We start from the raw sequence: 72,089 nt of genomic DNA on the forward strand, positions 1-72,089 counted from the left end.
TGAAAATGAGCAAGGTTTCAATTATCACTTCGATTTCATTTCCTTTTTTTTTTTTATCATACCAACTGTGCAACCATTTTTTTTTCTTTGTTCAATAAACAGATAATCTGCACTGTTTCAAAGTACTCAGTGAGTTGCAGCCATTGAAAATTTTAATCACAACTAACCAACTATTAAAAAAAAAAAAAAAAAAAAAAAAACAGCGCATGACTAGAACTCCATAAGTTATGCGCATGCTCAGGGCATACTACCAGATCCTAACATAACAGGCATTATTTTAATTTATATTATATAATTAAAACGTGAATAATTAAAGAATGGGAAGGCCTCTATCGTTACCACATTAAAAATATATAAATAATTGTGTGGCTTATGAATCGTCTCTAATTTACGGTATATTAATTACTTCTTCAGTCTTCCAAGCATCCATTTTTGTTGACTAAGTTAAGGTCATTAACTACTTTAGGTCAATACCATAGATTTCTTTAACTAGATTTCGATTTAATTTCTTAAATTGGCTATTTTATAGAACAGTGTGTAATAAACCTTCTAAGAAAAGATATGATGAGTTAGTGGGGCGTCAGTAATTGATCTTTAAACTAAAGAAATAGTCCCATTGTTCAAATATGATTATTATCCCTTGAGGGGAACTCATTTACATACTTCGGAGAAAATAAGACCTTTCTCTTGCATAGCAGTTCATTAATTTATGTAGTTCTTCCACTATTCGTGTGACAGTAATTGCAGATGGGCCATTTTGGAAAGTCAACTTCCTTCCGAACAGTTTCCTCTTACTACAGATACGATCCGTGATTGTTAGGTCGCTTCCCCCCCCCCTCCTTCTCAACTATCTATCCAAATAGGTTTACCGTGTAGAATAATTAGCGATACTAACTTATTGCTGTTATGAGCGAGCCAATGGCATGCAGGATGTGGTCAGAATTAGACGGTTGTCAGATATAAAATATATCTGTGCACATTATTATTAGGACACATTATAGTAGGGAGATGGGGGGGGGGTCGTAGGGGTTAATTATAGACAGAATTCTAGTTATTTAAATAGTACGAGTATCTTCGATTTCAGAACGGCTTTGACCGAACCTGAGCTACTAATTTTCTTTTGTAGTTCATTTTTATGTGCGCATTTGAAACATCGATTTTATTTATTTATTTATTTTTTTTTTAAAACCAGTGTGGGATGTCAAGTTGCGTTTTTATACATTTGTGTTATACGTGTGCCAAACCTACTAGAAGTATAAGAGGACAGCGCCCTCTTTATCTCATCAGTCATTCTGGCATTGCGTTGTTGTTAATGTCCTGAGTAAAACATACACACTTATCACGCAATGAGTGTAGCCCCTTTTTGGTGCACGTGGCCTTTCATAGCTTCTCTCTCTCTCTTTCTCTCTCTCTCTCCATAACGCAAATTATGTCCTGCCTTACCTTTCTACTTTGACACAATCCAAAGGTCAGAAAACTGATTTGCGAAGTTAAGACTTAACGATTGTCTTAAGAACGTGATCAGATAAAAGTATCAGTGGGTGAACCTTATCCTTAAAGTTTTTTTTTTTTTTTTTTTTGCTTGTTGTTTTCCCTATCCCTTTACCATTGCATTATGGATACTGCAGAAACCTTTATTATTTTAATGGGGGGAAAATGCAATTAAGAATAGGAGAAGAAAATTAAAAAAAAATGGTAGAATATAATGAGGAAAAAAATATGAAGAAAGAGGAAATGCGAAGTTTAAAAAAAAATCAAAAATAACGAATGATAGCAATAAATAAGGATAGTAAAAATACAGAATACACACAGATGGTTGAATGATTCCTAAGTCATTGTTAACAGATAAAAATCTCAAATAAATGAAAATAATTATTTCCAAAATTAATTTGTATGATAATATGATAATCTACCCACAAAAAACTGGACATCCATAAAATGTTTAGCACTGCGTACGCATTAAAGGTTGGATGCTTCGGTAAATAGGCTATAAAAACCAAATATGTCTCACACCGAGAAATGAAAATCATCTTTTACCTTGAAAAGGAGTATATATATCATTAAACCGTATGTTTTTCCCCGTACCAAATTTGGCAAGGTTTGTCGTCGATGTTAGACCATCAGTGGTCAGCAGAGATAACCAGATATGACCTGGTGGATGCAAATATGTATGATGTTTTCGATCTGCCAGCTAAATTGCATCAAAATTCTTTTAGTCATTTATATTTCGAGTTACTAATGGATAGACTGACCGACGGACGGACATGGTTACCGTAATTGTTCTCTGTCATTTTTTTTTCCTGCATTAATAGAATACGTGAAATGAGAATGCTTTCCTGATTTTGAATATTTATTTAGAAAAGAATAATTAATAACTAAATTTAGCAAACATATTTTGAATGATCTGCAAACACCACACTTTCATCATGTAATAGTATGCAACTGTGGATGGACTGAAAAATGTTAAAACCGAATACGTTTTGCATTTGGGGACAGGTTTTTTTCAAAGAACAGACTGTACTAATAATGTGTTAGTTGAAATAAAAAAATTTATGATAATAATAATAATAAATAGATCATTTTGATAACCGATGTTAATCTACAGGAGGAAAGTGCAGCCATCTATTGATGTTTTTATGAACTAATTACTACTCTAAACGATCCACATTCAAACACATTTCACACTGAATTTTATATGTTTACAAGAAACGTGGAGAAAACATGCGCAAGTATTAAACCCCTGCGAAAAATCAACAACAAATAGGAAAAAAAAAAAAAAACAGTCGCGCTCAAGGCCATCTATTAACTTTCAATTTCGCATTCACCTTTCACTCTCAGCACCGTGATGAGTTGATTTCAATTACATGGTGACTTCTCATCGCTCAGTATGACCTTCGTAATAGGTCAGAGCACCCCACTGCGGTCTGTTGATTGTGTAACAGGACATATATTTTGTTTACAGCCTACGAAGCAAGCACACTTCTAATGCTAATAGAATGGGCCACCTTGCTCGGTACAGGTGGCCCGAATCCGAGGCGGCACTAACTCATTACAGCGCCTGTCCAGACACAGAATCTTACACCAGACAGCGTGCACACCCTCCTTTCCGTGTCACCTTGTTAGCCCTTGACACCCCCTTTTCTTCGCTCCCCCCCCCTCCTTAACAAGGTAGCTCATTAAACCCTCTCACCTGGTTCGCTTCGGAGTATACGATTTCTATGAACAAGCTAAAGGAAGTAAATCTCTACGATCCTTAGGGTTAAATAATGAGAGGGGATGGTCGACAAGTTACGGCAACCGACCTGCGTTAAATCAACTGAGATAAGAGTCAGGAAGCTTTGGGTTGAAACGATTTGCGAACCTCTGTTGTTGTTGTTTTTTTATTCGAGGCAGCGACGTTTTCTTTAAATTGGCCATAAAAAGAACGAAAGAATTTTAAATTTTCCTTTGAAGTGTCGATTTTAAGGAGCTCCCATTCGTAAACATGTCTAGAAGGAGTCCCATTAAGGTAATAAACCCAAATCGGTTCGTTAAAAAAAAAAAAAAGGGAAAAAAAGTTCGTGGTTCTAGATTGTTTCGCTAGGTGGCGCTTCTCGGGTGGTGCGCTATTGATCGCTTCACCGTGAGAATTGAGGACCACAGGGTACTCTGTAGCCTTGTTTGATCCCATCGGGAATTCTCATAGTGTTTCAAGTCCCCCCCCCCCCACCCCTCTAAATGGAATGCGCATGCTTAGGGCTATTAAACAGAACCAATAAAAAAAAAAGTGTGTGTGGATACCACGTCGTGAGAGCAATCTCAAGCTTGAACATCACTCTGCGGTGCTGTCAGTTAACAGAACTCTATTAATTGGTAACGTTGGGAGGCTGTCTAGCCACCCTTCAGGCTGTAGGCACCTTTTGATATACACATCTGTTCTTGAAACGATTTAAAAAATAAAATAAAATAAAATTCGAGTATTTATTGTAGTTATCGACAGAGGAATTGAAAGTTCTGTCAATTCCCCTAAAATATTTGATAATAAAATGCCATTGTAGACACTGAACTGTATCTATTCGTTTATTAGGCACTAGATCGGCTTAAACTAATTATAAAAACACGTGATACCGAAAGAGAAATTCTGATAATAATTATCAGAATTTCTGTTTTGATTATTAACATAAAAAATTAATTATTATTTGTTACAAATTCTATTTTGTAAATTTGATTATTTAATTAACATTTGTTGTCTATTTTTTCTTTCATGGTAAAAGAAAATATGTTTCAAATCGCGAGATATTCCTGATTTTGTATGGAAATTTCTTTCAACTTAACTTCCGGGTACCAGTCGTTCATTTCTATCGTAGGATTAGCCAATCAATGAGATTAAGTATTTGGTTCCTGATAAAAGAGTGTGCATCTCCCACTTTTGACCAAAATAGATAATCCTTAACCTTGGAATTGTTCGCCATGGGATTATACCCTCCAGTAAGAACATCTGCCCAACAAAAGTACCTCTTTGCAACTGTATGCGAATCTTTCGGTCTTTCTTTAGAAAAGATCGTTCCATTTCGCTGAGTTTTGTAATTTACTGATTTTTCAAACGGTATGTAATGTAGTTCTTTGTTTTACATTTAGAATTAAACTTCGGGAAAAGATACTTTTTATCGCATTTTTTTAAGCTTAAATCCTGGAATTACAAATTGAATGATTAACCTAATGCAATAAAGAAAATGATGTAATCGATTATTTGGTCCAAAACGGAAAGCAGAGAAGAAATCATGGCAAAACTACTCGATATCGAGCAGAATTGCGATCGATGTACTTGTAAATAGTACATTTATAAGAAATTCACTTGAGAGAGAGGGGGGGGGGAATTATTTTGATATTACTTATGTAGAGGTATTATACATAGATCTTCCGAAGAAAGATTTGAGTATTTGCACTACTGACATCTTGCGTTCAAAAAAGGTATTACGAATGACTTGGTGATTTCATTTTTTATTTTCATATAATTTATTATTGTTATTAATATTATTATTAGTAGTAGTAGTTACATTATATACTTTTATAATGTATTAGTTACCATCGGTATACGAGTTATAAATAAAATAAATAATAAAATTGTGAGAATATTTCAGTTACTTTTTTGTATTACTTGAATTCGAGGGAAAAGAAGACCAGGAACACAACCAACTCCCGATCACGCGCTTGTGTTGGGTTCAAAAGTGGCCGATGAACTTGGGAAGATGTTTTCCACACTAAGAACTCCTGACGGACAACGGGATTTAGACGAAATGTGTAGGAACGAAATATTACACGGGGGAACAGGAACCACGATCTCAACAGAAAAACCCAGACAAAAGTAAGAAAAATCAGAAAAAAAAAAAAAGGTAAGTCAGCGATTGACGTAAAAACGGGATGGATTTGAGTGATGTCATGTTTATCAAATTTGAGTAAGACATTGCGTTGGTTACCACGACAACGAAATGTTTTGCCACTTGCTTTGTTAGTTCAAACCCAACTACGAACATGGGCGTTTCGCTGTCAAGTCGTATCAACAGAGCTTTGTATGTGTGGACAATTTTTACTTCCTGGACATTTCTACTTCGATTGTCGTTGAATTGCGACTGATTGGATGTTTGTATACCGAAAGCAAATCTAAATGTCAAGGTCTGTAATAGTTTGCCATAAACGTAACATTAGCAAGCCATGAAAAGCTTCAAAATTGTCCCCAAATACGCATGCGTACTTCAAGTTGAACATTTCTCTGTAAGTTGTCAAAGAAGAAATAATGAACACCAATTTTACTTTTTGCGCATGCGTAATTTGCAACAATATTTCCCTCCGAAGAAAGGGACAAGGAACGCACACAGTTTTATTTTGTTTTATTATTATTTTATTTATTATTATTATTTTTTTTTTTTAAATTTCCGACGCATATCATGAAAGAATAAACTTGCGTGGTGGGTAACAACAGTATTGCTGATAACAAATCTACGCAAGAGGCCGATGAAACAAGGCAATGATATATTGGGAATAAACAAACAATATAATGCTACTGGATTATGCCTAATAGATGGCCTGTACCTGTCTATGCAGCCTGCAGGCCGGACGTTTTTCAAGCACTTAAAATGCATGGTTTATGGGGGTACCGTGAGAAACTCACCGGTTAACTTTCTCAAGTGATCATTAATGACCAGTTTCATTTAGTATTTAAAGAGCGCGTGAAGACGCCCGATTCCTCCCCACCCAACCCCCTTGACATTATATACGGACTAGAGATAGGGTTGCACACAGACACAATAGAACGATTGGAAAAACCACGAGGAATGCACCGTATCAATTTAATCGGTTGTCACCAAGTGCGTTCCTCTGAGTCGCAGTCCCGAGTCGGTTGCTATAGCAACCGATTCGGAATAGGTCAGTCGTTTTTGAGGGTGTTATCGGAGACTTGACGTAACAGCCGGTTTGTACGTTAACCAATTTTGATATAAAAATTTCCCCTTATGACATCTACTGTGGGTGGTGGACTACATACGAATGATGAAATTACATGAGGGGAGGGGGGACATTCCAGTTTTTTTTTTTTTTTTTTTTTACGAAATCAAAAGATGAGTCGTGTGGCCAATTGACCTCTGAACCCAGTGAACGGAAGAAACGGCTGATTTCACACAGCTCGTAAATTATACGACAGCGTACGCACCCTAAATAGAAATATTAGCCTAAATGACATGCTTTGTGGCTTAGCAACGCCCATTTCCTTCTATGATGGTTGAAAAATACGAATTGACTGTCGTATCTTTTGTTTGACCAGTGGAAAAATTAGAACAAAAATCCGTGTTTTACTTTCTTTTTGTTTGGTTGTAAATAATCACACGCTTCCTTCTATCCCCCGTCCCCCAGTTCGGCAACGGTATACATTCAATGCAATAAAACTCTCCGTTTTTCCTAACTTAAACGAGTAAATATTAAATGTTTACCCAAATCTGCTTTGAGCGCCACCTAGCGTGAATCTTGCGAACCTGTTCACCAATGAGCAGCAGTGAAAGCGTCTGTCTGTGGTGTGTTTCTTTTGTAAGGTAGATGCTATTTCTTTACACGTCGGAATTATGACCTTTCACCTACGGAAAGGGAGATGATGGGAGTAAAGATTTTAAGTGTCCAGTTGGATGATAACAGCTATTATTCTTTTGGCTGCCGAGAGGATATTAAAAGCTATTTGCTAATTACGGAACTCTCTTGTCAAACAGGATGTAGGAAGCCAATAGTCTATCTTCCGTGACCAGCCCATCAATCGGACAGCCCGACAGATTGTTGGAGCGAGGTTATGACTCAATGACTCACGATTCTCCATTTGATGATCAAAAACCAAAGAGTACAAGCAACTTCCGTGAAAGGCTGCTAATAATACCTCTCTCTCTCTCTCTCTCTCTCTCTCTCTCTCTCTCTCTTCCTTGGTAGAATGGGTTAAGCCTGGCAGAAGCTACAGAAATGCCATCAGTATTGTTGTGGGTTAAATTTTTTTTTTTACCTTCCTATTTAATTAAGATGTTAATTATTCAATAAAAATCCAAATCCGGTGCGCCATCTTGTGTCAAGTTTGATTGGATGCTAAGAAAATAATAAACAAATAATGATCCAGGATCTATGGTATACATCCGGGCTTTTTATACGACCAGAAAATTTTTTTTCTTAATATTACAAATAAAAAAATAGATGTTCCTTTTTTTTTGGTAGTCACGTTATGACGTCATATGTCGAAGAAGTATTTTATCGGTTTGATTACACAGGTGCTGTCGTATAGAAACCGATATCTTGTGGTTAGCGCAACAAATCTATTCAACAGTTGCTTCAAAAGTGTGCACGAAAAGGTATTGTTATACTGCAGAAATAAAAGCCATTGTTGGAAGCTCTGTACAATGGATTTTTATTTCTCTATGCTGCGCATGTTCGTTTGTTATTGTTACTAGGATGCATACAAATATTATACGAAGTAGCTTATTTTATTTTTATTTTTATTTTTTTTTTTAAGAGGAAAAAAACTTTATTGTTGAGTTTCGGTTAAGCAATAGTCGTGATAGCATTAAATTGGAAAAGTTATTAGAAGAATATTTCAATTATTAAGAAAGAAAAAAAAAACCTAGAGAGAAAGAAATAGAGAAAACTATAGTTGAGTTACAGAAGGTTAACTTTTTACCTTTGTTATTGTTATTATTGTTATTATCTCTCTCTCTCTCTCTCTCTCTCTCACACACACACACACACACACACACACACACACACACACACACACACACACACACACACACACACACACACAAACCTATGACAAACCCCTCTCAAAAAACACCACTACAAGGACGCAAACAAACACACCATGTCCAAATCCAACCCTACTTGCAAAAAAAAAAAAAAAAAAAAAAAAAAATTATTATTATCAGTGGCGTCTCGTGGCTTGAAATCTTGGGGGTGCTGTAACTTTCGAAATATACATACACACTGTAAGTACAGTGTATACGTGTTTGGATAAATTATCAAACTTATAGGAAAAATTTAAAAAAAAAATTAAACATGAAACAATATTGTTTATTATCGATAAAATTAGACAGTTTGGTATAATTAAAAATTCCTTAAAAATAAAATCCATTTTCATAACCCCAATAATGTTCTAAAATAAAAACTATAACAAATGTTATGTCTTTAATTGTAATGTCCAAATATTTAAAGAGACGAAATAAACACGATAAGCACTACGAACACTCTACTACTGGCGCAAACTGCATATAAACAACAGTGGAACTGAGCGACGGACAGTACCGCATTACGCTAATAGCTCGCATCTCACTATGACGTGCTTATGCTTGCGGGAGTAGCAATATGACACTGTGATAAACGGTGCTGCTAACGTCCTTCGCCCTCCTAAGTGCTACAAGATGGATTTTTATTATTTTTTATACAAAATAAGAGAATTGTATAGGATTGTTGATGATGAAATTAAATATTACAAGCAAATATAAATAAATTAATAAATATATTTATATATCGAAAAATTTTGGGAGTTCTGCAGTGTCTATGCACGAGCCGCCCCTGATTATTATTATTATTATTATTATTACGAATCTATAAATAATAATATTCTTGGACTTTACGGTATCTGCTGCAAATACCTGTTCATATAATACTTTTATTTAGGTTTGATTTTTGCCCAAACAGTAGTGGTATATTCAAGGCCAACTTGCCAACTCTGGCAGGCGCGTATCATTCAGACGGGGCTTCATTTTCCACAAGGGTCTTCAATAAATTCAAAAGAAACCGGCATTTATATGGTGTTAAGCTTAATAATATTTTCATATCACCAAGATGGAGAAACAATTATAAAGGATTCTCGATTTACCTAAGGGAATCATTATGACGACAGCCTGTTTACAAAGTTCGCGCCGATGGTCTAAACCAGTGATTTCGACACACTTTATGACTTGCCTTCCCAAGATATTTAATTGCCAAAAGATCGTAAAAAAAAATTAATTGCGTCTGCTTTCCGAAGATGGAAATAAATGTCTTGGCCAATAATAACATCATACCAATCGATTAGTTTGTTTATTTATTTTTTTAATCGTGTTAGATTTCCCCAAGGGATAAAAATGAAATTCTATGATAGTTAAGTATATCTTCGAAAATAAAAGAAGAAAAAGAAATAATAATAATAATAATAAACACATTAAATTCTCATTCCATTTTATGTGTGGCTATAGACCCACCTTACATTTTCTTCAAGACAGGCTAAATTTAACCAATCACGCTCTGCTGAAATTAAGACAGAAGTGATATAACTGAATTTTTGTTCCCTTTTCTTAAAACGTACCTCAATTTTATGATACGTTTTATCAAAAAAAAAAAAAAAATCTATTCAAGAAGAAGAGAAAAACCGGTTTATCTCTAATACGATGTGTTTTATGGCTAAAATGCTAATCCTCACAGATTTTGTAATTATTCATCATCTTCTTGGCTATTAATGGTAAGGCAATGGCCTACCCAAGACTTTGTTTTTCGTCCACGATTCTGCTCATAGTACAGCGCCACTATGCATTTGCATCTGTCCCACCGGGGGATATTAACAGCCATTTCATTGACCACTAATAATATCCTTGTGTCGAAGAAGAATAAAAAAAAAAAAAACTAAATAAAAAAAATAAAATAAAAATTGCCTGGCATATTGTGAAGCGTCCCTACTCTTACTCTACCAATAGGACGAAAGAGTGCAGTGTCGACGGACGCCAATTGCACTGATGTCGCTCCTCGTCAGACCGGGTCATTGTAATACTGCTGGGGGGTCACTTTCTCTTTCATTTCGTTTGATGTTGCTGTCCTCTTCTTCTTTTGCCACTAACACTCAGCCTGCCATTAAACATAAACAGGTTCTCGGTTTAGTAGAATCATGTCCTACTGCGCAGACTCTAATGCTAATAACTCGCTATTAGACACGCCAGTGGATTGCCACATACTCTATCAATATTTAAAAGAAAGATTGCAGAAAGTCAAAATTTTCATATGATTGTTTTTTATTTTTTATTTTTTTTCTCTAAAAGTTTTTCTGTGAATAATGCGTCATTCCATTTATTTAGTATGTGGATTTCAGTAAAAATAAATAATAATAATAATAATGAACAATAAAAAGAGCAAACGAATTTTTGAATAATTAATTACAATAGTTTGAGATTTCTGCCAAACGACCAGTTCTCTGCTTTACGTATGAACAATGAAAATATTTGCTGCTTTTTCAACAATTCAGTTTTAACAATTATTCTTTGATATTGCTAATTGTTACTTTCCCAAGCAAATACTACTTCATGTTTTTTATTATTCTCTGAATAACAAATTAGAAAATTACATATTTAGTCTTTGTTAAAAGATTAAAATACATCAAGTTTTCCCAAGTTTTACACTTAAAAAAAAAGTGGAAGAATGTAGGATATCAAAGATATCCTACATGGAGAGCATTTTTAGTGATGACAATCGATCTATGAAAATTAATTATTCCTGAAGAATGACCCAAATAACCAACTTTTTTTTACGATAGATCAGTTATAGTTCACTGAATTAGCGTGAAAGAAATTCTTGAGGTATGCATAAATATGTGCGAGGAATGCATATTTTTGACTATATTAAATCTCGCATATTAAATATCCCAGACCAATTTACTCAGCAGGGTTAAAAATACCTACTAGCTGTGGGACTTTCTATCTTATCACTTTTTAAGAAAATATCCGTATTAAACTGAGAAAGTAAATGTTTCTCATCGTAGAACAAACTATCTAGCAAGAGTACACATTGACTGAAAGACAGAATAACATTTAGAAGACTTATAAGATGGTCCTAATTAACCTGTGGGTTCACTACACGAGATAACTCTTAATAACCCAACTGCTCTGCTAAATAAATAAAGAATTCTCTCCTTAGTTCTAAATGTGCAAGAGATGTACTCCGTAATCGTATGTGAGGTTGCAATAATGAAAATATAATAAATAAATTATTGGCGATTGTTTACCAGTTGTTAGCATGAATACTGATCGATTGGTTTTCTTTTCTTTCTTTCTTTTTTATGATTTCCTTACTAATTCACGTTAATATTTTATTTCTTACGCCATCCCTTTATTCTTAGTCGGTTTTGAATTACTTGAACTTCTTTCGTTCGCATTTTCTTTTATTTTCGTACAGAACTATTCTTTTCTTCTTTATAATTTTTTCCAATACTTTTTTGGAGTTGGCATGTAGGTGATGCTGTCCATTCTCTGACCTGGCTGAACGGCAATGGGGGTGTAGCCGTTTAAAATGACGACCTAAACAGGTGACAGTATGAGGTCGGTGTATTATGTCAGTTAATAGCGAGTGTTCTTCTAGATTTTTGTCGTGATTTGAGAAAGGCAAACCCTTCCATCTTCGAATCAGACCTTGTGGTGTTGTCTTCTCTCATTTCTTTTTCCTACCCTCTAACTTCTCCCCCCCCCCCACACACTAATATCTTCTACTGCTCCTTTCGTAACCTCTTAAAGCCATCCCCACTTTTTTATTTTCTTCTTTCCTTCAACCTTGGTCCGAGGAAACTTCCTCCTTCAAAGTGCTCCTTAATCCTATCGCGTTCCTCATTTACCTCCCAAATGATTCTTCGCTTCATTTGTTTCACGTGTATAATCCCTTCCGTCTCATCAGCTGGCGACAAAAAAAAAAAACGAGTATCATTCTTTCCTGCCTGCTGGATAGTATCTTTCATTGTCTCTGAATTCTCGGCCTTCATACAAATGGCCTTCAGAGACAATAAAGCAATCATTTTCTATTAATATCTGCTGTTTTTATATATATTATTCATAAAAAGTATATGAATTATTCATGCAGTGCACTATAACAGTTATAGTTATTTATGTTATTAGTTATGTGTTTACAAATCGTATTAAAATATATAATTTTTAATGTAGAAGTTAATTTTAAATTTTATACACTATATATACCGAATACTCAGAATATTAGAGACATTGCCATTCAGTAACACGTGACTTCTTACACGTAGTGTGAGTTCAGTATCTGCATTCGTGTATGTGTGTGATAACGAGTATGGAGGATGACAGTGGGAGTCAAACGGACAACATCATGAAAAAACGTTTCTCTACTAGTATGATCACGTGCAAATAGTTATACTGAGATAAACAGAAACATCAAAATAGTGGGCGCCTGGACGGAAGTAGTTTATCGATGCTAGCAATCGTAGCGGAATACCAGGGAGTATATTTGAATGCACGACGCTTCAGTCACCGTCCCGAATATGGTTTAAGAACAGACGACCATTGAATGCACCATGTCCAACAAGAAGATACGGCTAAGAGAATGTGGAAGGGGGTGGACGAACATTGAGTCATAACATCGTTCGAAGTATGGGTATGGAAACAATGCGAATCCAATGAGCTATCATGCTCAATCACAACAATGCAAGGTGAGGATCAACGGTCTGGGACATGTTGTCATGACGTGGCATTTCTTACGCCCCTTAGTATCTATGGGGGGACAGAACTGAAATGGTGAACATTTTTGCCATCTAAGTACATCCATTCGTGTTGATGATTCACCCTGCGCACTACAGATGGATGCATCGAACAAAATAACGAGACATGTCGAAGAGCACGAGGCATCCTGGAACGCTGATGGGAAATCGATTCACTATTAGTGGGCAAGTTAAGTCCAAATCTCAATCCAGTTAATCGTCTAGGGAAGAGGGATCATTGATGATGGGAATGCAGGAACTCCTGATGTCTGACTCCGTAGAACACCTCGGGAGTGTTTCTTGTGCCCTCGTGGTGTGTCCAGGCTGTTCTTGCGGTGGTTCAACGCTCTGTTGGAGGAGTATTTCTAATAAACTGACCGCACAAAGCATAATTCTACTTGACTCTGCAGTTCTCTTTGTTTTTTTGTTTTTTTTTACCCAAAATTTATTTAATTTGTTAATTATTATTTCATCACAAAAAGAATGAAGAAATTGTGTGAATTTGTTACCTTTTTTATACCGTGTAGCAGAATATGCAATTAATAATAATTAAGATGTATTTCACTAAATTTGATATTAGAGTTCATCAGGAAAATATTAACACTTAAGGAAGCACAGAAGGGGTGAGTCTAAAAATCAATTATGCAACAGAGCATTTCTCTCATTCAAAAAAAAAAATAAAACCGCACTCATTACTGCTACAAATAATATAAGATAGTTTAAAAAATCTTTAATGGATAAACGTTGCTTTATGAAAATATTTTAATTCAAATAATAGCTTAATTTTTCAGTGTAAGTTTAACCAAATATAGAAAATTTAAATTAAAAATATTTATAATAAAATAAATGAAATTTTTACAATACACCATATAAAAAAATAAATACTTGTATTGAAATATATATTAGTTCCAGCGAGGAAATGGAGAGGATGATTCAATCGACCGTGAGATGCGGTGATCGATTTTATATGAGATGCCCATATAGGGTAACGGATGGCAATGCTGAACCAATGAAGTTTAACTGAGGTTCGGCTGTTGCTGTTATCCTGGGTTAATAATGAGTTCGCTCTCTTAGGTTTTGCCCTAAGGGAGCACTTTGAGTCTCCGGGGAAAGTGTTCTCCGGCACGGCCCGCTGAGGGGTACTTGCCGGTGAATTATTTTCCTCGGAATATGAGCGGTTCTGCTCAGTGGTCGAGGAGCCCGTCACTGAGTGGAACCAACGCTGAGATTAGGACGGTCTTTCGCCCACTATGGAGTGGCCTAGAGATCGTCCATATTTTTGAGATATCACCTTTACTTACACATTCGGTGATTGATTCATTCAATCCAATACACTTGGAGGGTAATGGATGGCAATGCTGTAGCCAATGAAGTTCTAACTGAGGCTCGGCTATTGCTGTTACCCTCCTGCCATGATCAGAGCCTTAATTGCTCAATAACACCCTATCCCTACACAGTCCTCTACAGATAACGGGGAATATGAAAAGCATTCTTGCTTCGCCCCTTTAAGCCAGTCCTTATAAGGACTAAATGTAATCGGGAGCACATCTTGCTTCATTCGAAATAATGAATTTCTTGGATTTTGCGAATACTTTACTGTAAAACAGCCGTAACAGGGACCCAGTAGAAGTCACGCACAAAATTTGTCTCATTTGGAAGTATAACAATTCAATGTTATTCAGAAGATGCTCGTTATAAAAAACTGATTATTTTAACATTTAACCCTCGGGAGCTCGCAGTGATAAAAATTGCAGCGTAGATCGCGGTATATCTGAGAGATACATTCATTACTAGTTTGTGCTAAAATGCAATAAAACAAAGAAAAAACTGCAAATATAATGAATCCAACATAATTTCATATAATACATGATGGTACAAATTAAGTGGATATTGAATCCAACGTTATTTCATAGCTGAATATAGAAACTACAAGAGTTTCATGCCGAATATATAGAAACTAAAAGTTTCGGCAGATGCAAGCATAAGCAACCTTATGGACAACTCGTAGTAAAGGTGGAGTAAGCTCCAGATCACTTGTATTTTCCATAATGTAAAGCACATCTCCTAGAGGACATGTATGATAAATAAGCCTTTGGCTCTCTATTTCAGTAATACTTGATGGTCTATTTATTTTCAGTTACAATCTAGAAATTATTGAACAAAGAATAAAAAAAAAAAAAAAACTAAACCATACTATACTGACATCGGTCACTATATATCTCTCAGATATAATTTACTGTCAAATATCACAAACCTTTACATAACATGTGTTAAACCAAACTGACAGCAAAAAATAGTGCAGGATATCACTCATAATATGAATGCACAGCTACTCATGACCTCCAAGCTATACACTGAATTGTGTAAGAATATTTGTATTAGACATTCTGCATGTATCTGTCAGATCAGCTGCGAGCTCCGCAGGGTGAAATACAAGTTCAAATAAGACTGAGTTTGAGTAAAATGTACTTACAACGTAGGAATACCAGGGTTTGCTGCAATAATGATCTTATCCGCAAGTTTTTTTATTTATTTATTTATATATTCCGGATCAAAACTACAATTAAGATAATTTTTAGATATCATATTAAGTTTATTGATCCAGCAATCTTCAATTACCTCATTCAAAATTATTCTATTAAATCAAAACCAAACCTATATTCAGTTAAATTATACACCAAACAAATCATTCGTTTGCCTTTTGTCTATTACGACCGTTTGAGTGTTGTGTTTCTTTCGATGACCTCCAAAACGGCGAGTGGTCACGTTCAGGTGCTAAGCGCCAGGATGAGGGAGGGTCTGGAATCGAAGTAACTTCAACAAGCGGCTTAGTTTAATAGTGAAATCTGTCCTTTGAAGTTTTGACAGAGTATTAATAGATTGTAGAATAGCCATATTATTCTAATTTTGCGTTTCATCCTGTTTCCATCCCTCTTTCCAAAGAGCATGCATTTCCTTCCAACCAAGCTCTTTCCCGACGCTCTTGGATCCTAAACTCCATCCTTCCTGCGCAAGAACATCGGTTCCTTGATTTTTTTTCTATTTCGTCTTCTTTGTTTTGTTCTTCCATGGACAATTCAAGAGATTTGAGGTTTCACTCATGTTGCTGTTATTCCATTTTTATTTCCAGTTATTTCTCCGCACATTCTTTTTTTTCTAACAATGTTTCTATTCCTTTCATCTTATTTTATTCTATTCTTCTCTTCCTTCTCCAATTCGTAGAAATTCGCCTCTTTTCTTTGAAGACATTTGCATCATCTCTTGTTGTCATGTTAAGCACCCTTTCGATCTTTAACTAGACATTTACATTCTTCGCTGTACTTCATGGTTTTTCTAGTCAAAGTCGAAGATTTGCTCGGTTGTGTTAATACTGATAGATCTTATCCCATTTTTGCTCTGCAGTTAACTCAAGATCATTTGTCGTGATAAGTCCACTGAAAATTTTCTCTGTTTTGCGCCCTTTTCCTAAGGGTATTCGCTGCCTATAATGAACGCATATCCATGACGTAGTTGGTATCGCAGTCAGTTCCTTTCATGTTCCTGATATCCACGATATCCGTGGCAGCGCGTGATCTATCTGGTTGATGGTCAGGTGAGATCCATGTCATTTTATGGATCCGACTAACGACTAGGTTTTTGCTGACTGCAAATCAAGTATCACCGAGTACGATATTCCCATTCTTCATTTTTAGCCACCGTATCGCATTTCTTAGAATGTCGAAACTTCCGTTGTTTCTACATTCGGCTTTGAAATAATGTTGGATTTAACATCCACTTTATTTTTATAATTTTTGCATCGCCGAAATGAAGCCTTTTTAGGCTCTTTATTTTACTAAATGCCATATCATTCGTTTCAGTATGCTGTAGAACTCATTCTTCGTTTTTTTCAGCTTCCTCAGCGAGTGCTGTGATGAATGATATCATGTAAAACTTGGCCTTCGTTCTAATGAAGGAAATTCTCTCATTTATAAATGCAAATCCTAAAACGACCTTCTTAAATTGTCTCTTTACAATAAAAGCTATACCAAGTGACTGACGTTGCCACTATACACTAAGGTGCAATTACTAGAATCCTATCGAACCTTCCTATTAATACGGAACCTCAAATGTTCCATATTAATAATTTATCAATTTCTTACTTTTGATTTCATTAAATCAAAAAAAAATCCCATAAAATTTATTTTTATGGGACGGAGCCCTAAATTCCAGGCAGCCACACTCCCTTCGGGAAAAACCAGGCTTTGTCGTTCTGCTTGTGCTCCCGTATCCTTTGGAGATCCCTCTCCAAGATACACGTGGAAGATTTTAGCATTTATTAAATGGCAGTGCTTTCTCGCCATATCTAGCATCTTCTTTTTTTTTTTTTTTTTTCCTGTAGTATTTGAGAGAACAGCCGCGTACATTATCCGGAACTGTCCATCTCAACCTGGTAATACTACCACCTCTGTACAGGACTATTTATTGGACATCCACAGCTAACCTCAAGCCTTACCGCAAATTGGGTACCAGCTTAGTAGCTGAGGCTCATCCTGAAGATTTTATATCATCACGATAATCAATATATTTCATTGTTCAAAGCCTCCTTCCATGCATATTAACAAAATTCTCAAATCTCATCTCAGCGATTTCGGAATGAGTGTGGAGTGTAGGTGGTAGCAATCATGCAATTTACATATCCCATTTCAGAACATCATTTGCGACTATTATAGGTTTGGTTTGTAAGAAGATAGTTACTGGGTAATTCAAAAAATCGGTAATAATAATAACTTATCAAAAATCATTATTATCTCTAATAGTAATAATAATTATTATTACAAAAAGTGTTAAAAATGAAATGTAATAATTAAAAAAAAATTCAAAATACATAATTTTAGAAACAAATTATTATTACAACCCATACGCTGTAATCATATTTTAGTTTCATTTTATTATTTATTTATTTCGGTAATTAATACATGTATACTTTTGACCATTAAAATAATTTTGTGCGATTAATTAATTATTTACACTCGTTATAATATATTAGGCATTGATGTCGTGACGAAATCAACTCAGAAAGAAACATTTTGTTAATGTTTACCCATAAAATTATATACTTGGTTGCACCGCTCTGAACCACCTGGGTTAATGCAATCAAAGGACTGAGAGAAGAAATTGTTTTATCCTTTCAAGTTGTCTTTCGTTAGACCGCCCATCGCACAAGGTTGCATAAACAACACATATTTGCATTCGGATTCTGATATTGCCTCTCAGGCTTTCACTAGTGTAGTAACACGACCAAGCCACACCTGTTTTACGTGTCTGTAAATGACATTAGCTGATGTGCTGTCATCGAACTAAACGTTACCTACAGGAAATTTAATATAAGAAGAAAAAAAAAAAAAAACGACGAAAAAAATGTATAGAATAATACCACGTAACCTCATTAGAAATTGTTCTATTATGTATTATACTACTGGCATAATAGCAGTTTTTTTTTAAGTTTTTTCTTATATGTCCTGTAATGTTAGTTCTGCGATAACACTTCAAAGGAAAGGATTAATATTTTCAGATTAAAATCCTCAGTAATCATAATGATAGTAATTACTTAATCAAAATGTTTTAAGGTGACAAATAATTTTAAATCTATTGTATACGTTTTAATAAGATATATTTTGTAAAATCAAATTTTGGATATAAATGCGTTTTGATTTATTTTATAATATATGCAATCCTGGATATGCAATATTAGAAAAATGATAGTACTTCCAATATGTCCCACTAGATGGCAATGCAAGCAAATGTTAATTTCATAACGACAAGTTAACACAAAATTGCAAAGTTTTTTTTTTTTTAGAAATAATTAGAAATCTCGATTCGTATTAACCCATCAGTCTATATTCGACTGACTAGGTTTATAAATATCTCTTATAAATGTTATTTGTCCTAGACGGGATTTGAAACGCAAATAAATTCCAATCGATGTATGACATTATTAAGGTTTTACTTAAGGTTTAAAGTTGCTTGTTTCCGTTTTTAAAAGACCGGTTTTATTTTATTTATTTTAATTTTATGAAAAATAGAATGAATTCACTTGATTGTTGAGCACCAGAAACAAAAAATGCTGTTATATACAAAATCTTTAATTTTTTTTTTAAATGTCTTGAATATGATTTTGTTTTTTTAACTATAAATAAACATCGCGTCTAGAATATCCGCAGTGATAAATTTTAACTTAAAATTGAATATTCGGACAGTTAAAGTTTGCTATTATTATGCATTTTTATGAAATATTTTTTAAATTTTTATAAAATAATAATGGAACTTCTATTTTACTTCAAATATAAAATTAAAAATTTTAATTAATAAAATTATTTTCAAAATCTAAAAAGAAATATAGTTCTCAATCTACATAGCAGACATCCCTCTGAACCCGAGAACAGCATGCAGATGATACTGCATTAATGGCAAGATCTCTGAGCCCAAAACTAGCAACTAGAAGACTTCAAACCAGTATACATATATTAGAGAGGTGGTTGGCAGACTGGAGGATCCAAGTAAACCCTCAGAAGAGCTCAGCCATACTGCTTACAAGAAAGAAAATCCATAGTATGGAGGACATTCATCTTTTGGGAGTTAAGGTTCCATGGCAGACTGAAGTCAAATATCTCGGAGTGATTCTTGATAGAAAACTCCTATTCAGCAAACAGACAAAGTAAACTGGATACACAAACAAAATTAACAATTTACAAGATGGTAATATGACCGGCCATCACTTACGCATCCCCTGCATGGAGCCACACCGCGAATACAAATGTCCTAAAACTACAGAGATTACAGAATAAGTGCCTGAGGATGATTCTAGATGTCCCTTGGTTTATTAGAAACTCCCAGATCCTTAGAGAAGTCAACATCTCTTCCCTTTTCCTAGATCTACCTGAAAAGTTCTTTACAAGACAAACAACCACCCAAACCCGTTGATCAAGGAAGCTTCGGAATATAATGAAGCGGAAAGCTACAAATATAAAAGACCAAAGCCTATCTTAAGTTCAGCTGAACACATCTAATTTCACTGCCCTCAATGGGCGAGCATATAGCTCATAAACACTCCATTCAAAGTTCTTTCATTACAGACAAAGTGAAATATGAAAAGCAATTTTGCTTCACCCATCTAACCAGAAATGTTATTCGTATAATAAATTTATGATAATGTAAATTGAAGTTAGGGTAATAAACTAAAAAGTAACAGGTGAGGCGTGAGATTTTACGCGCAAGAAATGAACTCGCTGATCCAACCTTAAAACTATGCTGAATATTACCGATTGAAGTTTGTTATATATATATATATATATATATATATATATATATATATATATATATATATATATATATATATATATATATATATATATATATATATATATATATATATATATATATATATAAAGAATATCGACTGATAGACTTAACTAAATATTCTTCAATGAAAGATGATTAACGTACTTGAAGGAATTTTTATTTTTATTTATATCGTGCTGAAGTCAGTAATGAGACTGATATGGTATTAGATTAAAAATGCGAAACGTTCAGAATCGATACATGGAAATACGAAAAAAGTAAAAATACATGATACAGTAAACAAACAAAATAAGATGTCAAAAAAGAGAAAACTTATACAATATATGGACAAGCCAGTCTCCATCTTAAAGAGAGATAGAGTTCATCTTTCTGTTCAAAAATATTCAGGTTCATTTTATTAATGAATATTCTTAAGTTTTAAAAGAGGTAAACCGTGAGTAGACATATCGATACACAATAAATAACGGAAAAAAACTCACGTAGAAAGATTATTTAATAGTATAATTTTCGCCTGTGTGTCACAGGCATCTTCAGTACATTAAGCTCAAAATTAAACACTAACTGACAATTCTATCCCCTTTATGGGAGATAGTACTTTACAAATCGGCTAATCTTTCCTAACTTTTTATTGTATTAATTTTTTTTTATTTATTTTTTATTTTTTAGGAAAGTTATTGACCTTTTTAGTTATCTTACACCAGCTACTTAGGTGGTGCTTTTTGGAATAGTCAGTTAGTGTTTAATTTTGAGCTTAATGTACTGAAGATGCCTGTGACACACAGGCGAAAATTATACTAATAAATAATCTTTCTATGTGAGTTTTTTTCCGTTATTTATTGTGTACCGAAATGAATATTCTTTTCGATAACAAACTTTAATCAGCAGTAATCATTTAAGTTATAGTCTTAAAGTAGTTCTTTGTCCATAAAGCAAAAGCCTTTTTCTTACTGTTAACCTTGAAGCTATATGAGTATAATTTCTGTGAAATCCAAAAATCGCATCATAAAAATAACATTTACAAAATAAAATAAGAATTTTTTAAAACAATCTATCATTCGCTGTATACCACGGTATTGCGATTTCATTTTTAGAATAAACTTACAAATTTTATAAAATTTATTACCTATATAAAATGGTGTCAAAAGTAAATAAAAAATTATTAATAAAAATTTTCTATTATTATTAAATATTCATAAAAATTAAATAAAATTTATTAATTGCTATTATATTTTATTAAATGAAAGAAAATATTTATTAAATAAAAATTATTAAATAAAATTACGAACATTTTTTTTCCATTGAAATCCTCATAATATATTTAATTAAAAATTAAAATAAAATTCGTCTTATACAAGTGTGTATAATAATGAATTACTCGGTTCAGTGATTAATTAATTGATTTAAGAGGGAAATGTGGGTCATGGTAGAACAACTGTTCATAGCGAGACAGATACGAATGTGTAAACATTTAGGATACAGTTTTTGAATAACAGAATGAAAAATAAAGACGTAAAAGAGCGAATGCTTGTTCGAGTCGGTGTTTATCTACAGCATTTGTGCCCCACCTAAGCCTGGGTGGAGCTAAGTCAACACTGCAGTTGCTGGTAGCAAAAGAGATTTTTGGTGCCATTGTCTGAAAGAGTATTGAGGCCGTGCAAGCGGATTCCTTTGTTCAAACTTTGATCTCGTACGTTCGTGGACGGAGTTGCAACAGCAGTGAGTTCAGAGACCAACAGCGGAACGTAATCTAGGATGCGACACGCAACGTGTAACTTATGAGCCGAGAAACTGTATACCGGAGAGGAAAAACGTAACCCATATAATTTATAACTTAGCTTGAGTTAAAAAGAGAGAGAGAAAATGTTAAGTTGAATATGGAAGAACTCTCGTGTACAGTCTATAAATCTCGAGTTCTTTTGGTCCGTTTGTCTGTTTTTCAGAATAAAATAATCTAAATTTTAATCTTTTTTTCAGACGTAATAATTAGAAATTAAAAAAAAAAGTTTTTAAATAGCAAAATTAGTTCAAAATGTAAAAATACATTATACACGTTTAAATAATTTATATAATTATAACTATAATAAATGTGTGATAAAATAATTGAATAATTGGAGACTTTTGTCGAAGGAGAGAAGAAAGTCCTTACCCTGGAAGTCCTAAAAAGGACTTCCAGGGTAACGAATAACAAATGCTGCAGCCAATGAAGTTTTAACTGAGGCTCGTTACCCACCCATGACTAGCTTTTAGCTCAATAACACCCCATCCACACAGATTTTCTTCAGTTAGATGACGGGATAAAGAGTCAAGGACTCAGTCTATCTCCCAGTTCTTTTAAGAATTGAATAATTGGATAGGTCCGTGAGATGCGGTGATTAATACCCTTGGAGGGTAATGGATGGCAATGCTGTAGCCAATGACGTTCTAACTGAGGCTCGGCTATTGCTGTTACCTTCCTGCGATGATCAGAGCTTTATTTATATAGCTCAATAACATCCCATCCTTCACTGTCCTCTTCAGATAACTGGGAATATGAAAAGCATTCCTGCTTCGCCCATCTAACCAGTCCTTTTAAGAACTCTTTTTAAGATAGCAATACCCCGTGTGGTAGCCTGGATAAGAATAGCCCCACTGTAGCCCATGCATGGCGTACGAGGCGACTAAAATGGGTACCCAGGGAGGGTAATGGATGGAAATTCTATAGTCAATAAAGTTTTAACTGAGGCTCGGCGATTGCTGTTAAACTCCTGCCATGATCAGAACTTATAGCCCTATATTACCCCATCCATACATTTTCATCTACAGATAACGGAGAATATGAAAAGCATTTTCGCTTCACCCATCTAGCCAAAAAAAAAAAAAAAAGAGACAGTTTATATATTAAACTTACTGTCTGTATACGTTAGCCAAACTTTTAATTGTATTTATTAAATCGGAAATAGGTTAATAAATTACAAAATAACAGTAATAGAAAAGACATAACCTTTATAAACATGACGCCGACCCACTGTTCTGCCCTTAAAGTTATATGCGAAATATTTAATATTACTGATAAAATTGAAAACTGCGAATGCTTGTACAAGTCAATATTTACTGCATTTGTGTTCCCGTCTAGGACTGGTGCAGCTAAGTCAACAATCGCAATTGCTGACAACGAAAAGAGAAAACCCCTCCATCTCCGTAAGAGACAGAATACCTCGCTATGTGAAAATTCCTTATATTCTTCTTGTCCCAGACTAGATTTGAATCCAGAGATTAAATTTATTTAATCTCTGGATTTATTGTTAATAGAATTAACAGATATTTAGCAGTCATCTAGATTAGCTGATTAAGTTCCGATTATTAATTACGCGTGGATTAAATTTGGAATTGTCAAAAACTGAATTAAATCAATCATTGTTAATTCAATACCATTGAACTCGATCAGGAAGTTCTGTAGTGTTGTGCAGTATCGATTAAGAGGGGATGTTTTCGATATCTCCCCCCCCCCCAAAAAAAATTGTGGTCCTTGCCTCATGAACGTTGATGAGATCTTAGAATCGTGAGACCTAATATTTAGATCAGACGCATTAAGCCACTGATCTAAATATTAATTTCCTGGGTTCTTTTGGGATGCTGGAAGTTTAGTATATAAAATTGACGGCGTTTAAATTATTTACCGTGATGCACGTAACTGGAATTATCTGCATTCATAGAGAGCATCGTCTCAAGATGTTTTGACTTAGTTACTAAGAAAGTGAAATTCGATGGGATGTTTGGCATTCGCACGACAGAGTAAATTGAGGAAAGACAACACCACAGCGAAAGTGGTTCTACACGTTGGCTAGGGGGAGGAGGAGGAGGATGAGGGAAAGATCGTATCGAAGGGGAAGAAAGAAAGAACGGGGGGGGGTCAACTAAATCGAATCTGAAAGAGCGAACTCCTACTTTCTCCTGGTTTCATTCCTTCTCGGCACTGCAAGGCAGGACGTCGCTGGGATGTTCTGGCCAAACCTGTTTCCGTAGAAAACCTGGGCCACAACTGGTCCGGACGAGTCCACTTTCCTTGTGCGGGGAAGGCGAAACAAGAGAAAGTTCATAAGGCTTAGGGGCGCGCCATGCCACAAACCAGCCATTCCGGTGTTTCTGTGTGCGTGTCGCCGACACTGTCAGATGACGCGACGCGCATGTAGTCGCAAGGCTAGCGACCCGGAACGCTAGCATTACTCAGGTGAGCGAGGCTTCTTTTCCCTCATACTGGTTTTGGCAGCAGCTGGGCAAGCAGTTATTGCTCGCCTCGGTAGTACCGACAGTCGGCAGCACAGCTGGCGTTGGGGCTATGGGACCTCCGTAGCCTGCCGCACTTGGATACCTTCGATGTTGACATTTTTGATCACGTGATTGACGGGATGTCCGTGTGCGACCTTTTCTTCCATTTGGAATCTAGTCTTGTCATCTGTGTAGGTTGCCGTCCGAAAAGCGTCTCTCGGAGAGATCTTCCAGCCTTCTTGTGTGGTGCTGTTTGCCTTCTTCTTCTTCCACCACTCGAGGATAGTGTGGTGCCTCACAAACTTCATCGAAACTTACCCTAAGGACCGAATTAGCCATCGAATGGGAGACCTTCTCGGGTTTTCTATTGCTATGACATCTTTCTCGTAGGATTGTTGAGCACTCCTGAGTTGCTACCACTTTGGGCACACAGTTTTATTGGATGCTCGTGGGATGGCGGATCAGGTAAGGGAAAACGTAAGGGTGTGGCTCTCCACTCTCTCTCTCTCTGTGTGTGTGTTTGTGTATGTGTTTTCTGCATGTTAATGTTCGAGTATGAAACAGACCCAAGCTGACACTTGCGCATTTCAGTTAACAATTGCTATCCAGAAATGAGCCTATGATAGGATTAACTTGTGTACGTTTTAATTAAAGAAATGATATACAAAAAAAGATTCCCTTGTTATGTTCATGGAAAAGTTGGTAGGAGAAATTGAAGGTTTATAAAAGTAACACATTACGATAAGTTCCCCAAACCTTTTCGTGGTCTGATTGAGCATCGTCATATATTCGAAATAGAAACAAAAAAAGCGAAATAGAGAGAGAGAGAGAGTAATATGATTATCTGTCTTTAACTAGGCTAAATAAAAACTAATAAAAAAATAGGAGAACCACTCCGAAACAATAATTCGGACTGATTCTGTTCTAACACATTCAGGACTGAATCCTTTAGTCTTAACACCCGAGGTCGATTTCTAACATATCACGAATACTTCTAGAAAATTCTCAACGAAGTTGAATCTACGGATAAAATGAAATTACATAAATCAAAATAGTTAAATGCACTGAAATATATTTCTTAGTTTGGTAATTTTTCTTAACTATCATTTTTTTAATATGTATTTCTGTCTTGTTGATTTGCGTGTATTTATATGACACTCGACATTCATGTAACGCTATTTTTTTTTAAATGCAATACTTCTGTCATTAAAGTTAAACAACAATGGATAGTTGCAATAATGAAATTTAAAAAAATTGCGCAATTATTTATAAATGAAGATATGGAAATTTTTTCAAAGACTGCAAAAACAGTTGTATAAATTCACCTTAGGATGTTGGATTGTCTTATAGCATCCTCCTTATCTTTCTTCCGTCTGTACAGAATGTCTTATGTATGACATAAGAAGTATAGAGACCTGTTAAACTCTCCTGTTTATGTGAATGCCTAATTCTCCACCAAGAAACGAAAAGTATAGGTCGGGGGGAGGGAGGGGGGGCGACGAGAAGAGAATTTAGAGCTCATTCCATGTTTTCTGTAAGCTAAAGACAACAGCAGAAACTCCCACACGGACACCCTTAACAAGGTCATGCGGTGTTCTCCCCCTTGAAATGTGACTGCAAACTGTCAAGGAAATTAGGAGAACGAATAAAAACGAGTAAGTGATTGCATACTGTCACCTGCACGTGTCGCCTCTCGTGCATGACATGCATGATGGTTCGGTGGATCCCCTCAGAAAAGAGTTAGGACGGATGCACGGATGAAGGTAGATAAAGACATTCGGCAGCCTTATTTTATTCTGCCGAACTCTTTTTTGGAGACCTTGGAGATCCCTTAGGAAGATTGTAGAGACGACATTATACATTACGAGCCCTCAGACGTTCCCACCCTTCTGCAAAACATTCCAACAAGAGGCCAATGTGTGTGTGTGGTGGTGGTGGAGGAAAGACAATTGCATGCACTTGAATTTGAAAACAGTCAGAGAAGAAGAATTCCTAGATGATTGGAAGACCATTAAGCCTATTATATAAACACTCTCTTCCTCAAGGGGAAAAAAAAATCTCCGTGAACAATATATATTACATATACTTCAAAACGCTTTTATGCAGTTATAAAGTGTAAAATGATTTAAAATATGTGGTAATCTCACAGTACAGAACATGACACTTTCTTAAGTCAAATGCTCCCACCTGAGACTAGCTGAAAAATATTTTTAAAATTTTGATGGCTTCTTGAGATGGATATGATGTCATGCACGATGGTTTTACACTACTTGGAAAAAATTTTATTTGTTTTTTTCGTTAGAAAACATAATGCAACTTATATTTTATTTTAGATATTATAATATTTCAATAGTTTTTTAATATTTTATAAAATTATAAGAACAGAACATAGACAAACCTTTTTAAACTTATCATATATTAATTATATTAAAATAATGATAAATCCAAATTTTTCGTGTAGAATACGAAACCCTGCGAGGGTAATGGATGGCAATGCTGTACCAATGAAGTTTAACTGAGGTTTGGCTATTGCTGTTACCCCCTTGGGTGATGAGATTCGAGAGTTTTTTTGAGTTCGCTCTCTTAAGGTTTTTGCCTTAAGGGAGCAATTTGAGTCTCCGGGGAGAGTGTTCTCCGGCACGGCCCGCTGAGGGGCTTTGTCAGTGAATTATTTTCCTCGGAATTTGAGCGGTTCTGCTCGGTGGTGGCGTGTGGGTGGAAGGCCATCACTGAGTGGAGCCAACGCTGAGATGGACGGTCTTTCGCCCACGATTGAGTGGCCTAGGGATCGTCCGAATTTTTAGAGACCGCTTTACCTTTAAATATGGCAATGCTGTACTGTACCAATGAAGTTTAACTGAGGTTCGGCTGTTGCTGTTACCCCCTTGGGTGATGAGATTCGAGAGTTTTTGAGTTCGCTCTCTTAGGGCTTTTGCCTTAAGGGAGCAATTTGAGTCTCCGGGGAGAGTGTTCTCCGGCACGGCCCGCTGAGGGGCTTTGTCGGTGAATTATTTTCCTCGGAATTTGAGCGGTTCGGCTCGGTGGTGGCGTGTAGGTGGAAGGCCATCACTGAGTGGAGCCAACGCTGAGATGGACGGTCCTTCGCCCACGAATGAGTGGCCTAGGGATCGTCCGAATCCGAATTTTTAGAGACGGCTTTACCTTTAAATATGGCAATGCTGTGGCCAATGAAGTTTAACCGAGGTTCGGCTGTTGCTATTACCCCCTGGGGCGCAGAGATTCGAGAGTTTTGAGTTCGCTCTCTTAAGGTTTTTGCCTTAAGGGAGCAATTTGAGTCTCCGGAGAAAGTGTTTTCCGGCACGGCCCGCTGAGGGGCTTTGTCGGTGAATGCTTTTCTTCGGAATTTGAGTGGTTCGGTTCGGTGGTGGCGTGTGGGTGGAAGGCCAACGCTGAGATGGACGGTCTTTCGCCCACGAATGAGTGGCCTAGGGATCGTCCGAATTTTTAGAGAGGGCTTTACCTTTAAATGTGGCAATGAAGTTCTAACTGAGGCTCGGCTATTGCTGTTACTCTCCTGTCACGATCAGAGCTTTAATAGCTCAATAACACCTTATCCCTACACTGTCACATGGATAATTTGCTTCGCTCCTTATAAGGACAAATTTCGTGCTATACTAAGAAAGTGATTTTTTTTTATTTTTTTTATGTTGATGACATTACCTTCTATCTTAATTGGCCTTTTTGATGTGGGCATACTACTGATGAAAGGAAGATTCATACTTAAGGAAAGTGCAAATGCTAATTCGAGACTCGGCTTTATCTTGTGAGAACGATGTCTGGTACTTCGTTTGTTCCTTTAAGCACTTTCGTGTGATCATTGTACGCAGGGTACACAAACGTGCAGACAACCTTGGAGACAGTCCACTGATGTGATAAATGTCTGAAAACGATTATTTCCTGGAAATATGACAATATAAACATATGTTTAAGGATAGTGCGACATAAAAGACCTTCTCTTTTAGTTTTCACTTTATAGGAACTTTTTTTTCTTAATAAACTCATAAATTTAGGTCTAGAATTATTTACACGTTACCCAACAATCAAACAGTTCTAGCAAAATTCTCCTTTAAGCAAATTCGATTCATTTTAATGATCAAGGAACGCAATAAAAATTATGAACTAGAAGAAAAAAAAAAAGACAATTAACTTCTTCCCGAATATTTGCATCAATCAAAATTACAATTGCGTGCATATAACATTAAACGGGGTTGCATTATGGGAAAGATCTCAGTAAACACACATCATGTTTCGCACATACAACTTGACATCCGGGTTTTCTTTGTTATCCTCATAGTTTTACATGCAGTCACCTTCGAACTCTTGCTTCAAACACATAATCGGCCTTGAACGGTTTTGTATGGAACAGCTGAAGGATTTAAGACTGCTTCAGGCATCTAGAGTAGAGACCTAACTAGCATAATTGGACTTTGGAATTCTACTTGATGGAATGTGTGTGTGTGTGTGTGTGTGTGAGTGCATTCACGCGCGAGTACCATATCCATACACACCTTGGTACTGGTTACATGTATTAATCTGTAGTGTTTCTTCAGCTGTATATTACTATAATACCGAAAAGATATCTGCCACAAAAAAACCCATTAAGGAAGAATATAAATTTAATGTACGGACTCCATTCTCTCGTGTTCTCTGGAGGCGTCTCTGCAATATAATGTATTGTGTGTACAAAGTAGATGTTAACAGACAAGTCTAGAGTTGTCCTATTTTCTAGGTGTGTGGATGTGAGTGCAAGACGTTTTTGTTCATTTAATGAACAGCGTATAGAAAGACAATGAGGCTAATACGCGATTTCACTTGAGGCGATTGTCTACGAATTCGTGTGTATGCGCTCTAAAACATTTGACATAATAATAATGATAAAAAAAAATAATAAAATAAAAGGAAAAAAATCTCGTCGTTTATAATGTTATTTAAATCGGGCAATGTAGGCGCTTGACCCATGTCTGTAAATAACACCGTTATCAATGCATATGTAAGGAAAAGATATAGAAATTGGAATTAAAATACCGTTGAAGTTCAACTCTGCAAAAATTAAAATCACTATGCAGGTCTAAATAAAGCATATTAAATTGTATTATTAAACAATTATTAAATATATGTTCATGCTAAACAATGTAGCATGAACATATATTTAAGCATATCATTAATTTAAAAAAAAATAATAAAATATTTAGAGAGAAAAACTAAGTCCTATTTAACAATAAAACAATGACAAAATCAAATGTTAATTATATCACTTCATTAACGCATGCTCCTTACAATATTTTACTGTGACGAAATAATAAACACTTACTAACAATTCCAAATCTCTCATTATGTCGATTTCAACAAATCGTGACACGCGTCTAAAGCTCAAAATCTATTGTTGTAATACGTCATTGAGTAATAAAATAACAAAGTACATGCTGTCAATTTCTATTGCCAATTTCAATTTCGCGGTCGAAATGGAATTTTGTACAGGAAGTGCAGTTTTTGTTTTCGGGCCAATTGCTAGGAATGTAAAATATATTTGGAAGCAATTTTCAATGCATCCTTAGGTGTCTATTTATGACGAAATACCACAACTATTTCTTGATTTTTTTTTCTTTCCCGAAACACTTTTCACACTTGACAAAATGGAGAACGCACATCCTCCTTCTCCTTTTTAGAGCCTGCAGCTACGAACGTAACTAAATAACTGTCACACCATCTCGAATCCTCCCTTAAGGGTACCGGATAATGAGGACGGCTGCATACTCCCACCACTGGAAAATTACTATTATTCTAGGCTTCTGCCGTTCCACCTAACGAAGCTTAGTAATCGGCTTGTTCTGACCTCCCGATACATGAACTGCATCTTTATTTTCTGCATCTACCTGCTCTGGTTGTCGTGACTGACCTCTTCTTCTAAACACTCTTAGGCGTGCTCAAAAGGGGTGGAGTCCCTGCAGTATTTTCTTTATTATTTGAACACACTTATTCGGTTCATTCACAATATAATACCTCATATGCCGTGGACTGTTAGGTGAACTTGTAATATGTGTCTAACTTCAACCATAACTCTTCTCGGTGAAGCGCCCTCTGCCGTCAGAGGGGTGAAACACTTAAAATTCATGTATCTCAAGATTCAGTCTGTTCAACAATATCTGGTCTGAAAATGAAACAGTATGTGACAATGAACACAGTCCATTGTTGCTGACGTCATCAGGCAAGAATATAGGTATCCGTTTCTGGTGAGGGAAAACAATGTGTTGATTTCTGTACTTCTTAACCTGGAACATGCGCGCCCTCTAGTGAATTCAACCTGATTTACTTTTAGCTTGTTCTAGTTATTGTAAATTTTTATTTATTTCATTAATTTAGTTTATTTTCTATATATAACTATATTTTCTGATTGAATTTCCTTTTTTTTTATTCATTAGGTTCGTCAAATAAGTACAAAAACTGAATAACATTCTGATCCGTTCACCAACAGAGTTATTACAACTAGTTTTCATTCTACGTAAAGAAATTCTATCTATCCATCGAGGAAAATGGCAGGAAGTGATGCCAGCGCTTACCTGTCTGCAGTAAAATGGGGTGATGAAGGCTACTATCTCAAAGAATTTACCCAAAAATTCAACCTTCCTCAAGTAGCAAAGATCATTAAAGGCCAATACATGAATTTAGGTGTTCCAAGTTTGCCATCTCCTTCTCTCAATCAAATTGTGTTTCTTGCATCCGGTGGGAAGAGAATCAAGGTTGCTGCTCAGTGTGTCAAGTTTAAGGACAGTCGTCGTGTTATACCCATTGGCCCCAAACTCGCCATTCCCGACAATTACGAAGGTTGGTTCGAAATTCTGTCGGAAGATGGCAGAGCCGTGAAACACATCGAAAGTGTGTCCGATTTAGCCAGAAGGTTCCCGGAAACATGTTTATTGAGGGAAAGTGTCAAAGTCTACGTATCTAGAGGGGATGATGGGGAATGTGTTAGCGACAAAATGAGAACAATCGCAGCCGGTGAAACTTTGGTTTTAGTAAGCGAAGATTTGGTATCTCCCTCAAGGGGAAAGTCATCCAACAGGTTCCTGAGGTGTTTTACGTCTAAAGGGGAGACAGTTTACTTGGGTCTCGATCAGAGGGGGAAGTTCAGTCCTATAGCAGGCGAAGAAAACATATCCGGTGTGCACACGATCAAAAATCTACTGAACAAAAGATTTCCGCTGATGGTGCGACTCGTGCACGGGAAACCCGTCAACGGACTAAAATCCAACTCCCACTTTGTTCCGGAGATGCGATTGTACTCTTTATTTGAAGAAGAATCCATCGTGGCTCTTCCCCTTCTTAAAGATTCCAGCATCGTCGCTCTTCCTCCGTCAGCTCCGTTAAAAGTTCAAGCTCCAAGGAATACGGACTCGCTGGTGAAATTACGCGAGTACTCGATCCTGGCGGAAAAGTGCAAACAGATGATGATGGAGATCTCGGATCGGATCCAAGTGTTTGACATTTCTCTTAGCAAGGAACTTCGATCGGAATCCAAGCCCAGTTATCCTTATTTTCACAACCAGAGAATTAAAAACCTTCCTTATGCTCCGCGTATAAAACGAACCATTCCTGGTCCTCCTGGACAAACGGAAGGTGGCGGTGGAGAAAAGAAAAACTCGACCACAATCTCTAACGAGGGAGATAAGAAGAGAGAAGGAAGTCCGGTGGATCATCGATACGACGAAATAGACCAAATTTATGATTACGTCAGAGGATTCGCTCCCCTTCCAGAAAAGATCAAAAACGATTATGACGGGGAACGTAAAGAGGTTTCGGAGAGTTCGAATTCAGCTCCGGCATCGCCTACCGAAGTGGAAGCTTCCTGCGAAGAAAAACCTGAACCCCCTCCGATCGAAACCATTCCGGCTAGAAAAACATCCGCCGATGAAAGTATCACCTCCCATCAGAAAATTACGGTAAGCATCATAAACAAGGTGTCATCCGGGAAACAAACCGAGATGAATTCCAAGGATAGAGATCCTCTGGAAGATCACATTTACGAAAAAATCGGCAAGAAATGCGATGACTCCAAAGTTAACGGTTTCGGAGAAAGCCACGTTAGAATTCCCATCCGCTCAAGCAGTAGTGGCAAAATTCATTTGGGAAACTCTGTGGGAAACCATTTTGCAAACAACAAACTCTTCATCAAAAGTCCCGCACAACAAAGGGTCCCACACAAATCCCGTTTTTTTAAATATTCCAAGAGTTCTCCTCTTCTAAAAGATGTTCCTCTTCAAAAAGTTCCCATTAAGAAGACTGTGAGGAGCAAGTCTTTGACTACATCGCCTTTGTTCAACATACGATACAAATCCTTGACCAATCTTGCCATTGACTTCAACACTTTGGACTCAAGTAATTCTGGAGGACAGACGTCCTCAGGATCTGGAGGATCCAAAGAAAGGAAATTATCTCGACCGAAGTCCCTCACTAACCTCTTCTGGGAAGTTAATCAAGTGGAAAGCCACAACAAGTACAACTTAATCCAGAATGAAATCGCTAATGGTCTGGATAACAGGAAGCTAATCTTTTCCCACGAGCCAACTAGCAGCAAAATAATCAATGGATCCCATAATAAACGTATCGGGACGTTGTATTTATGATTCCCTATGGGTTAGGTGCATGTACATATATAGATAGACTTAATTTGAAGTCTCATTGGTATCTATTGGTTACCTAAACCTTGTGTGCCTCTGACGATCCACTGGATTCGTGTCACAAACCGTGTCAGTAGTCATCTAATTTGCTTCGATATTTTTCTTCAATTGTTCACGTGTTAACGACAGTCTTTTTGCTTTATTTCATAGTGCCAACAGAGGAAGTGCAGACGACAAAAGAACAATAAAAAATATATAAAACTTTTTTTTTCAGTTGCTCCATTGTAAATACGAACAAACTTTTTGAACTTCCTATGTTAAAGCTGCTTCATGTGACTCACATTCTGAGCATGCGTAGGATTTGTTTGCTTGAAGATTGAAGTGAGTTTTAAAGGTGCGATGCTTGGGTTGACTGTAGGTCACTCTCAATGGCCAAAATACAGAGCTCAATTATATTTCTCTGAATGTGATATTTGGGAAATAAATGCTTCCAAGTTTTAAAAAAATAAATGGTGTATTAATAAACCATTCCAATATGCACAACACAACAAAAAATGAAACTCGCTTTAGTTAAATTATAAAAGAACAACTTCATTACAAACAAGTTATATGCCCTAAAATTAAAATTATGACGTCATCGCAATATTGTTTGATAACTTTTTTAACACCCACGCCTACAGTTATTCTTTATGCGAATTTTCTCTAAAAACAAAAATAAAAAATGCTTGAATGAAATGTAGTGGCATGAAATTGATGAGTAATTCAATGACGTCATCACGTAATGCTGAACTTCTAATATTTTTTTCTCTTTTCAACAATGATATTTTAATAATAGAAATATAAACAGTATAGATTATTCTTTATGGTAAAACATTTTTACACGCATTATTTAACATTATTTATTTATTTATTTCAAAAATTTCATCTAAAATCAGTTAATAATAAACATTTAAACATTGTTTTTAATTCTGTTTCCTTAATAAATCAAAGGCATACATGAAATGTAACCGAAGCAATTAATTTTTGAAAGCGACAAAAAATGAGCAATTTAAAGATAAAATCCTATTTTAACACTGACGAAACACGAGAGTTTTGTTGCAAGTAGATAATGTAAAAAGTTATCTGAAAAACAAAAGTGGAGATAAAAAAAAAAAAAAGCACACGAACTGACATCGAGAGAAAGAGTAGGATTGTTTTTCCTTTAAATTGATCACAATACTCGCAATAATTTGAGTGAAATGCAGAGCAGAGCGTGTAACTATCTTCGCTCTATTTACAGTCATTTAGATGCTCTATTTGCAGTTCCTTTATCTGCTAAGGAAATTTCACGACGTAAGTTTAAAGAACTTATAGTAGTTGGATTGAGTGTATGGTTGGTTGGATGATTATGTCAAATAAACGAAACTTTCCCCACATTGCTTTGAATATGTCACCGAAAGTGGAGTTGGTCCTTTTAATTTTGATAAAATGAAAACTCGGGTGCAAAGTATCACGTGATTTTAGTCAGTTTCATAATACAATGGATTTCTTCTTCTCAGACAAACTACTCAATGATCAAATTTAGTACAGACTTTTATATTGTCCTAATAAATTGAATAAATGTTACTTAAAGTATTTCTCACCAGACAAAGTACTGTGTCAAGATTGTGTATACAATACCTGCATTTCAATTCAAATCTCGATAAAAATTAACTGTCTTTCTTTGTTGTGTATTTGTGATACGCATCGTTGAAACTAGTCCGTAGTGCAAAACTGTTTTTTTTTTTAATTATTATTTAATAGTGGGGTTACGTTTAACTTTACCTTAGAAAGGGTGTCAGGTTGAAACTGTTTAATCTCCCCTTTCAAATTTCAGAGGGTGGTTTACTCTCGTAAATGTTTACACCTCCTTCAAGAAAACACACACGTCAGTGAGGAAACAGGCGTCCATATCGAAAAAGAAAGAAAGAAAAAGACATCATGCCAATTACAAAATGCAACACATTTATCTATTTTAAGAAATAAAAGAATGAACTGGTGAAAAAAGAGAGAATGAAAAACCAAGATGTCTTTTTTTTTTTTTAATTGTGGGTAGAACAGCGAGTTTCTTTTGACTGTTAATCACAACGATAGCCGCCTACTCGATGGAGTGGCTGGCATTAACTAGCACGCATAAGACCGACCCCATGGAAAATAAAAAAAAAAGCAAACGGGGGGTGGAGAGGAAGGGACCACCTACATCAGGCTTCCCAATTTTACAGAAATGTCTTGGGTGGTTCGTAGAGACCTTTTCAAAGAGGGTATATAAAATTTTTACTGGTAGGGAGATATGCAATGGAGAAACTTGAAAATAAAAACTTGTCTGGAATCATTTGAAATGCGGTTATTGTACGAATATATGTGAAGAGAGAGAGAAAAAGAGACTGTCAAACTGCAGTGATAAAAAGGCACATGAATTATTCATTTAGAATTGACATCTCCCTCAAAGAATCTGTCGCTGTGGTGGTGGTGGTTAATGTTTTGACATGCAAAACCTCCCTTGTATGAGGGAAGTCGGGGGTTATGAACTTAAAGGCAAAAACTCTCCTTCAAACAAACCGCAATGTTGGGCCCAGCAACAATGTCTCCGATCTTGTTTCTTCTCACGTCCTCAAGAATCTACGATCGTCCGAGAAGTTTCTATATAAGGGCAACAGAAATGCGGCTTGCCAGAGGCGAAGAATGCACCTTGTTGAGGCCCCTCGCTAGGCTTTCCAAAGAGCAAGATCGGTGGCTGGCCTGAGTCTCTCTACGAGGAAGACGTGTGACGTCACGACTCACAGCTGAGATTAGACGTTTGCCGAGTGTGAAGAACGTGAAGATAGGTCAGCTTTGGACCTTCGCACAGAACCTCAAAAAAAAAAAAAAAAGTAATTAGGATTCTTGACCTGAAACGGAATTAGAATAGCCTACATTAGCATGCACTCACTTGTCCTCCAAACGTGTTTTCTTACTAAGAATGTCCAAGAATCATCTTCGTTAGTCATCAGGGTCAATTTTTCCTCCCGATGACTAAGAGGTGTATCGCACGCCACATGAAGATATGAGTCAGTGAAAGGATGTCATTGTCAGCATCTGCCGTGCAGTAAAAAAAAAAAAAAAAAAAAAAAAAGAAATGTGATTTTTCGTCAACAGGCTGTTCTGCAACTACTAACTCTTCATTATCTTCAATTCTCCGGGTCTTAATTACAAAACAGACATCTCCCCTTAGAACGGCAGATTTCAGTGAGAAATAGGACTCACGCACAACCTAATTCTAAGTAGTACTCAGTCGTTCTTGTGATTTAGCAAACAATAAACTCGATTTACAACAACAATTAAGAAAATTCAGTTGGACACCCTCTACGTTCTTTAGCGAAGTAGGATGACATTTACGTCTACAACTAAATGGATGAGATCGTTTTCATTATTTAAAAAAAAAAAAAAAAAAAGCTGAAAATTACCCAATTCTAGCAAACTCCGATAATCCTCAAGCACCGACATTACAGCACTCTTGAATTAATGAAAGAAAAATAATTACTTGTGGAAAAAGGTATAAATCTTGTGGAGAAATTTTACACCTTATGATCAACATTATGAGAATATTGCTCGACTTTTATTTCTAAGTAATCTCATATATTTTAGATATATTACTACTACTACTACTACTACTACTAATAATAATAATAATATGAAAGAACAGACGATTTTTCATCGCACACCAAATCTTAGTGAAGATCGTATGAATTGAAATATAACATGTTCTAGTTTATCTCATCATATGCAAACCCGTAATTGAATTGGACACCTAGCCAGCATACCTATCTTTGGACATGCCTCCGAAAAGTTTAGAGAAACTCGTGTACCAATAATTAACATTTGTTCGGGTCGATCTAATTAGCAAATTACCATGTTATGTTCTGCTGCCTATTCTTTACAAGTGGATTGCCAGTTTTCTCTGGTCGTTTATTGCATGTCATGTTGGGTGGCTTCCTGTCTTTGGATTTCTCTGTCAATGCTGGAGTACCCTAGTTCTGCCTTCGCCCGTACTCTTCCTCCTTTATACCAATGACCTTTTCGCACTAACCTCAAATCGTATTCATTTACTGATGAAAGTATCCCGCTATTCCTCTTCTTCAAACTTTGTATTATTCAAAACCTTAATATCTACTATACCCCATGCCTCTGATCTCTTTCATTCTTCAGTGTATTGAGGATTCCTTTGTGAATTTAAGAAATATAGTACGTCTTATGTCGCATAAGAAATCTTACCTTCACTTCTCCCCTTACGTTTGATAAGATTCAAATTCCCATTTAGGATCAGATTTCTCTTCTTGGACAGATTTATACCTTAAGTCTTTCGATATAAAAACGGGTGACCGTGTTTATATCGAAATGAGGAGGTTATGGGAGTGAACCCATAACCTCCTCAAAAAAAAAAAAAAAAAAAAAAACCTTGGTGTTCTCTTTCATTTAAGATACGACTACTTCTCAGCAGTATATATCCTTAACACTTTATTAATCCAACCTAAGAATAGTGTACTATCGTTTGAGGTGATAATGCCGTTAATAGATGTTAATCTCCCTGGGACTCATTCTACGCACTTTTGCATTCTGTATCTGCCTTAGTATTCATGAGCACATGAATACTAAGGCAGCATGAATACAATATATATATATATTGAACTGAAATAGCCAGTCACCACGGCTTCTGATTAATATCTACAAATACTCCAGCTTCAACGTACTGAACAAAGTCTACACGTTTGGGTCACTCAAGGGCTTCACTCTAACTGTTTAAGAAAAAAAAAATATCGTTGGTTTCTTCCTACTGATATATAAAATCATTCAGGTGTCAATATAAAGCATAATCTTATACTCCCAATAGTGTATTACATATAACTCCCTTCCAAGTATGACGTCAGCAATTGATTCTTATCTAAAGTATTTTTTTCCCTTGTAAATCAAAACTGGAACATCATCATATTCATAACTGTGTTTCATACTTAACGCCATTCTGAATGATCACTCAATGTCTATTTAATTCAATAAAAGAATTGCTACAATGTTTACCAGCCATTTAATGGACGTTTCGATGGCGTTTTTCTGGTCATTCTCGTGAAAGCACCACCTGTCGGCAAAAACCGTGAACTATCGAATGTACAAATACATCAAATCACTTCCTTCGAGAGAACAAGAACACGATTGTTGACATGCTGAGAAAACTATAAGACCAGCCTTGTCTTAGCTCACCCGTAGCACGTCTTCGGAGTCAGATGTTAAATAAATCCTTTGTTCTTTGAGTACCGCTTGCCGTACAACATCCGCGTCCTCCAGACGTGGGCGGCTAGGGTAGGTAGGTAGGTAATCTCCTTGTGCACCTCTGTTGAAAGTAGCCTCGTTTCCACCAGTAGTAGGAGTGAACGAAAAAAAAAAAAAAAAAAAAAAAGACAGCTGCTTTAAAAAAATAGAAAGTAAAAGAAAGAGACTTGCAGAACTTGTTTGCTTAACAATGGAGAACACAGAATATGTAAGAGATGAAAACGAAAGGTTTGCCATATTTTAACAGATGGCCACTGTCGATAGGAGCTGTTCACAGCCCGTCCTTGAACTTTCAAGGAAATGTTGGTTTACATCAGGTTTCCCCTCGCTTTCATCTCCGTACATCGACTGAAACAAAGAGCTTCAACTTCTTTGTCTGCGCTCAGTCTGGTGTTAACCGTTAAGTTCCTTAAGGGTCGTTTTCATTATGACTGCAAATGTGTCCCACTTTGACTTGGGACGTGTTTCTTCGGTGTGTGAGTCTCGTGTCGAATATCATTAATTCTGATTAGAATTTCATTAGCTTTTCCAGAAAGATCCCCCTGTGATTGAGCAACTATTTAGAATTACTTTGTTTTGGGGTCATAATGCTATGCTAATCTTCCGATGAAACTGTTGGAAATTTTTTTTTTTTATTATTTTCTTTCATTTTTATCTTTAAACTCATTGTTGGTTTGTTTTTGTATCGTCTGGTTTCGTTATCCTGGCTGGACTTTCAATGTCGTCTTTTCTTTGTTTAAAATAATAATTGCTACCTCCCCCCCCCCCGTTAATTTATCGTTTGAAATGGATTGTTTTTTTTTTTTTTTTAAATCTCCGTTGTTTCTAAAATATTTCCAAGTTAATTGATATTTACTTGTCAATTTCAAATAAATTTATTATTAAACATTTAGTATTTAATTTTCGAATACAATTATTAATTTCAACAGTAAGATTTAAGAGATAAGCCGATTAAAAAGAAAATGACTAGTGTCACCTATTCAGACTTTACAGTTTCAGTATTGATTTAATAGTTCTACATTCTACAAAAAGCCTAACTTTTGCCCAATACGCAATCATCAACAAGCATTTCATATTTTCTCTCCACCTGTCTTTCTGTACGTTTCTAACAAAACCACTCTGGTTTAAGGAATTTAAGAAAAAAGTACATCAAGCTACAGAAGAGTCTCCCAAAGATAGGGCTATAAAAATCTGCAGCTGTTTATATCAAACAGTAATCTCAGTTCTTTACTGGTTTTCCCAACTAAACAGGCAACGTGGCTTTTACGGATTGTCTGAGTGTTGCACTACGAAAATCAGTGTTTGCAGATCCTCCAAAACATAACGACAGTCATTTAGTTACCATTCAATCTGTTTAAGTGTCCAATTCATCAGGATGAAAACCAATTTGATTTTCAATGTAAACAGGGTAAAGTAATACTTCGGTTATCACCAAAATGAGGGAAATTCCTTTAGAATACTTACTGCCTGTGACTAGAATTACCATCTGCTGAGATGAAAACCGGGAGAGATTTCCAGAATAAGGACTTTATTTATATTTAATCACTTCTGTCTGACACTCAGGATTATATTATAGAATAGTGAATTTCCTTTCCATGGTGTCTTCACAAAAAAGTGCAAGTCCCTAGACATTGGTGCATTAAGGTTGCGTGGTACCAACAGTTGGTGCTGTAGACAAGTTTTAAAAGAGCGGGAAGGTATATATATTATACATAAAACTTAATACTTCTCTCTTCTTATTTTGCAAAAGGGTTTCGGCACTCAATTGGTAGGTCTTAAATCTCTTATATCTCCTGCACCTCCTAGAACGCCATTGTCCTACACAGATACCAATTAAGAATAAACCAGGCATTCTCCTTATGGAATAGCTACAAAACTTTATAGCAGCTTTGTAACTGATACTTTATTAATAATAGTAAGAGAATAAAACCCTTCCTTAGCTTAGTGGCGTTTGACAATGTCCTTCGATTGAAAACAGGTGCGTTCGAATACCGTCCAGGATGAGAAGGATTTCATCTGAAGGTGAGTTAACCGGTCTCATACGGCAGTGGCATTTTTTCCTTACCAGAAACTCCAATTTTTCTTCTACTAACCGACTAAAAGAACACACGCGATATATAGACAATGGAAACTACAGGAATGAGGATTAACCACTCTTTTTCTATCGGATGTGGTTTCGAAAGAGTGCATAGTACTGTGTGTGTGTGTGTGTGTAAGAGTGAAACAGAAGAGAATACTAGCAAATCATTGAACAACAACAAAACGCAGGGAAGACAATAAAAGGCACACGGCCTTATAATGAGCCTTCCATACAAAAAAAAAAAATAATAATAATAATAATTAATTTATTGACAAATAAACTCGAGTCGTTCAACTTAATTTTTTATGCATGTGTTCAGACACCACATATCTGCTTCTCATGAACAGTATCTGATTTTGTAGACATAGAATTGATCGTCTTATTCCTCTTTCCCATGGTCTCCAAATTTTATTCTTCTTTCTTCATTCACTCTATTGGTGTTTTTTTTTTTTTTTTTTATTCAACTTATTTAAACAGAAAATAAAATGGAAAATATACCAATTCCGGAAAAGATGACAATTTTCAATCTTTAACCAACGTAAAACTCTCAGTCGTTTTCACTTATTCGTACTATTTCTTCATTATTTAGACGCCTACCACGTTCCATTAAGTGTTCAGACACCACATATCTGCTTCTCATGAACAGTATCTGATTTTGTAGACATAGAATTGATCGTCTTATTCCTCTTGCCCATGGTCTCCAAATTTTATTCTTCTTTCTTCATTCACTCTATTGGTGTTTTTTTTTTTTTTTTTTTTATTCAACTTACTGCAGTTCAGATCTAATGTTAATAAGTTCCATATTGTATCTGTCTTCTCAAGTATCGAATACATACAGAGACGTAACTAGCTTTCAAAAAGTCTTAAGGAAGCTATCAGCGACTTAAGACTTGGCTATCTGCTTATATAACTCAACGACTGTAGATTCGTAACTCTCTCTTTCTCTCTCGATGGATAACAAGACTTAAGAAAGAATAGAATCGATACATATAATGCAACATTTCAAGAAGAAAGAAGATAGGATAAGTGAATAGAAATGATAGAAAGGAATTCTAATAATCTAATTTAATACCAGAGGTCGTTCAGGAGGCCTTGATATTCCTTCACCTTTTTTTTTTTTTTTTTTTTTGTTCGTGTGCTTATCTTTCTCTCTCTTAGCGGCGGCAGGCCACGAGCATTACATACTCACCTATGACTAACGTCTTTCTGCCAAGCGAACCAGCAAATCTCATGCATCTTCCACAGTCAGGTGATCCGGAGACGCTGACCTAGGGCGTCGACTCTATACGGAAACAACCTGGTCATTAAATAATAGCTCTTCCGGCCAATGGAATGTTTCGAATAGTATCAGGGGTATAGATTTAAGAAGAGAAGTTGTCTTCGTTTTTTTCTTTCTTTCTTCTTCATTTTTTTTTTATTATTTATATATATATTTTTTGTTCGGAATTACTGGTTACTAGGTGTATGCATCAATGTCATGGGATAATCTGTGTTTTTAAGCCACTGTCAGAATTGGTTTCCTGCTATTTATTTGGATGTTAACGTAGGAAAAAAGAATTCTTGCGTTAGGACCACAATTTGTATCTTTTTTTTTTTTTCCTTCTTTTTTTTTTTTAAGGCTGGGAGTAATCGTTCCCTTCAGTATCCATTAACTCATTGGATTGGGCTTTTTATAAACTGAAAAATAAATCCAAATAATAATAGATACTGAACAATACAAAAAGAAACAATGTTTGGAAATATTTTAACATTTTGTCAGTTTCAACAAAGGATAAAAAAAAAAATTCGATTGTTTCCATTGTTGAATAAAGAAACAATTCGAAACAATTGTAACTTTCAACAATGAGATTATTGTTGTTGTTAGAAAGATCAACTTCGTTCAGTAGATTTTGTTAGAGAAACAAACGAACAATTCTTTAAAGTATATGACGATTTTTAATTACAAAAATTAAAAATATCTCGCGAAAGAATTACAATAATAGAGGTTCGAAGTGAAATGACCAAAATGTATATATTTTTTAAATTAACGGTTTAAGGCTTATTGAAAAAAAAAACGGAAAAAAAATGTTGCGCGAGTTTGTGTGATAGAAAAGTGAAGTAATTTTATACAAACACACCATTTCCACCCACGTGGGATGTGCAAGTCGGTTGTTATCGCAATACTATGAATGCTCTTGTGAAATATCTTGTTTTATATTAGGATAGGTCGTAATTAGTTCGCCTCAAAGAAAGTCTTCAGGTCAAAAGATTCGCATCATCTTCAAGATTCACATTAATAATAAGAATAATGCAAATAGATGGTTTCAGTGTAGCCCAATCAGCCTCTCCCGTATGCAAAGATGTCATTCATTTGCTTCATATTTATTTATTGACTGTGCGATCCTTAGACAAACTAAAAAGTCCAACCGAGTTGTACCTTTCGATGTTTTCATTAGGTGGTTAGGTGCCCTCTTAATGATGAAACAAATTTCTTATCTTGAAACGCTAAATTACATCACGTGGAACCAGTCTGCAGCCGCACCTTAAGTTACTACGAAAGATACCGTCCAACAAAGATAGAATATCAGATGTGGAGAAATATGTTGCTTTTATACTGGGTTATCTATTCTTATGCGGAGGCCTCTTGTAATGTGAGGGCCCCTTGAAGATAGTTTCATTAAAATATGAACTTTAAATAATATAACATGAAATTTAAATAATTCAAATCTATTTAAATTTCATTTTATACGAAAAATACTACAAACGTCTTCTCGACCAGACGAACGAATTTGTCACCAGGTGGAGTGCAAATCAGTTCCTCTTTTTCCTATGTTTTCTAATGACGATGAAGATATTTTCGAAATGACAGAACTTCTTTCTCACGATCAACAAGCATGCGACAAATCCCTTCCCTAGTTTAACAACAGCAAAGCCAAAAGGAGGGGGGGGGGAGCTATCGCGAGGATTATTACCATAATTTAGCTGTCAAAAGCAACAACTTTACGCATATGATGGGTTCGTATGATTGCTTTGTCAACGATGTAAACAATGCGTCCCCCCATCACTAGGTTCGCGAGTGATGAGTAGAGTGGCCATGGTCTTGTGTATTACCATAGCAACAAAACCACTGTTGGGATTCTAATAACTCTCGCTTGTCTTGCAGACGATTTGAAGAAGTGGCACACACAAGTCCAAGGTACTCTAATTGAGCGAGGTACTTATATTTAATCAATGTTTTGTGAAATTCTGAATTACTTTGTGACAAGAACGCGTCATGAGGTCTCTCGCGAACTACTGGGAGGTCTCTAAAAGCAAATAGTACAGTGAAAGTTCAAGGACATCCCATGTTATTTACAGTGATTCATGTCAATGACCCTTCCGAGTATTTGATGAAGTATAGTAGGCGGGATGTCCGATCATTTTTGAGCCGAGAGGAACATAGAGTACGGTTTTCTATTGGTGGATGATAAGCGTTATGTCATGTCTGCCAATCGGATCTATTTCTGTTTCCTCTTTACAATCAACCGTGGAATTCTTTGTTCTCTTTTGTGACTTAAATAAAAACGCGATTTCAATTGAATGTCTCACTCTGTATTAGTAATAAAAATAAATAAAATTAAAAACACTGAAAATATTCAGTTTTTCAGATTATTTATTGAACTTTAGAAAGACAAAAGTTTAAAAACAAATCTGAGAATCACTAAGAACAAATCTACTATCTATTAGACTTCTTTGCTCTTAATTTAGTTGTGACAAACTAAGAAATGCAGCGTCATAAACCTTCACATGAACTTAATTATAAGAATTATTTTGCTAACGTCACACTTTTCGCAATGATGTATATGAAGGCTTCTAATTGGTAGGTGAACTGCATCGCTCGTTGCTTATTGGAAGCACTGAAGTGGCCTGAAAAAAAGTTCCATGTTTGACTCTGGATCAGGATTTCCAACTAATTCCAGCTAATAACAGTTCAGGTTTATATGAGGAGGCAGTTTATTTATTTTCATTAGTAATTTTTTTTTCTGTTATGATTTTCTCTCTATAAAAATGATATCATTTCAACCAAAATTAAATTGAAAACGGAAAAGCATATTAAGTATGATAACTATGTTATTCGGAAAATTTTTTAAAGATATCCAAAATACTAAATTTCATTAAAATTTGTCCAGCTAGGGCTGAGTTGCTATGAGTACGAAAAAACCGGAAAAAAAATAGTGTGTGGTGATTGCGAAACGCCAAAAGCATGTTTCATGATCATGATATTAAGAAAGAAAAAAAATGATAGTGAACAGTATGCCAACTGAGAGATGTAGGACAGGCATGTAAATCACTCGTCTTTCGCAAAAAAAAAAAAAAAAAAAAAAAAAAAAAAAATTAGATAGCCATATAAGGGACTGGCATTATGTCGATGGCAATGCCGATATGAAATATTTCGAACAAAAACAGAATTTCACCACCACTTCCGCTTCTAAAATATATTTAGCCTAAAGCGGGCCCCTTTCCTATAACATGCGGCAAATAATATAGGACATGCACCGCTAGTAACAGATGTGGAAGTCACGTGCTTATCCACATGTTTTACGTCATTTACGTGGCTTAGTCTACTTTCACAAATAGGTCGACGGACACTTTGGACTTCCAAACACTTCCCCTGCTCCATTAGCACACACTGAATGAGACACGTGATCAACTCGTAAACTGAGATTTCGCTCTAATACCCATCTATTCGTTCCCACCCAACCCCCCATCCTCTCTGTCAAGCTAAGAACCCATTACACGGGAACTCAATTTATGTTTATAAGCCGTACTGACCTTTCTATAACTTACTTGTCAGTCAATTACACGGGATAATTCTAAGGTCAAAAAGAACAGAACTAATGAGCAGGGAAAGGTGTACTAAGAGTGGAGGGATAAGTATGCAAATCAATAATAAGGACTGGTTGTGAACAGGAAAGTAGTTCGATTTATTTCGGTTTATTTCCTCTGCAGCAATCTTAATATTTGTAATTGTCCACATGTATGGCATAGCACCCAAGAGGTTGCATTTATCCGTTTGGGGCCATCAATTCTTCTGGGTAACATACCTCTAAGGCTCAATGAACGTATTATTAAACAAAAATTAAAAAGAAAATTAATATTCTGCGAAACTGTTTGGTCATAACTGACCGATCTCTAAATCTTTGATACGAGCAGATTTGCATCATAGTTCACAAATCCAGACGACTGTTATGCTTTCCCGCCCACGGCGTAACTACAATGAAAATCTGCAATGGGAGAAGGTGAAACACAGGATTTAAGATGGTTTTTTTTTTTTTTTTTTTTTTTTTTTTTTTTTTTTTTTTTTTTTTAGTTGGGCCCATACACAGGAGGTTGGTTAGTCAACCTATAGTACGTTAGTACCGTGTATGGGTAGTGGGTTGGGAAAGGAGGAATTTGTTTACATTTGATTTGAATGACTTTAAATTGTATTCCTTGGGAAACACAGCAACAGGTGGGAGATTATTCCACAGTGCAGCAGTTGCAGGGATGAAGGAAGAGGAAAAGAAACTTGTTCTGTTTGTTTCTAGGTGTACTGTGAAGGCATGTTGTGCAGCTGCTTCAAGTGTTCCAATGAGCTTAGCATTGAGAGGGGGAATTATTGATGTTATTTCGGATGAGCATTTCCCATGGAAAAATGATGTTGTGGGAGAAGAAATATTATAATTATTCCACAAGGAGTGTGGTTTTACGCAGTACAGTACTCATATCAAGCAACTGATCATATTATCTGTTTGTACTTTACATCACTGGTAAAATCGAGGTCCTTAAACAGAATTAAAGAAAAAAAATAATAATAAAATAAACAGAATTCTCCGTACTAAGAATACGACGCATGGTATTAGTTTCTAAATATTTCTAAAAATCCAGATTGAACCATTGGATCTTGCCAACAGATTTCCTTGGTGCTGAAGGTTCCAAATATAGATGACGATGTGCCGAGTATGGGCCCGTAAGCAGGTGGTAACTTGCCTCTATCTGCCTATATTTATGTGACGAAGTCTACCGTAATAGAAGAGTGTAAGTTGCCTCTGAGTGATACGAAATTCTTGCACATGGTAACTTCTGTACAGCACATGTTCAAAGATTTCTATAGCATGTAAGATACGGTCACTTTTCAGATCTTTGGTAGCTACTTCTGTTATTCCAAATGGAAGTCTATTGTGGAAATGATCTGTCGCTGCTTTTGCCACGTCTTCTAGAGATTGCTGATCAATCATTATAGCGAAGAGAACCATCCTGTGAAGGTTCGCTTCACAGAATGCCAGAAATCTTTCACCTACAAATATTAAGCGTGAAATTTACTCTCATAACATAAGCTCATGCTGGACTGAATGCTTCATTGCCATTACTTTTGATTTATTTGTTTTGCTTAAAGCAAGCTGCCCAGCCTTGTTATGCACTATTTGAAAATCTAAATCTTTTTAAAGGCTACAAATTCCATCGTCAGAATGTGCTGTGAGAGATGAATGCGAGGCGGTATCCGTGCATAAGTTAAAGTTGTTTATATGATTCAAAGAACTCCAAGCTCTCCCCCCCCCACACACATATGGGTGTACTAGAGTTTGATTCATGCGCAATGAATCACATTCCTGAAACTAATTGCTTCTTAAGTTCAGAATGAAATGTCATGTGATGACTTTCTGATTCTCATATGAAAGAAACCTTCATCATCGGGATGTAAGTACTTGTTTTGCATTCAGCCAACTAAACCGTCATCAACGTGATTTAAATTTGTCATTGTTCTGTTCTGAGGAACGAAAAAAATCGGCTAACTCAAGTTTAGTTGAAAGAGATCAGATAAAGGTTGCTTACGTCATGGACGGGAATCGAACCCAGTTCTTTCCTACCAAAAGACTTCGTCTATACCGACTGAGGCTCACCATCATAAGTATATCTCAAAGTGCGTCTTTGGGTTTGAGTAAAGAACTGCTTATTTGTTTGTTTATTTCGTTTTCTTTATTTATTTATGTTTATTTTCTTTGCTCCTGCGATATCCTGTTTATTTTATTTACTATGTTTTTTAATTTTTTTTTTTTTATCATGTCGGCATAAGTTAAACTTACGAGGTCAACCTTACATATTCATTTACAAGGTGCACTTGTTGGCAACTGAATTTTCCAAACTAGTCTGTGAAAGTTAATTTTTCTGTTTAAAAATTCCAACAATGTCCACAAGATTCATAGAGCCTAGTGCAGGTCACATTTTGCATTAAAATAGATGCGAAAGGTCATCGAGAAAACAGCAATAAAGGATATGACTTGGATGCAAATGACTGCAAACAGCTCCCACATTGTAGATTCGGATAGTGATGATGTACAAACAGTACTATGGTCTACTCAATCACACCCTGAAAAGCCACTAAGGAATGCCAAAACACATGTATGACCTTACGAAGATAAAAAAGAAAAAAAATCAAATTAAAACGCGCACTTTATCTGAGCATTGTTTGAAGCCTTTTTCTACTGTCACATGAGCTCAGTTATATATCATATCTAGAGTTCTCCCTCCACTGAGATTTGCGTAATTGCAGTGTCCCCTAGTTGCACTAAGCATATGTATATTATTTATGGTATACAGGTGTGGTGCTTGAACAAGGAAGATCTTGCAAGCTGACCTTGGACCGATATGATAAGTTAGTGGACTTTCTTTCATCTCCCACTGTAATGTTATACGTGGTCGACATGATAAATCAGCAGTAACTCAGTGTTGAAAGGGCTTAACCAGCGGGCGACACCTACAGGGAGTATAATAAGTGAAAAGATCAGTCTGTAGTAAATAAGTCGCGTATAACGCTAATAATCGGCTAAGCACCACAAATAAGATTCATAACTGATAGAATTGTTGCTTGGTACAACAGAATACTGCCTTATTCTAGAGTCAGCAACTCAAGTGATTACCAAAAACCGAACACCATGCCCTCTATTGGCAATAACGTAAAGCAAACACACGGAAATTGATGTTTGTTTTTATGTGCTGTAACATAATAGAAGATTGCATAACAAAAAATTTTTATGTCTAAATTGAGTAATTTTTTTATTATGCAGACTGTTTAAAATTATTTATTCTGTTAAGAAAAATAATTTTTATTAAAAAGCAGCTTAGGGAAAAATTTATCAAATTTCTCTTTATATCTGTATTAAGTTTTATGATCATTTGTTACATGGAATTAGATTAATTATACTGTTTATACGCAAATATTAAATATCTGATTTATTTCATTTTAGAAATAATAGTGCAACTTATATTTAATTTAGAATTTATATGAAATATTTTTAATATTTTAGATAGTTCTCTAGAATTCTAATAATAATTAATACACCTTTTAATATTTAATTTCACAAGGTTATTATAAAATTATCATAAAGCTTAGTTGTTGGAAGTTATTGTTATTCAGGCTTCCATGACTCTACTTGGTATTTTTTCATTGAAATTATTATAAAATCATGTCAAGTATTCCAACTATGAATTATCAAGTATTCCAACTATGAATTACACCTACAGCGATGAACTCACGAAACATATTTTATTATATTTATATTGTTTATTATATCATTTTATTGTTATGTAATTTATTATGTTTATTTCATTATATCATTGTACGATATTTATTGTTATTTATGAACAACTCCACAGGAGATAAAATTATCTCCTGTGGAGATAAAAATTTCTAAAAAAAAAAATAATAATTTAAGAAAGATAATTTGATTAATATTATATTTTCTCCAACAGCTGGAGAAATAATATTTTTAAAATGTTTGCATTCAATGGAATTTTATTAATTTACAGCACGACAATAAATTAAAGAAAAAAAAAGTGTCTGTAAACACAATTCCCACGTAGGGTCCGTTGTTCCTTAGACGAAATGCATCAATTGAAAAGAACATTCGTCAGTTATAAACTTTGCAACATAACCAGTTCTAAATAGCGTCTGACAATTTATGTACTCCGTGACGCAACGAACTCTGGGAGTCTTTGCTCTTTTCTTAAGCAACCCCCCCCCCCTCTCTTTTTTCCTCCTCATGATTATCTCAACAGCTGATGAAGTCGAAATTAAAAAAAAAAAAAAATACAAAATGCTGACAACTTGTAAAACAAGGTCTGAATCCGTATACAAAGTTCTGTCACGACTTCAACCTACGAGACGCCGGTTTGTCGAGCACCTTCCCTCTCACGATCCACCCTCCCCTCTACCTAGAACTCAACTTCATCTACCTCCCTACGCTTCCAACGTATACGAACTTAATCTTCAAGCTGATGTAGAGAGCAACTCGTGCATGAAGACAATTGACGCCTACATTGGTAAGCCTGTACACTAATTATGAAGCGCAGAACAATACAGTGTGTGTGTGTGTGTGTGTGTGTGTGTGTGTGTGCGTGTTGTTATGATTTCGCGCTGATTTGAAAAAAATTGTCTAAAACCGCAGTTAAAATATATACGTGTTCCATCTTTGTAAATAGAAGCACACGCAAGATTGTACACAGTTTCTGCTCATGCGTACTTAAACCATGATGACGTTTCTCTTATTAAGCTCCAATGAAAATCCAATAATTAATAATAATAATAATTCGCGATATGAAGAAATGAGCAAGGGTTAACTACCAACATCATAGGACGATAATTACTTTTTTTTACATATCTTCAACTGGCAATATAATCACATATATATTTATTAACATTCCTCTCTTGTTTGAGATAAAAAAAAACCGGCTCTAGCAAGTAATGTAAATGCAGTTTTATGTAATCTTATCTCATAAAGTGGAACAGTAAATAAAATACAATATTGTTACTCAAACTACCTTTAGACAGGATAGAAACAGTGATAAATAATCCATATACGCATTAATTAACTACTTATAGTAATGAAAGACTCGAATAGAAAACAAGTAAACTAGAACAGACAGATAAGGAATTTATGTCGAGTGCTTGACGAAGGTTTTTTTTCCCCTTCTTATGACTTGGTGTGATCCATTGATAATTTGTTTTAATGTTGCTAAGCAACACAGACGATGTATAATCTTTGCAAAGGTATTGGACACTGCTTGTGGTCTAATAAACTTAGAGATTAAAGGTAGGATTTCCTGGTCTTATTTAAGTAGCTTAAACTATCAGAATTCAACCTAATCCTTGAGTCATTCCTATGCTAAGTTATAGCAAACAAGAACGACGGTCATTAGACTCCTAAATAGAATTTAAATCTATTAAATCCTTTTGAGTAGGCAGAGGGACATTATCCAAGGACCTCAACACCAAGGGAGATCAAGTTCAAAGACCAAAACTTATAGTCCAAACAGATTTCAGACAAACAGGCTTAACATCCCAAGATAGCAATTCTCGTGGTAGATTTCCATTCCCTTTTTAACTTCTTGCATTGAAGAAGTGCAACGAAAACAGTTGGGTGTCATTTAATACAACAGACACGATGTCTGAATTAAATAATCATGATTCTGAAATTTAAAAAAAAAAACTTAAGAGGGATTACGACTCAAGGAACGTTGAGTCAGAATGATTGTTGCTTGTTATCAACATAAAGAACAGGCGGAATGTTATTTTGCAGGAAGAGGCGGTCCCGCATATCCTCATTTCCATAGAAAGGTTAGCCCTCAGTAAAAACACCCTTCTCTTTGTTCGCGAAATGCTACACGAATTAAGTAAGTATTATAAATTGTGTAATGTTAAATGGTCTGTAGGTTTGTAGGGAATGTTAATCGAAAGTTGAACATTCGCCGAGTTGAATGCCATCATTGTGTTCGTGTTTTTTTTTTTTTTCGTTTTTTTTTTTCTCTTTTCTCTTGCTCTGCTAAGGCAACTTTCGAGAACAGCAAACAAGATGATACCTGTTTTGCGGTGGTCAACTTATATATACTCAGGGACATTTTTCTTTCATTTAGATTGCCAACCTGGGGGAGGGGAAGGATTGGATAGTTACAAATTAACCCGAAGCACTTATGGCTACGAGGTGCAAAACTGGGTTTACTCTGCGGAAAATTTCCACCTCCTTAGGAAAGCGCCCCCCCCCCCCCATTGTCATTTAAAAGGTCTTTATGAATGTTTTAGGCGAGATCTTTCTTACCTAAGGGCATTCGTTGCCGACTGAGTTAGTGACACTTCCATCGGGGGAGGGGGAAGAACACAAGCACAAATCTGATACAGATGACACATGAAAAAGTGAGATATTAGATTGTGAAGGAAGGATTAAAATATGAAAAATATGTAAACCAGCGGGTCAGGTCTGGTCCGTTTACCACTAGTTGGCCATTGTTCTATTCCAATTGCAAAATAATCCATTGAAAATGATGATGATAAAAAAAAAAATAAAGAAATAGATTAAGAGGGTGAGGGAAAGTCTCGAACTCTGGGGATTAAAAGAAAATGCCTTTAAATAAATAATAAATAATTAAAAAAAATCCCCAATATGGTGATTACAACTCTGTCACATCGATGTCAAGATAACGTCAGTGACTGAACAGATGAAGAGATTTGCAGCATTTCCAAATTTGCTCTTTGACCGCTTTTGACTCCACCGAACATAATCGGAAAGTGTGACACCGTATCGAAACCTGTGCGAGTAAAGGTGGATGGTTCTTCAGGGCTGCGTGACATCACGGTACATTTGCGTGCGGGGCAAACATCCCCTCCCTTGTTGTCTAAACCACCAGAACCTCCTCCCCTCCCACGTACGGTTCGAGTGGGTACAGTTGTCCCGACCGCAGCACATACACACAAACACACACACAATGGCCATTATTGTAATACCGCCAGGTTGACCTTGAGTGTGACGTCATCTCCGCAGGACGCAGGTGCGAGTAACAAACGTCGCTGACATAACCAAGAACCCTGACCCCGATACGATTGTAAAGCTTTGCCCTATGTTAACTGTGGAAGGAAGGGGAAAAAAAAAAAAAGGTACGGAACCCTACCAGTCAGGAACTAGGCAAGAAGTAGTTTCAGGTGTTAATGCTAGAAAGAAAAATGTCGTTTTACGGTGTGGGCTTCTTAGAGGGAAAATCAAGAAAAGTTCCGTTAGAGTGACGGCTTAAAAAAAAAAAAAAATGCCAGTTTTGTGGTAGGTGTCACCCTCGTTTGTATAGCCTTTGACCTGGGTTGATATGCCTTGAAATCTCCGCCGTCAAACTTGGATGCGCGTGAAAAAAAAAAAAAAAACCTTCAAAGAGCTTATTTAAGAAGGCATATGCAGGTGTGGGTGGGTGTTTCCGAAAACTTTGCGTCCTCCCGTAAGTGCAAGAGGATTACAAATTCCATCATTGAACGATGTACCTTCGAAAGGATTTAAGAAATGTCACTGACATGTTCGTATACAGTGCACGACGAATATGAAGCCACCCCACCCCGCGCACATATTCAACGAATAAGCAGATTACCGTAAAATGTCGTTACTGACGTGCAACAGTGCAAAACATTCGCCATATTCAACAGCAGTTAAAACACCTTTCGAAGAGAAAAATATTTATTTTCAATCCGTTTACTATCTTGTTCTTCACTCAGTAGTCCAATCGCTGGCAACCTCTGAAAAAGAGGAGTTTTTATTACAAATTTAAACTCTCCTTCAGAGACGAGAGACATTTTGACGTATTTGGTAGTCACCCGCTACGCGAGATGATGCGATGAGTGCGAGAGAAAAGAATATTTAGTAGCTGGTGATGGATGATGAGTTCGTTTTTATTGATTGGACGTGTGAAGCCAACCTTCAACAAGGGGGAAGGGGGGGGGGGGAGAAAAGGAATTGAACAACAATAGTTGGCAACGAGAGAAGGAGAGAGAGTTAATGCTTATTTGACAAAGTTCGCAACTTCATTCTTTATCTCTGGGATTTATTTCTGTAAAGTGAACTGTCCATTTGTCATCAACGAACCCTCCTTTTGGTCTTCTACGCCATTCCGAAATACTCGCGGGGAATACGACAATCCTTAGAATGCTTTTGTTGCTTTTAGCCAGCCGACAGTGCAGCCTCTATTCACTCGGCACAATACAAGAATTGATGCCTGCGGGCTGTCTTCCAGCTAAAATTCAACCCTTTGCGTTTCATCGACCGGCGTCTTCATTATGAATAGGGAGCGCAGTTACAGTGGGAGAAAAAAAAAAAAAAAAAAAAAAAAAAGATTCGGAGGTCAAAACTGTCATGGCGTGCCCTTCTTGGAGCATCATGTGAAATAAAGGTGTGGCGCTCACATCGTCGACGATGGGCCTAATGACGACGTTTACCCCTTCTATTCTAAGTCCACCCCCCCCCCCTCCTCTTGTCCCGAGAACAGTAACAAAAGGAAATATAACAACTCCGCTATTTTGATTACGGTACAGGAACAGATGGGAACCTTGAGATTTGGGCACGTCCCAGGCAACCTTGGAAACACCATGAATATGAAAGGTAGAGGTGAGACTAGGTGACGAACGATGGGATGGGGGTCATAAAGAAAACAAAGTAAAGTTTAGCAAAACTCAGCCAGTTCTTACTTATGTTGAATATAAAACGATTCGTATCTTACATTCAGAGAGTGTACCGTCACTTGTTAATGTTTCGTGGAGTTTCCTTAGGCGATCTCAAAAGAGAGTTAAAAATAAATAAATAAATAAACGTTTGTTTATTGTTTTTTAATTCTCGTGCATGTATCCTATCACACATGCATATTGAAATTGTTCAAATGCTTTATATAATGAAGAGTGTTGTCCCATATTCAAATTCAGTGCTGTAGTTCATTACCAACTTTTGTTCCTACTTATTCGATTGTTGATATCTACTCACGTGACATTAAAAAGTTAGCAATACCAACAATGAGGTTCAACAATGATCTTGCAATCAGGCATCGTTATTAATGACCGATCATAGTTGAGCAGTTTCCATTGCATCTGATCAAGTCTTTAAAAGGCGATGTGTAAACGAATAACACTGAAGGATCTCGTATTACAACACGTATAAAGCACTTAATAGCATTTACTTGTTCCGTTTGCCTCTAAGACAATGTTTCCTGTGTTGTCACTGTCGCCATGCAGGAGAAGACCTTGCAGCATGTTTACCTTTCTAAATACCATCAGTGGCGCAATCAGATAAACCCAACCACAATCTCTTCATTATCACTGAGATTTACCATCTAAAACCTATGTAAATAGACAGATTATAAAATTATCAGATAATATCTACAGCAATCTAACATTCTCTATAAGTAATCCTTCTCTAGGAAATACTGGAATGAAATAACAAAGGCGACGAAATCGTATTACAACACTCATAAAGAACAAGCTAAAAGACTTGTGAGCTGTTAAAGGGTCGTTCCTGAAATTTTGTTCAAAATTTCCAAATCGATCTTTTGCAATTGAAATACCTCTGGATTGTCCTATCAGTTCCAGGAAAGTCTTTGCAATCTTCTGCTTTGAAAGGCTGATAGAAAACGTGCAATGACCTTGGCTAAAGGTTCTAGAGATAGGATACCGATGGGATTTCCCCATTGTCTAACCCATTTGCGAAAAAAAAAAAAAAAAAAAAAAAAGTGGCCCGAAGTGTTTTTGGTAGAGCACTAGGATCAGAATTGTCCTCCTGCTGGGAGTGTTTGCTCAAAAACCGTTTCTTATTGCAAAGAAAAGCGATTAGGATAAGAAAAGTTGGAAACAGAATGAAGTAAGTTTATAATTGGACGTCACTACTGAAGATTTATAAATCTCTACAGGAGTATTAGATAACTAACCCTGAAATACACTAGTTTTTTTTTTCGTGCTTTATTCAAGCAAGGCAATTGTACTTCTTTATTTCAACGCATCCTGTAAGAGTGAACGCGGGTTCAGCTTCACGGCTTTATCCATGAAAAATACTTCCAAGTATTACGAACACACACTCGCCTATCAGACACGTTCAATGAGCGACACGCTGTGATATGAAGTATAAAATTTCTATCCACTAACACAAAGCAAACGAAACTGTCCTTGTTGAGCACACGGCATGCCCACACACACCTTCCCATTCTGAGGAAGACTCGATGAATGATGGTGGTTATTTTTATAGATCCACGGTCACAGGAAGTCCTTGGGTGTCCCACATCTCGCTATGCCGGGTGACCTTTAACATGTAAGCGGCTATCACAAAAGGATTCAACAATATTGCGTAATGTCTAGAATATTTTCCGCCCCCTCCCCCCCCCCTTCTCTCTCCGTCCCAAACATGCCTTCACTCGCAGAATAATTCTCCGGTCATTTCTTTAATCATTTCTATCGAGCGGCAGTTTTCTAGCAAGGTCAAGGCAAACATGTGACGTCCAAGAGGCGCCAAATAGAGGGGGTCGTGTACTTCTTGGCAATCGGTATGTCTGCCCATCATTAGAAGCCGCAAGAATTTTTTGGACGGTAAAAGGGAGTTGAAAAAAAAAAAGCCTCAGTAGAACCTTGAGTCGGTACTTTATCTTAAAAGTTTAAAGCACTATTATTTATTCAGTCGGTTTCCTTGGAAACAGCAATCCAGTAGCTGCTTTATTATTAAAGGAATACAGGAAATTACGCATTGTCATGGAAACAGACATTTGCGCCAAGGTCAAGCAAAATGAGGGTTCATTCGGAAGGTTGCCACTAGTGATAACATTTGTTAATAAATACCCTTTCGCAATCATCCGTTGTCTGAAACAACAACACAAAAAAAAGGCAATCAAAAGGTCACGTGATCAGGTGTTTTTTTTTTTTTTTTTGCTTTTTTTATATGGGATAGGACGACCTACGATGTTTTCAAAATTTTTCTTTGAAAACTTAAAAGAGTCTTCAAGGAATTTTTATTTTCTTTTTTCAAATTTCTGCGAAAAAAATCTTTCATATGATGAAACAAAAAAAAAAAAGGTAGAAAAAGTTTCAAAGTTTCTTTATCACTTTAATAGTGATAAAGGAAGACATCACGCATTGTAGGAAAATAATTTAAAAAAAATTCAAAATCTAGAAATAATTCTCGGCGATGAAAAGAACACACACACGTAAGAACACCCCCCCCCCCCGCGCGCGGGCCTTTATTTTTTACTCTTGCTCTGGTTCAGTCAGTTGAATCTTAAACACAAATTTCATTCGAAAGATGGACAACGTCTTAACCATAACGTTTAAAAAAGTAAACCTCATCGAAATGTCAAGACATGATTCTATTATTGTCAACAACGACAACAGCAACAAGCGCCCTCTATAACAAACGTTTTTAAACTCTTTTTATTGTCAGCCTCGTCAAAAAATTCAATTAGGATTAAAGACATGGTTTGCTAATGATGTATCGCTAGTCCCATCAAGCATTGACGAAACGCCCTCCCGTGGATACGATTTGAACTATTGATCTATCTGTTTATAGCTGAAAGGACTGGATAAAAAAAATTAAAAAAAAAAAAACCCACTTCGGTGTTCTCTCTCTTTAGAGGTCAACAATCACATGACCTGAAAGAGAGTCGAGTGTGGGCGACGGTTCTTTAATAGTGATTGACGTATTGAAAAAAAAACCTCCTTTGTATGCTAACAAGACAGAAATGTGAGCCACCATATCGTCAGTTCACACTGCCTTTCACTCTTTAGATGTCGACTCGTTTTTGATCGTAACATCTGCAGGGGTTATTAGCCAAAAGGTTGCTGATCCCAAAATAAGGCGTACAGATAAGTGAGGGCTGGTTTTCTTAGCCACCCCCTGATCTGCTGCTGTCCACCTCTTATGTATCGTTCTTATTTACATGCCGATAGGTTGAACTACCAACAGATTAATGAATTATTAATACTTGTCTCTTTCTGTGTCTATTTTCTTTCTCCTCCTTATATTTCCATTTTTTTTTCTTTCTGTCACTCTTTTCTTAGCTTATCCCTTTCTTTTTCTGATTTTATTTTGCCCATCCTTTGATGGAATTTTTGTTTTCTTGGTACAATACATTATTGTGAACATTCATCAGTTTGTTATCTGAACAGAAAAAAAAATGACTGAAATCTTAAGAAAACATAGACGGTCAACTCTTCTATTAATATTCATAGCACCACCTTTATTCACAATAAGAATATTTACACAACATCCCTGTTACAGTCACATTTGTCATAACTGAAAGAAACGGATGTTATTTTATGCATAAATAAGTTCACAACATCCGCCTAAACCATTACACATTTCTGATTCTTCGTTTCCGGAATTATGCAGACAAACATGACACGTGTTTATTTATTAGGACAGCCGCATAGTACTGGTATCAAAATATCTAGTTGATCCCCCAGCAACTGTCAATGAACAGGAGATGCATTCAAACAGATGTGAGGTAAGAAAAGCAAAAGAAATGACCAATAAGGATTCGATAAAAGAGTTTGTTTTTGTTAATACTGAATACTCTGAAGAAATTCTACAGGTGTAATCAACAATTGATAATCTGGGATAATTCTAGTTACACGTTAAAAACAATTGGCATTTTCGTCTGCTGGTTATCTGGACACGAACTAAAATTTTGTGAAAACTAAGTCGGTTGGCAGCAATTAACATATTATCTTTTTGAAAAAAAAAAGAAAAAACAAACAAACAAACTCTGCCTGCTGGTTGTAATTAACACATAAAAATGTTTGCTGGTTTTAATTGGCATTTTGTAAAAACTTTGTCTGTTGGCAACAATATTAATTCTTCACCAATTTGTTCAATATTATATTTCGCTATGTTGAAACTATGCACACTTATTTCAATATCAATATATGTTGCTGGTAAACAGCCAACACTGCGAAGGTCGATTGCTGGTAGTTATGGAAAATACATAAGAAGAAGACACCACCCACTGATGCTTATTACACACGGGTTTTGCCTGCGTACGTCAGCGAACTATTTTGTCTAGTGATATAGGTAGGTGTCTGTCCATTTTCTTAGAATATCTTTAAAGAATTCAGTAAGAAATGTCATGCGGCGTATTTTACATTGCAGCAGGATGTTCCAAATACTTACTCTTAAGTGTCACAGTAGAGAGAGGCAAGACCGGAAAGAAATCACTGGTGAAAAAAAAAAAAAAAAAAAAATTCTTTCTAGCTACCATCAATTCTTAATAACCGTGGGGGATAGCTGAGGACTGGTATTTCAAGTTGGTCAAACGGACCACTCCCGATGAATCCTAAAATGTCCCTTTCCAAGAAATTATGAAAAAAAAAAAAAAAAGCCCAGAAATTATTAGGAATGATTTTTTTTTTCCTTCCAAGATTGCACGGCTACTCTTACACATGCCTCCATTGAAATTAACAGTGGTCCAAGATTTGCAGAAAATAAAATACGAATCATTCTTCTGTAGTTACTATGCAGTCCTGTGCATTGTGTACTTTAAAAAAAAAAAAAAAGAAATATTTTTTAAAAAAATCTATATATGAACCAGATAATAACTGGCCATTCCATAGGCCAGTCATGTAACCACAATGATAACTGGCCTATGAAATTGCGCATATGAATAAATATTGAAGGAATGTGGTCTTCAGAGTTTGAGAATTAGTTGGGTAAGAGAAGATGAGATAGAACCATACAAGGGGAATGGAATCTTAGAGTGTAGATTACAGAAGAAATTTCTTTATATTTCATTGTAAGCGTGTAAGGGGGGGGGGGGTACTTGGAGTCATCCCTGAAACTAAGAAAGGATTTGGTCAGGAATTATGTGAGATTCAGGTTCTTTTCATGGGTGGGTGAAAGGGATTATTCACTGGTGGGCATAGTGAGTGAGTCTTCAGTTAATGTTTGCAAGGATAATAATAATAAACATATAAACGATTCAGTAATAATTAATACAATATTATTTCACTAAGGACTACTTTTAAAGGCATGGGAGCTGCCCACACGTCCATATAATGCCTCTTATTAGTCCATTTTGATAAGATTTCACTGGCCTGACAGCTGTTTCGAACTGGTTGGTTCTCTTCAGAGACCAGGCAGAAACTTAAGAGACCTTAAGAGAGCAAAAACTCTCGTTCAGTACTAAGAGTTTGTTTCGAAACAGCTGTCAGGCCAGTGAAACCTTATCAAAATGGACTAATAGAAAGCGAATATAGGGACGCTTTGGCAACACCCATTTCTTTTAAGTAGTCCAAGCTAAGGCAACTCTGGAATGCCGAGGATTGTATTCTCGTAGGTTCTCAGGTCAACTTATGAAACTTTCATAGTTTCTACAAACAATCGGCTTTGAAATAATGTTGGATTTAATATCCAGTCTGCCTATGTAATTTTATATAGCCGAAGCCTTTTGGCTTTTTTTTTTTAGTATATTATTTCACTTTTATTCTACGTTCATTTCAGTTAGGCCTAAATCAACACGACGGGATGTAGAGTTTTTTGTGGGTGGGATGACATAAAAATGCAGACAGTGGAACTTCGAAATAAAAACAAAATACTTCATTAAAAAAAAAAAAAATCCGTAGTATGGATAACCTAGTCTGGGTTACTGCTTCGAGGAGGAAACACTGTTTTCACATGTGCTATCGTTCAGGCTAGAGGGCGTCCGATGTTTTCTTTTATGAGCCAATTATTGATCAAGAAATACAAAGCCAATGATGACTTCCCTCATACTATGAGATACCAACCTGTTTTAAATTATTTAAAATTTAAATTTGTTTCAATTCATGTGTTACCCAACAAAGCCCTCCTTGGGTCGTTGTGAACATCCTCGAGTAGCAAACACTTCCGTATGGGTTGCGTGTTTATCGTAAACAAAGAAAAAAAGTGAAGAAATAGATGCTGACTTAATCCATATTCTAGCGACTGCTAAACAGGAAAAGCAGGCAGAGGTTTTTGAAGTTTTTAACCATAATTTAGAAACTTTAAGCGGAAAAAACTAACGGAATTTTAAGACTCACGTAATTCATTCTGTTTCCCTGAAACCTTGAGAACAACTTTGATAACATTCGTGACGGTGTGTGGAAAGCGGGTCACTAACAATTGGCTCCATTGAAAAGTAGCACGCTCGCCACGCGCAAAATGATAGAGGAAAAAAAAAAAAAAAAAAAAAAAAAAAAAGACAGCGCGAGCAGAGATAACTGGTTTTATCGAAATGTAAAATTTATTGTTAATTACGTCACCCCTTTCATCTTTCTTTGTTCAACGCATGGTGTAATGTTCATTGTTGTTGCAAAAATATCAACTTATAACCAGTCAGAAAAATAAAATATCAATGATACACACGATCGTTACTAGCGACATCTGGTACGAAAGAACTATCTGGAATCAATTGATTTTATTAGATATTTTACTTTATATTGGAGCATATAAAGAATGGCGATCATAGTGACACCTGATGTTCAATTCCGTAGACAATTATTAAAATATATTAAATATAAATATATTAAATAATTCTTGCTTTTATTAGTGTTGTATTAATTTATTCGAAAAAAATTATAGAGTCAACGTTGATTATTAAACTTTTAATGAATGGAAAAGATCGATTAAATTAAGTTTAGTGAACGCTAAAATAATTAAAAGGTCAATTTTGATTTTATATTCAATTTTAATGATAAAATTATTATGAATAAAATTAATTTTAGTTTAAAATTAATTTTAAACTTTTTTATTTATAAAAATGACACAGACATGAATAATATTAGTCATTAATTATAATATTTTCATTTTCTTTTGGACCTTTTAATCTTTTATATACACTTTTATTGTATTTTTACCTAAAGCCAATAGGTGTCGGCCGGTGTTTGCAATTAAAAAGTTGGCTACCCCTGCCTAATCCAACTAATGTATCCCCAGGAGGAAGTGGCATTAGTATATAATTACCTGACGCAAGGCACAGACTAGTTACAAGGCCGTAGAAAATGAATAGCACCGCCCAGTAAGTTACCGCAGCCAACGAAGAACCTTTCTAGGAGCTGTGGAAACCTAATGAGGTTTGATAGTGGGAATTCGCCCAAGAATTCGTTCGGATAATGAACTCCATTTAGTACTATAGAATAAATGACCATCGGTCAAAAGTGTATTTATTGCAGCTATTATTTCAACCGCAGTAAAAAAAATCACGCAGTGACTATAACGTTATAATACTAATGGTTCTCAATGTTAGCATACGTGACTGTGAAAGTGGCGACTTAAAAAGGAGATTGCAAACTTCTTAAGATTGGAGTTCTTATAATGTCAGGTGGTAGAGATTTTATTTATTTTTTTTATTAAATTAAATTAATTAATTATTAATTTAGAATGAATTAAATTTTAAACTGAGTTTGTTGCATATAACTTACGCAGGATATCATTTTAATGGCACTTATCTAAACCACCTTCGTTCCCTTTTAGGAGATGCGTCATTTTTTTAATCTTTTTTTTTTTTTTTTTTGACGGGAGGGGCGGGGGATATTTGACGGTCACTGTACACAGATTTTTGTACGTGTGAAGGCGGGCGATTAAGAGTGATTTAGACTGCAGATACAAGAGCTGCTTTGAACAACTGAAGGCCAACACCGCTTTGACATTTCAAGGCAAACTATTATTGTTCGAACTGGCAGCAACTCTTTTAAAGCCTTAAGATGGCCACGTGACTCGAAAATGGCGTGAAATTCATAACGCGGTACGTGTGTTGTACAATTCATACATTGTTGTCATAGCCGGAAGGAGTATGGTGTCACTCTATTTGTCTGATCTTTTCATTCTTACCGTTTGTCTCTTTACGTGCAATGTTTTTTTTTTTTTTTAAATGCGGAAGCAAATTATAGTGAGGAGTTGTTGCCAAAAAAAAAAAAAAAAAAACATTTTTTTATGAGCAGACTTCCGTTTTTTTTTTTTTTTTTTTTTTTGTACGTGGTGGGTGTTACTTCGCTCATCTGAACACTCCCGCAAAAAATGTTCCTTCCAGGAAAATCTTATAGGAAGTAATTTATTTTCTTCAAACCCTTTTTTTTTTTAAAATAAAAAACGACTCTTTAGCAAGTTAAATTGCTAGGATTGAAGGAAACATCTTAAAAATTGATAAAGTAAATACTTGGCAGATTTTTTTATTAGGTCCACTAATGACCTTTAACCTTTTATGGCGTCATGAAAAATATTAACTTTCTCTCGAAGTTTACCGTGATTCATGTAGTAGGTAGAGTAAACCTGGTCCATCGTAAGTAGATGAACGTTGGCCATCTACGAATATATCACTGTAGTACGAAGCCTGTCCGCTAGATGCTGATGTATTCGATGCTGTCAAGGCTTTGGTGATAAAACGATGAATCTTATTGACAAATGAAGAGGTCATCGGGTCGTCTGTTCGTGTGACACCGTGACCTTTAAACCTTTATTTTGGAAGGAGAGTTTATCAGTATTACAAAAAAACATCTTTGTACACACTCATTGCAATAAACATAGGGAAGTTACATATTTCGGAGTTCTAATTGTTTTTTGAATATGTCTATTGTTACATGGGGGTTGTGTATTGTTTTTCCTTGACCTAATTCGATAGCCGTGATCTTTTCAGCCGCGCCACTGCTTCTCTTTCTCTCGGCCACACCCGTAAGTATGGAAAGGACCCACCTCTATATTTCTGTTTACCCGTAGATAACGTAGTAGTGGGCTTTGTGTCAGCACACCTTAATAATAATAATAACAATAATAAAGTACTTAGTGGGTTGTTTGAAAACGATAAATTTTCTTAACAGATTTTTTTTTTTAATGTGAATTTCGGATGGGAGGTAGCTACCAGTGGCTATTGTCACTTAAATCCATTAAATTATGTTTAAAGAGTTGGAAATTTGTGGATAAACAGCTACAGACTAGAAAAACAAGAGAAAGCTGCTCATTCAAAGAAATGCGTGACTTTTTTTCGTTTTTTTTTTATTACAATTTAATAATTTTATTGTATTCGATAGCGACCTTCATAGGGCCCTTTCAATTTGAGACCATGGTCTGAATAATGCGACACCATTGATTCCATGTTTTTTTTTTTTTAACATGAAAAAGTCAATGATTACAACCTGATAAAGAATGAAATTACATTTCAATAGGAAAAAAAAATTACTGCTGCACTTTGAACAATATACCATTCACAATAGTTCCGTCTCAAAATTTTACTATAGCAAGGACACCTGTGGAATGGACTTTATCCCACAGATGCACGCGATTTTTGTAATCTTGCGTCGACTCCTCATACTAACAAGCTATCTCCAGCTACCACTGCTGGATATTCTGTAATTGTGGGACCATTCTCACTACATTCTAAATGATATTGGGAGCGGAAGCCTTAACAGAACATATGTTTCCTTTATATCTGCGCCAACACGTCTTACGGCGACCATATATCCCCACTTTGCAAGTCACTTAGGTTGCGTCGTCTCTCTCTCACACACACACACATACAGACGGTGGCTATCTACCTAGGTTCGAATCCTGCTTAGAACCCGAGTAAGAATATTTATAATGGCATTTTTGACATACACTTTTTTACATGGATATTGCAGACCAAGCTACTGCAATACACATGTAATTAGTAGACATTCACTGTTTTCAAGAAACATACCAGCCTCTGAACACATTGCTGTAATCAAGTATTAAGAATAAGTGAGGTTCATATATGTATATCGATGTATCTAAGCTGTTCTATTTTAAATTAATTTCTAAATTAAATCACCTCTTTCTCTTTTTTTTTTTTCTAGACCTAACTTTTGCATTGTTGTACGCCATTCTGAAATGTACAATTCCATGACATTGTTGCACGTAATATCATACCTCAATCAGATAATTTAATTGTTGCAAATGCCTTCTGCTCTGTTTGCTTCGGCGTTCTATTTTTGAGCATTTTTAGATAGACAGAGATTTTAAAATCTTATAGCAAATTGCTAGAAAACTTCCCGGATGTTATATTACCGTCATATTTGTATCAAACGCCTACTACTGATTTAAACCAACGGTTGTGACGTCACAGTTAATAAGAAATAGCGTATTCCACACCCTTAAATTAAGCAATAAAAAATACAGCAATCATAGCTGCTATCACGAAACCGCATTCGCGTTAAGTTTTCCGTAGATCGTTTTGTTGTTCGGAACGAAAGGTAGTTTTAACACAATTCCCTAGTAGGGCGTCCCTTTTCACGATTCCTTCATTTGTAGACAGATTATCGACAGCTAAGACCTAGCGGGAGGGATGGTTAGAAGATTTAAAACCAGATTTATGTGGGTCAGTCATAAAAGTGAGAAATTCCAATGCCGTTAGAATAGCGCACCTTTACGGAGACTAACAATTAAACGCAGATTTTGACGGTAGATCCAGCACGTGGCGCGCGTTGTCCAATATCTCGCCATTGTTAAACGAGTTCGGGTAATAAAGAGAAACCTTTGACCTCTCCACACACACACCATCATCGTCGCACGTAGATCCAAATACTAGAGACTACGGAAATGAGGGAGTTGATGAATGTCGGAGTTCAGGCGCTTTGCGCAATGCTTTATCGAGTGCTCGGGTTAAGTTTTAATGGTGTCAGTGTTAAGAGAAAGGACTTGTTACCGCCTACTAGCTCAACGAATCAACCGGTGTTGAATTCAGGGGTGGATCAAAAGATATTCTATCTCTACCATGCACGATTAGTGTGTTCTTGTTAAAACGTGATTGTTAAAAAAAAAAAAAAAAAAAAAAAAAAAGAGTTTAAAACGTTTTTCAATTGATTATGAGGCAACTTAGGTTGGGTATAAATCGAAGCGCCTGGAACGGCTGAATAAAGCAAAATAAATAAATAAATAATGATTAAAAAGTAAATAATAATAAAATAAAATGATTAAGTCTTTACAGTATTGGGTTTCGTCTTTAACATGTTCATTGCCAATCAAGCGATATCGCGCGGTGAAAGCCCTCACCGAACGGCCGATCACGCGTTATCGCGTGGACATCGCTAACTAAATAAAAAAAAAATAAAAAAAATGTGGCCACCACACGAAATTCCAATTTTCAGCTTGGCAATGAACGATACGCGTGATGCGAGTTCTCACCAAACGACAGATCACGCGTTATCGCGTGGACATCGCTAACTAAATAAAAAAAAATAAAAAAATGTGGCCACCACACGAAATTCCAATTTTCAGCTTGGCAATGAACGATACGCGTGATGCGAGTTCTCACCAAACGACCGATCACGCGTTATCGCGTGGACGTCGCTAACTAAATAATAATAAAAAAAATTGGCCACCACACGAAATTCCAATTTTCAGCTTGGCAATGAAAGTGTTAAACTACCAGTATTTGGTTCAAGCCCAAGTGATCTGGATTCGAATTCTGTCTTAAGGATGCGAGGAACTTTGTAAGGACTTTTCAACTGAAAGTGAATTAAGTTAGCCATTTTTTCTTTATGAACGTGGCAGTGTTTCCACATGAAAACTCGGGTTTTTTTGATTGTGACATCATGCAAAACGGAAGGTGGACAAAAGGACACACGACGACACCATGAACAGACATAACTCATTGATCTCACAGCCTTTGTTGGTTCGGCAGTAACTCCAAACAACATAACATAGTTCGAGACTTCTTCAAAATAGATTTTTTTTTTTTTTGGTATATTCCAAATTTTATATAAACAATTTAAATAAAATAATATTTTTTTTTCGTTATAATTATCTGATTTCATGTCGAAATGAGGGGAAAAAAAACACAATTATGTCTATAGTACATTATTCCAAACTCCGAAAAGTTAACACACAATATCGGATTTGATTTTATATTTTGTGTACGAATAAACTTAAATTTTTCTTCTTATTATCCAACAGAATGAACACATGTTTGATCGGGATGACATCGCAATATCACTGTGATGTCATCCAATTATCAGCATTGCATCCAATATAAAAAATGTTGGTTGTTTAAAAGTTCGCAATGATTGGTTCTAGGGTTTTTGGATCAAACTCTGCTTCTTTCCCTGAAGTAATCTGAAAGGATAATTCAAACGATCTAATAATGAATCATTAAAAGAAAATTATCAAATTAAAAAAAAAAAAAGATACACAACGCCATCTATGAGTCAGGCATCAAACTACTGTACATTTTTGCTACTAAATGCAGTGAGATACCGCCTAATACAGGAATAAATTCTTTGATATCTTCATTTGTGGCAGAGAAAGGTTATTTCAATGGCACGTCGTAACTTACTTGGCGTTATTTTTTGACGCCCAAGGTAAGTTGCGTAAACAAAGATTTACTGTCTATAAAACAGCCAAATCCGTGTTTAGAAGGTGTTATTAACTTTTCTGTAACTCTCTTTGTCCTCCCCCCCACCCCACCTTGGTCTTTGTTCAAATGCTGCATTCATCATGTCTAATCTCTTTGTATCGTCTTTAAATTTCTTAACGAAAGAAAAAAGAAAAAGAAAAGCGAGTATCTGGGTCAAGACCATGAATGAAATCGATTTTACTTTAAGATTATGTTTGTACTTTCAATATAATACGAAATTTGGTTATTCTTAAGACAGGATTTTTAAACCTACCATCTTGAATGTCCATCTTAGTTTTTTTTTCCTAAAAATAAAAGGGTGGAAAATCTGCATGTAATTTATCATTACACGTGTATGTTCGACACACACACACACACACACACACACACACACACACACACACACACACACACACACACACACACACACACAAGAAATTGAAAATTCCAGGAAAGGTACTTGTCGCTTTAATTGCCGGGCATTGTTGAGTGATTAGCTCGAGCCTTGGATGGAGTGTTTATTGCGGCAGCTGTAACACCCCTTAAACCTGACAAACAGGTGTTACTACGAACTAACAATTAACTGTCTTTGTTTTCTTTATCAACTTTATTGTGCGGTTGAAGAGTCTGCGCGATCCTGATAATAACAATAAATCTAACGTACAAAAATTTATGAAAGTGGTCTGAGCCACGATTTATGCGCAGTCTTTCACATTCCAGGGTTAAAAAGATGAAAAAGTGGAAACATTGTTAAGTATTTAAATAAAGCACCACAAAATATTAAGCAAATCTGGGGTTAAAATCTCTGAATAAATTCTATCCCTTCCTGACGAAGCCCAATAATAGCAAAACGCTTATTGATTTGTTAGTCTTCATTTTCTATGGAAATAAGCTAAAACTATTGTTGTAGCTTACAGAGTAAAACAATGGCTTTTAGTTTGCTGTTAATTTCTAATCAATTGCATTAGTTACTGAATATTAATATTCCAACAATTGGAATACAAGAAAAAAAAACTGCGTGTTATTTCTCCTTCATGTCTGTCTGTTCATAACTGGGTCATTGCTTTATCTCGTGTGGGAGTGTCGACATGTTTGCGAGTGGCAGGCCTGACCGACTACGTCTGCCATCTCTCTCTCTCTCTCTCTCTCTCTCACACACACACACGCACACACTGGGAGGGCGTGCTAACTTAAATTTGCTTTCATAGGTCGAGATACAGAAAGCTTGATAGTAGCAAGTTCAATCACCCTGTACAGGTCGTGCTACTATTCCCTCCAACTAGCCGATGTCTTATAACAGCACCCACCCGTTTTCTTATCTAATAGCTTGTAAATAAATTTAAAAAAAAAAAAAGCATCTCTGATCGTTTAATATAAGTTTTTGCATTTTATGTTTAAGGCTGCGATCTATCATCAAAACAAATATTGACTATGAAAAAAAAAAAAAAATAGGTGGAAGTACCGTAACTGAGTGATACGCAGATAACCTGAGTTATTTGCGTACCACTCCGTTACGCAAGAGGCGTTCACTTTAAAAAAAAAAAATGTTTTACCCCCCCCCCCAATATTATTAATTAAAATAGTAATATTTGCCATTTTATTCTCCTAATATTAGATTTTAATAATAATTTTATTCAACAGATGGCGTTAGCTTCTATTACGTATTCCTGTTATTGTTTGCTCATATGGATGAGCCAAAGTTTGCCATGCTAATGAATCTTTTGAAGTATTCTATTACTTGTAAATAAAGTTAAATTAAAATAGGTGTAGTCTATTTTAGTTGATTCGACGTTTTAACAGTTGTAAGAAAATGATGGGCGTAATTGTTGTTTATAAGGCAAGTGTGCTTGCCCTCACCTACTTTACTATATTTTAACAAGCCACACACGTAACATCCATGCATGCATATCGGTGAAGCTCATTAAGAGGACACTGTAGGTATATCGTAATTCATGCATATAACTCATTGCAGACAGATGTTAGACAACAGAGAAGATTTGTGGCCGTTTGAATTTATCCATGCGATGTCTTGTCGGAGAAACCTAAGTTTAACGAATCAAATACAATATTTCTGTCCATGTATAATTGCAATAGGATTTTGCTTAAATATCGAAACATGGTAACTAATGCGCATGTGCAAAACTGGCTATGCTTCAGTAAAAATGAAGTTCATAGATGACTCAATCGTTTGGTTGTTGAAGTTCATTATTAACCATGCAAAGTCAACAATGGAGCAATTCGACAATTAAAATCATTCTTAACAATATTGCTCATTATGAATGAATTGAAATGACAACAAAACATTTCAACAATTAAAAAAAAATCCTTTTTATAGCCGATGTAAAAATAGATCTTTTTAAAGCTAGCTTGTTTTGTACATTCACTCGCATAAAGTGCTTAAACATAGTTATTTTTTATTATTAATATATTTTTATTTTTTTTTTGTGTTCTATCATGGCTTAATTGAAACCTTTAAGACATACCGTGTAGGGTGGTTGTTTGGTATAAATGAATAGCACGCCCGTATCTGAACATTGTTCCCTTTGGTTGAGCGAGTACACATGACAGAAAAGCCATGTCAGAGGTCCAAGGTAAACGCTGGCTATAAACCTGTGGGTGTGCCTCTAGTGTGAGATTAAACAGATCATTTGGCCATGGATCAGTTGTATTCGCTATTAATGCATGATCTGCTCCGTACCTATAGATAACAGACAGCCGATGGGTGGTTCCCTCGTCTCTTAGATAGCGATCAGTTACCTGGGGAAACCTAGAAATGTCAAGAAGGGAACAAACTCAACCTTTCACTCTCTCTCTCTCTCTCTCTCTCTCTCACACACACACACACTTTGCAGGCCTACACGTAGTAAGGCACGCGCGTTTCTGAATTTGACCTCAGCGTTCTATTCAGGGCGTGAGTAAAGTGGAATTATTTTGGAGATGGAGAATGGGTTTGAAAGTCAAACCTATTCGAAAGGAGATACGTGCCTTGCTAGAAGATATTTTGAACACTGGACGCAGCAACAGGAAAATGTATTTTCAGAGCCCTTAACTTTAAAGTTTTATAACTGAAGGTTGTCATTTAAACATGCGAGATGCTCCGTCACTTTCATAATAGAGGAAGGAAATGACAAGGCTAAAAAAAAAAAAAAGCTTTATATAATTTCCGGAATGACCACCAGATGACACTACTGCAGTTAGTACATAAAACTTCATTACTAGGTGTGGTTAGAATAGAATCTGATATTGGTCAGTTGATGTTCATTTCAAAGAGTTGTATCTCTCTTTGAAATGAACATCATTGAACGTTATTGAGGAATACTAAAGGAGACTATAATAATAATAATAATAAAATAATAAAAGAACAGCACGTGTGCACCACCTCATGCTTCAAATTTGGAATAATAAGTTGCCATGGAAAGCTTGTCTATCTCTGGCTTTTAATGACAGTGAAAGTCCAAGACTACTGAGCTAAGCTGAAAAAAAAAAAAAAATGACGCGATCACTAGTGGAACTACTTCACAGTGGACATAGAACCTCCGTGGTTCAATTGGAAGCGACGATGCTTTCATTAGAAAGAGAGGTTTAGAATCCCATCTAGGACGTGAGGTACTATTATATAGGTTTGGAATTGAAAATACGTTTGCAGGTATTGTGTAGCGGTGGTAAGGGTTTCCTCCGACGAACCATGCATGCATATCGACCAGAGAATATACGCAATTTAGTCTTAACGTAATAGTTAAGACTAAAATATCCTTGGTCGCTTTGGTGTTATTTAAACGACCAAAGCAGACAGCATGGAATAAGAAGTTTAAGACGTCTTAAAAAAAATAAAAGTGTAAATTATTTTTCCAATCCACGGGTGTGTTATAAGAGTAAATGGTCAATTAGTTATGTTTGTATATAAAGAGTGATAGCAGATGTACTTATTGGTTACTTTCCTTCTGGTCAGCATCCCTCCAAATTAAAGACTTCACAACATCTAATTGCATCGTGGTTAAAGCACTCACTCAAGTTTGGCAAAAAATAATCGGAAGATTCTCAATATTAGCTGATAACACTCGATTAGCAGCAAGACGGTAAAATAGGTAAAGCTTTTAGATCATCTGGAGGTTTGTTAAACACCATAAGCACGCAAGAACAAGTTCAACAATTGATAAACACGAAGACAAAAAAAAAAAAAAAAGGCGAAAGTTTAAACAAAGTTGTCAATCGTTTACGTCTGTAGTCAGAGCGAATAAACATTCTCCGTCAACATAGCAATCGTCTCAAAAGCCAAAACTGCGATTATAAAAACAAAAAGATTGTCTTTTATCCATGTTATTCGTTCTATCATGTGTCTTTCCTTCTATCTCTGGCCTTCGATGACACTGAATACACACACTTAAAGTTCAAGACCACCGAGTTGGTCTGAAAAAAAAAAAGAAAAAAAAAATCTGCTACTTGTAGTAAACATAGAGATGGCGCAACAGTTGTGAATCCCCAGAAAGGGTGCAGCCCCCTCTATCTGCAAACCTTCCAACTTCCGAAAATTAAAAAAAAAAAAAAAAAAAAAAAAAAAAAAAGATGAGAAGTTTACCTTGTTGGTTGGTGTAGGTAAATCTGTAAACGCGCCTCTCATACCCACCCCTATGTTGTCACAGCTGTCACGTTAGTGTGTCTGGCCCCCGAACACACAGAGGGGAGGAGACACTGAACTGTACATATTCACCTTACAAGTACTGCATTCTTGAGCGATGACTAAACCCAACCCTCGACTGTTGATCTGCGTTTTGGAGACGTTGCCAGGTGACTAACACCTTTTGTGTTTTGCGCTTTTTATATTTTATTTTCTTTCCTTTTTCTTTTCTTTTCGTCTGCTTGGTTTTCCATCCAAAGTAGACGCTGGACTAGTGAACCAGTTTCCTCCCAACGCTGCCCCAACTTCACCGCACTCAGCCCACATCAGTTGCTAACTCAATTGTAAGAAAGTCCGCATTGAAAACAGACTGAGTTTCGAAATCACTCTCTCTATTTCTACCCCCTTTTATACATGTATTTTTAAATATAAGATAATAAATTAAAAAAAAAAAAAACACAGACTCGCTCTTTGTCCTCTGATGAACTTCTTGTACGCATCTTCCAAGAAAGACCTTTAAGAAATATGAGTTCTAAAAGATAAGAGGCAGCTATAATTGGTCTGGAGGATGTAGATAAACATACCCTGCCTATGAACCAGTAACAAGGGACTCGACTTACATGCATACAAGGTAGGTAAATAACCTTCTACAAATCCACGCTTACAACAACATCGAGGTCTATTTTTTATTTATTTATTTATAATTTTTTCCCCTAATCT

At 35.9% G+C, this 72,089-nt stretch overlaps 1 protein-coding gene across 1 annotated transcript; it reads left to right on the forward strand.

Moving 5' to 3' along the window:
- Positions 1 to 24,576: 24,576 nt before the first annotated feature.
- On the forward strand, positions 24,577 to 33,741 carry LOC150107510 (uncharacterized). Its single transcript, XM_090391357.1, has 2 exons — positions 24,577 to 25,060; positions 31,036 to 33,741. Exon 2 carries the CDS (start codon positions 31,147 to 31,149, stop codon positions 33,235 to 33,237), a length of 2,091 nt encoding a protein of 696 aa, XP_090247483.1. The 5' UTR covers positions 24,577 to 25,060; positions 31,036 to 31,146; the 3' UTR covers positions 33,238 to 33,741.
- The last annotated feature ends 38,348 nt before the right edge of the window (positions 33,742 to 72,089 follow it).

This window comes from Typopeltis vanoorti, chromosome 4 (assembly GCF_054136105.1).
Source record: "Typopeltis vanoorti isolate ZY-2024b chromosome 4, IOZ_Tvanoo_1.0, whole genome shotgun sequence".
In the NCBI taxonomy this organism is placed as follows: Eukaryota; Metazoa; Arthropoda; class Arachnida; order Uropygi; family Thelyphonidae; genus Typopeltis; species Typopeltis vanoorti.

Coding starts and splice junctions, on each gene's coding strand:
- LOC150107510 (XM_090391357.1), top strand. CDS start 31,147: ATGGCAGGAAGTGATGCCAGCGCTTACCTGTCTGCAGTAAAATGGGGT.